The following is a 72,089-nucleotide window of genomic DNA, read 5'->3' as shown; positions in this document are numbered from 1 at the left end:
GAGGTCTTCTTCTCCTTAAAACAAGCCTTCTTTTCTGCCCCAGTGCTGCACCGTCCGGATAGCAACAAACAGTTCTTCCTGGAGGTTGATGCGTCCTCCTCCGGAGCCGGAGCGGTGCGCACCCAAAAATCTTCATCCGGGAGAATGGTAACCTGCGGCTTCTTCTCCAAACTCTTCTCCTCGTCTGAGCGCAACTACTCCATAGGAGACCGAGAACTGCTAGCCATCAAATTGGCGCTGGAGGAGTGGCGTTACCTGCTTGAAGGGACTCTGTACCCGGTGATCATCTATACTGATCACAAAAACCTGGCATATCTCCAGAATGCACAAAGACTCAATCCACGTCAGGCCCGGTGGTCTTTGTTCTTCGCCCGCTTCGACTTTATCCTACATTACCGCCCGGCGGACAAGAACGTTAAAGCCCACACCTTGTCCCGATCCTTCCTGTCTTCCGATCAAGAGGAGGAGCCTATGCACATCATCGACCCCACCCTCCAAAGTGATGAATGTGGCCCCCTTGGACCTGATTCGTCTCCCACCCGGTAAGACGTTTGTAGCGGTTCCGGATCGTAAGAAGGTTCTTCACTGGGGTCATTCATCTAAACTAGACGGCCATGCTGGTCAGAAGAAGAACTTTCAGCTCATTACCCGGCATTACTGGTGGCCTACCCTGCGCAAGGATGTGGTGGACTTCGTCACGGCCTGTTCCTCCTGTGCCCGCAACAAGGTTCCCAGACATCTTCCAGCCGGTCGCCTCCTGCCTCTTCCCATACCTGCTGCCCCGTGGCAACACATTGCTATGGACTTTATTACGGATCTCCCTGTTTCTGCCAGTTGTACAGTCATTTGGGTGGTCGCCGACCGCTTTTCTAAAATGGCCCACTTCATCCCTTTGCCTGGTCTCCCATCTGCATCTGAGCTGGCTAAGGATTTCATCCTTCACATCTTCCGTCTCCACGGCCTACCCCTCCACATTGTGTCTGATCGCGGGGTTCAGTTCACTTCGCACTTCTGGAGAGCAACCAGTAAGCTGCTGGGCGTCACCCTGGATTTCTCCTCTGCTTACCATCCGCAGTCCAATGGCCAAGTGGAACATATCAACCAGACCCTTACCAGCTTCCTCCGGCACTTTGTCAATGCCCACCATACTGATTAGGTGGAGGTCCTACCATGGGCCGAGTTCTCCTATAACAACCATGAGAGCGAATCTACTTCCGAATCCCCGTTCTTTGTGGTCTACGGTCAACATCCCCGGATTCCGTTTCCCGTCTCCGCTTCTGTTGACAACCCTGCCGTGGAGTCTCTGGTCAGCGAATTCTCCACCATTTGGGAAAACACTAGGTCCTCACTTCTTCAGTCCTCCGAGCGGATGAAGAAACATGCTGACAAGAGACGTCTGGATTCGCCTCAGTTCCATCCGGGAGACAAAGTTTGGCTCTCTTCCAAACATGTTCGTCTCAAAATACCCTCCTATAAGTTGGGTCCTCGGTTCATCAGTCCATTTGAAGTCCTCAAGCAAATCAATCCAGTGGCCTACAAGTTAAAACTCCCGGCCACCTTGCGGATTCCCAACTCCTTCCACGTATCTCTCCTCAAACCAGTTGTGCTTAATTCTTTTTCCAACAATCCAGGCTCCCACCCAGCTCCGGTTTCCTCTGTGGACGTTTTTGAGGTAGAGAACATTCTGGCCACCAAGAGGGTAAGAGGAAAAACCTTTTTTCTGGTGGATTGGAAGGGGTTTGGCCTAGAGGAGAGAACTTGGGAACCCAGGGAGAACATTCATGCCCCGCTTCTCCTTAAAAATTTCTTTCTGGCCTAAAAAAGAGGGGGCGTAAAGGGGGGGTACTGTAGCATCGGCGTCTCTGCCCTCTGACATGCAGAGACGCCGTCCCTCTTACCGCCGCGCTTCCCGCCTGGCGTCCTCCGGCGCTCCTGTTCCTGCAGCTGCCGGCGCGCGCAGCTTCCCGGGCACTGTGCTTAGGGCGCGCGCACGCTCCCTCCCTCTTAAAGGGGCCGCGCGCTTCGTCCTAAGGAGTCCCCGGCCAATGGCCGGAGGTCCTCCCATATATAAGGCACCTCCTCCAAAATGGAGGTGCCTGATCAAAGTGTACTTACCTCTGCTTCAGCCCTCAGGTTCCGCTGCCTGCCTGACTATCAGTCCAGCACGCCAGCCTGACTACCAAGTCCAGCCCGCCAGCCTGACTACCTAGTCCAGCCCGCCAGCCTGACTTACCAGTCCAGTCCGCCAGCCTGACTACCAAGTCCAGTCCGCCAGCCTGACTACTAATCCAGACCGCCAGCCTGACTACTCTCCAGCCCGACAGTCTGTCTTCTGTTCAGTCCGCCAGTCTGTCTATGGGCTCTACCCACCTGCTTACCTGGAAGCACCTGCCTGTTACCTGCCGTGCCTACAAGCCAGCCTACCTGGAGGCTTCTGCTTGTTACCTGCCGTACCTACCTGGAGGTTTCTGCTTGTTACCTGCCGTATCTGCCAGTCCGTCTACCCGGAACACTTGTCAGCCTGCCTGCTGTGGCCATCTGCTATACCGGTCAGTCCCTGCCTTCTGACCTGTGGGAGTCACCAGCTCTCATACAAGGTCGGTCCCCAGAGTAGCACCTGGTCCCTCTGCTCAGTTCCTCCCTGGTCACAGAGTCGATTGAGCTGCCGTACGACCTTGGTTGCTCCGAGTTGATACCTAGTTACGCCCCTCTGGTTCCTCCTTGCACCGTAGCACAGAGGTTCCACCACCCGGATCCGTAACACGCTATCTGATTTCTCCTATTCTTGCACTGAATAGAAGCACTTCACCTTCATACTAAACTCCTGGAAGCTTTCCTGGGTAATGCTCTCAGCTGTTCAGTGTTGGCTACTCTCCTCTGTTATATATACTGGCCTCTGGCTATCAGGAAGTGCCAGAGCTAGCTTCATTGCTGCATGGTTCAGGAGTTGGTGGAGTTTAGTTGTTTGAGGAGGTGATTGGTGGATTTGTCTAAAGACTGTTGTGTGGTTTTGGTTGTGTGCAAATCCTCTTCTTCTCCTAGCTTGTTTTTTCCCTTCCTTAACTCGTCGGTGTTCCCCTCTGGTGTTTTCCTTTATCCCTCCCTGTACGTATTACCTTGTTAGTCTGGGTGGTGTACTGCCATACACTACAACTCCCCTCTTCCCTGGGTGGGGGGAGGGAACAGACTGAGGACGAATTTAGGAGCTCAGCAAGGTATGGGGCCCCCGCGTCTTCACCATTAGAAGTAATTCTGGGAACAGGCATAGCTAGGGCGCCTCTCTCATTAGGACAGGAAAGGAGCCCCTGGCCCCAGGATACCCGACAACAGAGTTGTGACATTAGTATTCTAAATTTGGGAAATAATTTATAGAAATCTGGATGAATTGGGATCTCCTTATGGATATACGATCAATTGATCCTTCACAATCCTATTGACACAGGTAAAAGATGCTACTTTGTCCTTACCTTCTGGCTTAATAAACATCATGAGAACGGAGGAACTCGCTGCCTCTTAGACTTTTTACCTACCTCTCCACCTAGGACCTTTGAATATAATTTTATAATGTCTGATATTTATATTCCTTTAGGTTATAGACATACCCTTCTGAATTTGCAGGCACCACACTCATCCCTCCTTTCATGTTCTTCTAAAAAAAAAAAGCCTCTCAAAAATGACACTTTTCTGCAAAATTTCCACAGGGTTGTCTGATTCTCAGAACCAGTAGAAGTGCAGTACCGTTGTCATCCATTTAGGTGGCGCCATACTACATGTAATAACCATACGTTTTAACTTATAGGGCCTCATTCAGAGGTCTATTTTTCATGTATGTTCTCTATTGGTGTTTTTTACTAATAGAATATTCATTATAATCTATGGAGCTGTTTGCATATCCTTGTTTTTTTACAGTGGTCTGCTCAAAAAAATGTCATTTCCAATTCGCGGAACAAAATTATCCATTACTTACACTGAGAAAAATACCAGATGTATGCAGGTTACAAATACTCATATGCGGTATAGAATACATTCTCTCTTCTGTTTTAGAATTCAACAGGAAATAAGAAAATAAATATAGTAAAAATGATAAAAGGTGTGAGGTTATTAATGGCCGTCTGAGGAAGGTTCTGAATGTGACGCGCCCCCTGGGCTGTGGGGTACCCGGAGCCGGGCCGGTAGACGCTGGGGGTTGAAGTCACTGTGGCGGTGACCCGGTCCGTGACCCAGGACGGTCAAACCAAGGCGTATTTATATGCATGGGTATAAATGTCCGACTACGCCACCTGTGGAGTGCGGCTAGTGAGGCCGCCGCTGCGGAGCAGTCCTCTGAAGCTGATTGTTTGGCAGCAAGGGTGATATAACTCCCCGCAGGAAGAGTGTAGCTTCAGGGCAGTGTGGGTGGATGATGGTGGTTGTGCTGGGCGTTCCAGTGCTGTGAGTGCTGGCGCAGCAAGGAACACAGAGACAAGATAGTGCAGTCCCAGGGTCTTTACTCACAGTTGTTGCAGTCCAGATTGCAGGTACCAGAGGAATTTCCCCCGTCGTGCTGTGTGTACGCAGTGAGGGGCTCAGTCCACCCCCAGATAGCTCCAGAGTACTTAGCAGGACCCCCTTCTGTGTGTCCTTTCTCTGGCCTTCTCCCTGCACCTCACACCCAGTGACACTTCTATCCGGTACCCTCAGGCCTTGGCGGGCGACGTGTGTTCCGTCCCCTGGGTCCTATGTGGCTACCTTCTTAGTGAAGCTGGCGTGGACTTCTGGCTTACAGTACATAAAGTGCTGCAGCCTCCGGTTTCTAGTTGAGCCTTCTTAGTTTTCTCCACTAGCTGAGGGACCAGTTCCCCTTATCTGGCCTGACCCCTCTACCTCCTGGTAGCAGCGGGCGTACGGGTGGCCTTCTGCACGGCCCGTACCCCTAGGGTCCCTTCACTCCTCATTCCTGGAGCCGTCCTGCTCCCTCTCCTCTCAGACTTGGGCCTCAGTGCTAGGCCTGCCTCCGGAGCAGAGCCCGTGCAGAGCCTCTGCTCCTTCCACTTCTCCTCCTCTGAACCAACTGACTGCCTTGAACTAAGGCTTTTATACCTCCTTCCAAAAATGCTCCCAGGATCTACGTCCTCCACCCCATCCACTACATGGTTCCCCCTCTCTAGGTGGTTCCCCCCACTCCAGCCAGGGATCAGGGACTGTGCTCTCCCGTAGGAGCAATCTCGCCCTGTCCCCCCGGAAATGTGGTGTAGTGAATGCAGGTGTTAGGGTCCTGAGCTGTACTCCTTCCCTACCTGAGGGTGAGATACCACACCTCTGGGTGAGATGCAGTACCTCTGTGGTGACTGAACCCTCAGGGGCGCCACAAATGCAATTGGGAAAATCATCAAGATCCACTGCAGATCCACTGCTGGCAGCTCCTGTGTAATCTCCGACCAATGACGTTCCAGATGTGCTAGATGGGAGACAAGTCCAGAGACGCTGCAGCCATGGGATCACATTTAGGCCACGCAGGCTGCTCACAGTAGCACGAGGAAGATGCGGCTTGGAGTTGTGGTGTTGAAAAACGGCTCCTGGGACACTTTGGAAAAATGGCCGCACCACTGGTCCCGCCACCAATTCATTGTAACACCGAGCTCTTAGTGTATTTTGAAATAAAGACAAGAAGGGTCCGGACATAGCACATTATGCCATCCCACACGATAAACCTGGGAGTAGGACCGGTGTGATGTTCCCTCTTGAAGGCCTCTTCATGACGTTGCCCACATGGTCTCCAAACCAATCTCTAGTCTCGTATCATTGAGTCCAAGACAAGAGCAGGACTCATCGATGAAGAGGGCAGACCTTCATACCAACCTCCAGTCTTCACCTGAAGACCATGTGGGCAATGCTATAAACGTAACACCGGTCCCACTCCTGGGATTATCCTATAGGATCTTTTTGCTCAAAGGTTGTCCATTCAAGACGATCTCCTTCCCTTTTTCCACATCCTCCTGCTTCTCCAGTTGCGTATTTATTTCAAGTGCTAATTTTGTAATGATCATTTACTTACTTCTGTCTGTTATTTATATATAGTGCCAACATACTCCACAGCAATGTACAAAGATTGTCATCAGCTCCTGTCTCCAATATACACACACTCGGGACAGTTTCTTAGGAAGTTGATCTTTTTTTTAATTTATAAGGAGCTGATTTAACCCCTTTAACTTCTTACCAAAAAGGCAAATTTTTGCTTTTGCGCTTTCCTTTTTCTCCTCCACTTATTGCAAGTGCCATAACTTTTTTATTTTTCTGAAAAAAAATTGCAAGTGAAATTGCAAAAAAAGTGCAATTCCACAATTGTTTTTTTATTTACCATGTTCAATATATGGTAAAAGTGATCTGGCAATATGATTCTCCAGGTCAGTACGAGTTCGCAGATACCAAACATGTATAGTTTATTTTTTATTAAAGTGGTGGAAAAAAAATTCCCAAATTTGCATGAAAAAAAGTTTTTGTGTTTGTCTCCATTTTCCGCAACCTGTAGCGTTTTCATTTTTCGAGATCAGGGGTTGGATGAAGGATTATTTTTTGCGCCCTTTTCAATACCATTTTGAGGTAGATACTATGTTTTAATCGCCTCTTATTGCATTTTATTGCAATGTTGTGGCTGCCAAAAAAACGTAATTCTGGCATTTCAAATTTTTTGCTCGTTACGCCGTTTACCGATCGGATTAATTTACTTTATTTTTTTATTGTTTGGACATTTCTGAACGCAGCAATACCGAAAATGTATTTTATTTTTTAAATTGTTTTATTTTCAAAATGGGGCAAAAGGGGGGTGATTTGAACTTTTGTGGGGTTTTTTTTTGTTTTTTTTTTCATATTTTTAAAAACTTTTTTTTTACTTTTTGCTTTAATTAATAGTCCCCTTAGGAGACTTGAAGCTTCGATCGTCCAATCACCTGTGCTATGCATAGGGCTTCAGCACTGCTATACATGGCAGAAATCCTGATCTCCTATGAACGTCGGCCACGAGCCGGCGTTCACAAGACTATCATAATGATAGGCACGGGGGTCATCAGCAGACCCCCGACTGTCATGATAACCAATTGGTGTCCCCCGATCATTTGACAGAGGCAGGGGTGGATTAAGAGTAGCAAGGGCCCCGGGCAGTTTAGAAGGCGCAGCCCCCCCCCCCCCCCACACCTGATTTATCACGTGACATGTCACATGATCCCCTGTGATAGATCATGTGATAGTTCACGGGAAATTAATTTGGCACAATATTAATTGTGCTGCCCCATCTGAGAGCAGCACAATATTGGGGCAGATACCCTGATTCCAGCGATGTGTCACTTTTTCAGCTGCTTGTTGTCATTTTGAGAAAATCACCGTTTTATCTGCTGCAGATCTAGCAGCTCTCTGAATGCTGCGCTCTGTATAGCCCCGCCCACACCACTGATTGGCAGCTTTCTGCCCATGCTCAGTGTACACAGAAATCTACTGATCAGTGATGGGGGTGGGGTCCTACAGAACTTACTAGTCATCTAGTGATAATTACCTTCTGACAAATCAATGATTTTATCAAAACAACACTAAGCAGCCCAGTAAGTGACACATTACTGGAATCAGTGCCTCTAACCCTACATTATGCTGCTCTCAGATTAGGTGGCAAAAACCTGATGACAGATTCCCTTTAAAGGAGCTGTAAAGACAAAAAAGTTTGTATTAAAAAAAATACAAGCCATTTGTGAAATTAACTTTTTTTCATTGTTAATTCACATTAGACTGTATCTTCAACACTTTTGTCAGCAGGTCTTATTACAGACTCTGAATAGGGCAGCTCTCTCCCTCTCCCTCAGCAGAAAGTCACAGCATGGTTAAAAAACGGGATCTTTTATGATTATCTCATAATAAATAAAAAAGGACATGCAAGTCCTCCAAACTATTTTCCGTTTCTGTATAGGGGAGGTCCTAAATCTTTCTTGTTCTTTAGTTGATCACATGTCAAAAAGGCAAAGCATTTACTATGAACTCGTCTAAAAAAATATACACTTGGAGAGTAATATCATCATCTGCATGTAAATATTCCTTGACTCTAAGGGCTCGCTCACACTGTCGTATAACACGGCCGAATGCTATGTGATGTTTTATCGGATAGGACTCGGCCCTATGTTATACTATGGGACAGTGCAGATCTGCGATTATTGGCATGAGAAAATAATCTCATTCGATATTCGGACCATGTGCACCCATACAAGTCTACGGGTGCACGTAAAACATTGGACTGCACTCGGATGTCATCCAAGTGCAGTCCGATGAACACTCACAGAGACTATGGAGAAGATGGAGAAATTAAGTTCTCCATCTTCTCCATATCTGTGCTGTGAGAGAATCGGATCACACTCAGTTGAAGCTCTGACAGAGTTTGAGCCGAGTGTCATTAGCATAATTGGCCCTATTCTCTTGCATGAGAGAATATATGGCTTAGTGAGTGGACCCTAAAACTGAATAGTAGTGACGGACAGGCACCTCACAAGCGGGATCCATGTAGCTCTCAGATGTCGTGTAGGTAGGGCTTCATTCCATGGGGTAGGGCTTAATTTCAAGGTATATAAAAAAAAATGGACTTCAAATAAAAATTAAATGAACACAAAAAGCACTAATTGAATTATTTTTTTCGTATTTATGTTTGCAGCCCCTTTAAAAACCCTTTGAGGACCAAGGCACATATATGTCCCATAGTTTTAAACTGGAAAAAAATTTGATTGAATAAAATTTAAGGTCCTCGAAGGTTTAAGTAGGTCATAAATTCATATGAATACTTGCTCATACAATTGCACATGCCAAAAGATGAAGAACAGAATCAAAAATATGACATTAAGTGGAGCACTTACAGGTATTCAAGGTGAAAGAGACCAGCAAAGGCATCGTCTCGAATGACAGTAAATGAGTTAGAATTCAGCAAGCTGAAAATGAAGACAGCAGGTTAGAAGTGAACCAGACTTTATGGTGCTCAGAATTAGTCAAGCAGAATTTATTGACTGCTGTTGCAAAGCACTGAGACTCCCGCAGTGTATAGATGGCGCCGTGCGGCCTCCCGCTGTGTATAGATGGCGCCGTGCGGCCTCCCGCTGTGTATAGATGGCACCGTATAGATGACTACGTGCGGCCTCCTGCTGAGTATACGTGTATAGATGGCTACGTGCGGCCTCCTGCTGAGTATAGATGCCGCACGGCGCTCCCCCCAGAGACAGCAGGAGGCCGCACAGCGCCATCTATACTCAGCGGGAGACCGCACATAGCCATCTATACACAGCAGGAGGCCACACGGCGACATCTATACTCAGCGGGGGGGCGCACGTAGCCATCTATACACAGCGGGGGGCGCACGTAGCCATCTATACACAGCGGGGGGGCGCACTGCGCCGTCTATACACAGCGGGGGGCCGCACGTAGCATCTATACACAGCGGGGGGCCGCACGTAGCCATCTATACACAGCGGGAGGCCGCACGGCACCCCCCCCAGAGACATCAGGAGGCAGCACGGCGCCAACTATACTCAGCAGGAGGCCGCATGCAGTCATATACACACACACAAACATATACAGACACACATAAACACATTTGAAACACAAAAATACATACAGACATCACACAATGACATCTGCCCACACACACACACACACAAACAGACAGACATCACACACACACACACACCTGCCCACACACACACACCTGCCCACACACACACACACCTCTGTGTGTGTGTATGTATAGTGTGTGTGTGCATGTGTATAATGTGTGTGTATGTATAGTGTGTGTGTATGTATAGTGGTGTATGTATAGTGTGTATAATGTGTGTGTATATATAGTGTGTGTGTATGTATAGTGTGTGTATGTATAGTGTGTGTATGTATAGTGTGTGTGTGTGTATAATTTGTGTGTGTGTATTTTTTTTTAAGTTAAAAACAAGTAAAATGCATGTGGCATCAATATCAAGACTCCAGATATAAGGGCCTATTCACACTGAATTTTGCAATGCATTCATCTCCTCTTTCCAGGCTTCTATCTAAATCCCTGAAAAATGGCATTCAGATGGGCCTTGACATAGCCATTGATTTGAACAAAGGCAAACCGAGGCTAAAGTCTGAATCTTTAGGCTCCATTTGCTCTGCTTTCAGATGTCTCATTTCAGACAGTACAATCCTGAATTTCAGGGATTCAATTGTAAGCCTTGTGTAAAGACCTGAATGCATTGCTGAATGTAGTGTGAATAGGTCCTTACATCCTACACCACCTCAGGGGATTGTTGTTATGGAGTATTGCCGCTGGGTGGCCGCAGTTATGACCACCACCAGGGCTCGCGGTCACCCACCCTAGCTTTGGTATTCTGGGGAGCTGGTATAATGAATATCTGGCAAGAGCCCTAGAGAAGCAAGAACATTGGACAACCAAGAGGTGGTGGCCTCAAGTCAGGTGTAGTGTTCAACAGGGCAAGACTTTCTAACCTGCCCACACACACACACATATACACACACCTGCCCACACACACACACACACACACCTGCCCACACCTGCCCACACACACACACACACACCTGCCCACACACACACCTGCCCCCACACACACACACACACCTGCCCACACACACCCACCTGCCCACACACCTGCCCACACACACACACCTGCCCACACACACACACACATATACACACACACCTGCCCACACAGACACCTGCCCACAAACACACACACACCTGCCCACACACACACACACACATATACACACACACACCTGCCCACAAACACACACACACACACACTTGCCCACACACACACACACATATATACCCACACACACATATACCCACACACACACACACACACACCTGCCCACACACGCACACACCTGCCCACACACACACCTGCCCCCACACACACATATACACACACACACACACCTGCCCACACACACACATATACACACACACCTGCCCACACACACACATATACACACACACACCTGCCCACACAGACACCTGCCCACAAACACACACACACCTACCTGCCCACACACACACACATATACACACACACACACACACCTGCCCACACACACACACACCTGCCACACACACACACATATACACACACACACACCTGCCCACACACACCTGCCCACACAGACACCTGCCCACACAGACACCTGCCCACAAACACACACACATCTGCCCACACATACACACACACTCACCATCCCCCGGCTCCATTCCTCCTGCCTGCTCTGTCTCTTTTCCGGTGCAGCACTGCAGGCCGGGGCGCACTGCGTGACGTCACAGCTAGGAGACACAGCCGCGCACAGGGCCGTGTCTCCTAGCAGTGATGCGGCCGGGCCAGCACAGGGAAGTTAACTGCTGCAGTGCTGGCCCGGCCGATGAAGAAGTAGCGGCGGCCGCTGCTGGGGGAGTGGTCCGGGGCCCCCCCTCCCGCCACTGCTACCGCTATGTGCCGCGGAGGCCCGCACATATAATGAGGGCAATCCGGCATTTGACACCCCGCCTGGAGCCGCGGGCCCCCTGCCGGCTCGGGGCCCCGGGCGGTCGCCCGGATTGCCCTCATTATAATCCGCCTATGGACAGGGGCACCGATGGGCGGGATTTGTGATGTATCTCCAGCTGGCGCGTGGTAAATCCCACTGTCAGAGATTGACGACGGGATGTAACTGGTTGCAACTGTTAAAGGCGCATGATGGCTGATTAAATCAGCTGTCATGTGCGAGGAAAGATGCGGGCGCAGCGCCAGTGCCCGCATCAAAGTTAGGGACACGACATATGACGAAAGGGTTAATTGGGAAAACGGGGGTGATTCAGTCCTTCTTTTTTTTTGGATTTTTTTATATTTTTAGAAACTTACTTTTAGTAACTTTCACTTATTTTTAGTTGCATTAGGCTTGGTTCACACAGCATTTTTTCTTAAGGTCATTGGCTCTGTCGGGGCTTATGTTCGAACTCCCCCGGCAAAAGAAATCATTTTCAGCCGTATACGCCTAGGTGGACACCAAAATGTAGTCTTACTGCCCGCCTCCGATAGGCACATACGGTTTAAAATGATGCAAGACAGGGTACACTGTGACTCCATACTCCATGCTGCAACACTAAAATAAATGAAGGTGCTGGCTGTATAACACAGTTACGTCTTGCATTGGGAAGAAGGTAAATGCTCCTGGAATAAGCGTCCTATTGATTTCATTGGGAAAAAATGCTTATTGTGGACCTGGTGTTGTTTTTCCACATTTTTCTTTTGTCAGTTGTTTCTGCTTGAAAAAAGAAAAATACTCCAAATTTCAACACTGAATCAATAGAAGCAGAAAAAACAACCCAGACAAAAAAAAAAAAGTGCTTATTTAATGTGGGTTTTGGATGTCGATTTTCAGCCAGAAATTGAACTCGGTGTAAAAATACTCTTAGGGCGCATTAAACACAGCGAAAATTTCACATAGATTCTGAGTCGTCGCAATCTGTATGATCTCCGTATGGGTTCTACATCATATTGATGTAGATCCACAGCACGGCAAAGCATTTGTGCCAAGTTTGGACTATCTGTAGGATAGACTAAAACTTTCCAGTCATTGGGGGGTCCAATCACTGGGATCCCCAGTACTGTACTCGGCTATATCCAGCAGTCCCGTTGAGAATGAATTGAGAGGTGGTGCCCATGCTCTATCTCTGCTTCATTCAGATGGAGCTCTTCAGAGCACCGTTCTTGGGACCAGTGGTGGTCCCAGAAGTTGGACCTCCAGTGATCAGGAAGTTATTTCTTGTCCTGTAGATTGGGGATAACGTCCCAACTTGGCACAAACCCTTTAAACTGCAGAAATCTGAGAGTCAGACACAAATTCCATGGTGGATTTTGCCTATGGAACGAACATGATCCGGGAGGAGATAGCACCAAAAGTTTTTGAGTTCTACAATGGCCCAGCCATCTAGAGGAGAACACATCAAGCTGTATGAGACACTCCCCAGCCCATATCTGTGACGGTAACATTCAGATTAACACTGTTTTACTCTGGAAGCCGAGTTCTGCTCCGGAATGAATTCCTCATAGGTAATGAGGCAGAGGTGTCATGATGTAAAATGTCATCATTTCACCTATCCTTTGATTACTCTGTCATTATAGCTAGGCGGGAGCTGCATACTTTAACGACACGGCTGATGGTTGAAGGACTGGGATTTGTTTTGCTTCACATACTGTGAAACTGAAAGACAAATATTTGTCTAGCCCGGTGATTTCCAGACATTAATTGTTCTACCTCCAGAGCCTTCTTATATTTTCCATAGGATGATGTCTGCAGTCAGCAATGAGCTCATAATGAGGCAGATAGCATTAAAGAAGAATCCATAGAGATTGGTGAAGATTAGTGCTGACCCCATATGGGCTTGTTCGACCACTGATTGGCTGCAGCGGTCATGTGTTATCTCTTGGAATAGGTAGTGAGAAGACAAGTGGGAGACGAGCAGCAGTGCAGGAGAGCGGTGGGAGTCCGGCAGCTGAGTATGTTTTCCTTTCCTTTTATTTTCAGGTCACCGAGGACCAATAAGTGGGGAGATCTTTTTCTCTGTACATTAAATGGGGTCGGGTCTCTCTACAGGAAGTGGGGGCGGGTTTTTGTCTCTCAACAAGAATTGGGTGTGGGTCTTTGTCTTTTTGCTCCTGCTCTCCGGTCTGTCAATCTTTATACCAGTATAATGAACAGGCAGGCTTTCAGTTCAAGGCAGGAATGCAATGCAATGCATGATGGCAGTGAGGGACAGGAAGTTCCAGCTCCTATAGTTCTGGCAGAATGCTGATAAAGAATCACCCACTCAAAAGAAGTGCATGGCTAGTTACAGAGCAGGAGAATAGTGATATTTCCTGTAAATACTAGACTGTAAACTGTGCATAAACAGTATTTTTTTTTCCAATTGTGAGGAGTGCATGCTTTTCTACAGGTTTTGTGTGAAAGGATAGGCACGCTTTAATATCTGTTAGCTGCTAGGACTTTGCAGTGGAAATCAATACTGTATAGGAGAGAAGTTACTGCTGATTTACCTCAATGTAGTCCCTAAGCAAGGAGTTAATTCTGCAGAAGGAGGAACCAAAGTTTTTGTGCTTTCTGTATGGTAAGCGAAGTGAAAATCAATTGTAATAAATATAACACTGCAGTGAAAGGCAGTAAATAGATTGTGCTGGGTCATAACTTCAGAGCCTATGAAATGAAACAAAAAGCTTTTTATTGCTCCAGACAAGACAATAGCAGGTAGATGATATTGCTGGTAAATGTCGTAAAAATGAATCATCAATCTGCGATCACAAAAAAAAAAACAGCTCATTTGTTGCAAAGGTCAAACTTGTACCGTTTCCTGCCTGATTGTGCCAATACTATGGAGTTTCTACTTTCTTAAGATTCTTTGAGGCTTAGCAGGTGAACAACATTTTCTTTTACTGGTCTGGTTTGGGTGGAAGCCCAAGGGAATCCAACATGTCAAAAATAAAAATAAAAAAAAAAGTCTTAAAGGGTAATTCCAATAAATCCAAAAAGCCATAAAAAAAAATGAACACTAATTACTGTAGTTAGCACATAAAAAAGAGGGAAACTACATCTGGCCAAATAAAGTAAAAGTAGGATTATATGGCGGTCATTCAAATGAATGATGGCCCATTTATTGCAAAGGCAGCAGCGCTGATTATGAATTATAGGGAGGGAATCTATTTCTGGGACACGTCTCTATGATGTTTGTCAGGGGAGGACACCGGAGAGATCACACAGATCCCACCGCTGTCACCAGCTTGTCAGGATAACGCAACTTTGCTGCCTCCAATCGTCAGGACAATTACACAATTGACTGACGAGTGATGGGTGAGGCAGTAGCTGCTTCCACCAGTCATTGGTGAACTCCCAGTGAGCATATGGTATATACACTTCCGATTCCAATGCATGGAATATATATATATATTTACAGTGGTGTGAAAATGTTTGTCGCCTTCCTGATTTCTTATTCTTTTGCATGTTTATCACACTTAAATGTTTCAGATCACAAAACAAATTTAAATATTAGACAAAGATAACACACGTAAACACAAAATGTAGTTTTTAAATGGAGCTCTTTATTATTAAAGGAAAAAGAAATCCAAACCTACAGGGCCCTGTGTGAAAAAGTGATTCCCCTTCACCCCTTAAAACATAAATTAACTGTGGTTTATCACATCTTTGGGAAGCTGAGTTCAATTTCCCTAGCCACACACAGGCCTGATTACTGCCACACCTGTTCTCAATCAAGAAATCACTTAAATAGGACCTGCCTAACAAAGTGAAGTAGACCAAAAGATCCTCAAAAGCTAGACATCATGCTGCGATCCAAAGAAATTCAGAAACAAATGAGAAACAAATTAATTGAGATCAGTCTGGAAAATGTTATAAAGCCATTTCTAAAGCTTTGGTACTCCAGCGAACCATAGTGAGAGCCATTATCCACAAATGGCAAAAACATGTAGCAGTGGTGAACCTTCCCAGGAGTGGCCGGCCAACCAAAATTACCCCAAGAGCGCAGCGACGACTCATCCAAGAGGCCACAAAAGACCCCACAACAACATTCAAAGAACTGCAGACCTCACTTGCCTCAGTTAAGGTCAGTTTTCATGACTCCACAATAAGAAAGAGACTGGGCAAAAATGGCATGCATGGCAGAGTTCCAAGACGAAAACCACTGCGGAGCAAAAAGAACACAAAGGCTCGTCTCAGTTTTGCCTGAAAATTTCTTGATGATCTCCAAGACTTTTGGGAGAATACTCTGTGGACTGACGAGGCAAAAGTTTAAATTTTTGGAAGGTGTGTGTTCCATTACATCTAGCATAAAAGTAACTCAACATTTCAGAAAAGGAACATCATACCAACAGTAAAATATGGTGGTGGTAGTGTGATGGTCTGGGGCTGTTTTGCTGCTTCAGAACCTGGAAGACTTGTTGTGGTAAATGGAACCATGAATTCTGCTGTCTACCATCTACCATTAAATCCTGAAGGAGAATGTCTGACCATCTGTTGACTTCAACCTGAAGCACACTTGGGTTATGCAGCAGAACAATGATCCAAAACACACCAGCAAGTCCACCCCTGAATGGCTTAAGAAAAACAAAATTAAGACTTTGGAGTGGCCTAGTCGAAGTGCTGACATTTATCCAATTGAGATGCTGTGGCATGACCTTAAAAACATGGTTCATGCTCGGAAACCCTCAAATGTGGCTGAATTACAACAATTGTGCTATCATGAGTGGTAGTGATGGGCGAGCACTAAAATGCTTGTGTGCTCGTTGCTCGAGTCGAGCACATTGGAATACTTGGGTGCTCGACCCGAGCAACGAGCCCAATGTAAGTCTATGGGAAACTCGAGCATTTTTCAGGCAGCTCCCCTCGGAGGTCTGCAGACGGCCTAAAAATTGCCCAAATCGATGGGAAGAGTGCTCAAATTACATGGGAAAAGCATGGGGAAGACCCCTGGCAGCATTTCTGACTCACAGGTCACTGCTGTGAACAATGTTGTCAGAGGTATTACTCCACTTTTACAGACTCACAATAAAACATACAAAATCTAAACCAAAATGGATTTTCCTGGGAAATATGTGAAGGAACATCCTTTCCAGGGTAATGACTTGTATATAAGCCAAAATAAATAACCAAAAACAAAAATACTCCACACATTGGGCTATGTTCACACGTAGCGTTTTTGATGCGTTTTTGCACTTTTGCATTGCTTTCAACCGTGACAAATGCATTCACCGGGAAATGTCATTTTAACATTTTACAACCTTATCTGGCCATGTGGTGTGTGAGAAATGATCAGACACATCCTGTTTCATTTATGAAGGAGGGACTCTGAAAGTCACAAAGCCTATTTTTATAGGGCCATCATGCGGCCTTTACTATTCTTAAAGGGCCAGCAGTCAGCCCTCACTATTCTTAGAGAGCCATCAGCCGGCTATGCTTTGTTGTTCCCATTACTAAAGAGTGGGTCTTCTATACTGTTATTGCGTATGCAGTGAGTGGCAGGGCTGCCCATAATTTGGATGCACCCCAATACCCCTTTGAAAATTTGGACGCACCCCTTTGAAGAGACTTAGAGGAGGGCCTACTGAAAACAATGTTCCCATTATTAGGAAGTGGGTCTCCCATACTGTTTGACTATGCTGTGAATGCAAGGGCTGCCAAAAATTGGGAGGCACTCCAATGCCCCTTGGAGGAGACGTAGAGGGTCTCATGAAAAAATGTTCTCATTGTTAGGAAGTGGGTTTCCCATAGTGTTGGCCTATGCAGTGAATGCAAGGTCTGGCAAAAATTGGGAGGCACTCCAATGTCCCTTGGAAAAGACGTGGACGAGGGCCTCATAAAAAAATGTTCCCATTAGAAAGGAGCGGGTCTCCTATACTTGTAATGCTCATGCACTAAATGTATGGGCTGACAAACATTTACCCCTGGGGGGTATGCATGAACTTACTGTATAAAACATTTTTTTTATGGGAATGATAAACAGCCTTTAAAAAAATGATGTGGGTGTTGCATCACGGAACACGGTCACCTTGGTGATATGGTGGTGGAGAATGAGGATGAGGAGAAGGAGGAGGACAAGAGCAAATAGCCAAAATCAGGAAGCGTATACCCATGTGTGGGTGTGAAAAGGTGCATGGGAATACACCTCCCAAAAATGGACACTGTATTTGAGTTTATGTTACGCTGCTATCATTCGGTGGTGTTGAGAAGTCTGGCCCAATCCAGCCCTTGTTCATTTTTATAAGAGTCAGCCTGTCAGCATTTTCAGTTGACAGGCGGATGCGCTTATCAGTTATAATTCCACCAGCGGCACTAAAAATCTGCTCTGATAAAACGCTAGTGGCAGGGCAGGCCAGGACCTCCAAGGCGTAGAGAGCCAGTTCATTCCACTTGTCCAGCTTGGATACCCAATAATTATAAGGCACAGAGGAATCACGAAGGACATTGGTACGGTCGGCAAGGTACTCCCTCAGCATCTTCCCAAACTTCGCACTCCTTGTGAGAGTACCCCGCGCCTCAGGTCCTGTGCGATGGGAGGGGATGAGAAAACTCTCCTAGGAATTTGACAGTGTTCCCCTACCTCTGCTAGACTGGAATTGTGTCTCTCTCACCTGTACTCCTTGGTTGTCCAAGGAACTGTGACCTCTGCTGCCAGCGTTTTCAGAAGAGAATTTTTTTAATAGTTCCGCAACCAGGGTCTTCTGGTACTGCCCCATTTTTGTAGACCTGTCCGCCTCAGGAATAAGAGATAGAAAGTTCTCCTTGTAACATGGGTCTAGAAGTGTCACCAACCAGTATTGACTCGTCACCCAAAATTTTGAGAATGTGAAGGTCACGGGAAAGGCAGCGTAACATAAACTCAGTCATGCGTGCCAGACTGCTAACAGGCAAGACTTCCCTGTCCTCACCAAGAGGACGACTGACCATGCTCTCCTCCTCCTCCCTGTCCTCTGGCCATCCACGCTGAACAGACAGTTGTGCAGGTAGTATCGTCTATAGCGCATGAAACTAACTCCTGTTCTTCCTCCTCCTCCTCTTCCTCATGGTCACCCAATCCACGTTGGGATGAGATGAGGCTGGGCTGTGTGTAATCACCCTGTATGGTTCCTTGCTCCATCTGCAATGCTTCCTTTGATTGTGAACAGAGAGCATTTCAGAAGACAGAGAAGCGGTATGGTGACACTAATTATGATGTCATCACCGCTCACCATCTTGGTGGAGTCCTCAAAGTTTTGGAGGATGGTACATATGTCTGACATCCATGTCCACTCCTGAGGTCTTATGTGTGGAGTCTGAACTGAATACCGACAGCCTTGTTGATGCTGGTACTCAACAACTTCCCTTTTCTGCTCACAAATCCTTCCCAACATCTGCAGTGTAGAGTTCCAACGCGTGGGGACATCACACACCAGCCGGTGAGCCGGAAGCTGTAAGTTCTGCTGAAGCACGACAAGAGCTGTAGCTGACTATCTAAAATGGACACACAGGTGGCGTACTTCGACAAGCAGATCCGGCAGCTCCGGGTAGGTTTTGAGAAACCGTTGAACCACGAGGTTAAGCACATGGGCCAGGCATGGTACGTGTGTGAGCTCGCCTCGCCTCAGAGCCGCCACCAGGTTCCGGCCATTGTCACACACGACCATGCCTGGCTGTAGGTTCAGCAATGTCAGACACAGATCTGCTTGCTCTTTCAGAGCTGTCCACAACTCTTCAGCATTGTGTGGTTTGTCACCTAAGTATATTAGCTTCAGCACTGCCTGAGGCAGTGCTGTAGTGCTTCCAGCTTGTGACTGATGTGGTCATTTCGGAGATGCAGGCTGAAGAGGAGGAGGAGGATGAAGTGCAGAAGCTGTAGACTGTGGGGGCAACCCTGATTGACCTAGGGCCCACAATCCTCGGCGTCGGAAGCATGTGTTCCGTCCCAAGGTCCGACTGGGTCCCGGCTTCCACTTTGTTAACCCAGTGTGCCGTCAGCGAGATGTATCGTCCCTGCCCACAAGCACTTGTCCACGTGTCTATGGTTAGGTGGACTTTCCCAGTAACTGCATTGTTGAGGGCACAGCTAATGTTGTGGGACACGTGCTTGTGTAATGCGGGGATGGCTCACCAGGAGAAATAGTGGCAGCTGGAGACCGAGTACCGAGGGACGGCCGCCGGCATCAGGTTGCAGAAAGCTCACGAGCCTAAAAGGCAACATTTCGAGCGCAAGCAGTCGCGAAATGTGGGAATTTAGTAATGTGGCCTGAGGGGCATTTGCGTTCCAAGGACTGGGGTATGGACAACTGAATGCTGCGCTGGACAAGGACGTGCTTGCTGATGGTGCTAGTTGAGAGTGTGCAACGAGAGGTGCAGGGCAGGAGGCTTCTTCGCATGCACTATGGACAAGGGATTGGCTTGCACGCACAACAGCAGAAGAAGCCGTGGTGTCACCCGCAGACACTGTTCCTGGACCCTGGGGTTCGGCCCACAAAGTCGGGTGCTTTGCTGCCATGTGCCTGATCATGCTGGTGGTGGTCAGGCTGGTTGTTTTGCCACCCCTGCTGATGCTGGCCTGGCAGGTGGTGCAAATGGCCTTTTTGGGATTATTGTCAGAGTCTTTAAAAAACAACCAGACTTGGTTGTACAGTTGTACTGGCAACTTCCTTCGTGTTGGTGTTACGGGGAACGGTTGCCCGCCTTTTGTCTGCGGCCACCACAATGCTTCTTCCTGCCTGTTGAGGTGCTCTGCCTCCCTCCTCCTGTGTGTTGCTGTCCTTGCTCTGCATGTCCTCCTGCCAGGTTGGGTCAGTTACTATATCATCCACCACCTCGTCTTCCACTTCCGCACCCTGGTCATCCTCCTGGCTTTCTGGCAATTGTATCTCATCGTCAACCTCTTGTGACACTTTCCTACCGTCGCCTTCGTATGACCGTGGCTGCTCAAATATTTGGGCATCGCTGCATGCGATTTCCTCTTGCCCCCTTCAAATGGACCAGGCGAGAGGCCTGAATCTATAAATGATAAAGTGAACAGCTCTTCGGAGTGTCCAAGTGTGGGATCAGTTGTCTCCGGGCACTCGGCATGGTGGGAGGATCAGGGTGAGGAATATGCGGTCCAGACTCACGGCTACTGAGACTTGACCGTGTGGAAGAAAGGGTGGTGGTGGTGGTGGCTAAGTGACTGGAAGCATTATCTGCTATCCAACCAATAACCTTTTCACACTGCTCTGTATTCAATAGTGGTGTTCTGCGGTCCCCTATTAATTGGGACAGGAAGGTAGAGCGAGAAGATGTGGGTATTTGTTGTGGCACAATTTCAGCTTGCCCACGGCCTCGGCCTCTGCATACACCATCACCATCATGTCCAGTTCCCCGTCCCTTACCACGTGCCTTGCCCATTTTAAATCGAGGACAATATGACGCGCCCCTTGGGCCGTGGGATACCCGGAGCCGGGCCTTGTAGATGCTGGGGGTTGTAGTCACCGTGGCGGCGACCCGGTCCGTGACCCAGGGCGGTCAAACCAGGGTAGTTTATGTATAGTCCGACTACGCCACCTGTGGAATGCGGTTATTGGGAACCGCCGCTGCGGAGCAGTCCACTGAAGCTGATGGTGTGTGCAGCAAGGTGATGTGACTCCCCACAGGAAGAGTGGAGCTTCAGGGCAGCGTGTATGGATGATGGTAGTGATAGTGCCGGGATCAGTAATGATAACACGGAGTCGTTGCAGTGCAGTCCTAGGGTCTTTACTGGTGGCAATTATATAGGCCCCAACGGGAGTACTTGCTAGGGATGAGGGCCTGGTCAGTCTGGGAACAATCCTAGAATCCTCCTGGCCAGGTGGAGTTGTAGGCCTGCCGTTCTGACTGTACTCTTTGGCTATCCCGCTTATAGTCGTGTTGTAGCCCACGTCCCTGAGTGTAACGTGCCGTGCTCACCCGTATGGCTGGCGACTCGGACCTCGTGGATTCCTCGCTCCTCTGTGGCGGTACTGGTCCTTTCATTTGGCTGAGCCTCCGGGCTTCTGTTGAGCCAGGAGACCTACAATCCCCTGCCCTGCAGTATCTGCTGCTGGGCCTGAAGGGTCCCACAGCCTCGGACTCCGGTGTCCGGTCCTCTGTGTATACTGGCCAGGATGAGCTAACTTCAGCTCCAGTCCCTGGCTCCTTTCTCCTTCGTGTCCTATCTGACTCCTGACACTGACTTGACTCAGACTTAGACTGACTAACCCCGCCTCCAGACCCAGTTATAAAGGGCAGGATCCTCCCCTTTCTGGTCTGGAGCAGGAGGTGTTGCATGTAATGTGTCCCTGACCAGGAAACTCCTGTTTTGCTCCCAGACATGGTATTACTACCACTGTGGCAACCAGACCCTCTAGTGTGCCACATTCCCCCCTAGTAAATTTCAGTACTCCGGGACTGAACATATTTTGCAAAAATAACAGGTAACAAATACAATAGCAAATACAAGGTACATTAGAAATATTTACAAGTATTACAGTCTTTATAGGTCACAGTATAGTCCGTAACCAGGTGTCCATTCCACTGAAGAAGATGTAGTTTGAGGGACCCATCCCAAACCCTCCACGGGGGCCCTGGGGTGGCTACAGGGCATTGATGATCCGGATATTGGACCTCCACGGCCACCTCCACGGGTTTTTGTTCTGTGGTCTGTCACAAGGGGGGCACTTTAACAAGTGCAACTATTTACAGCAAAGTTTTTGGTTATTCATTGTCCATAACCTGAAGGTCTTTTTGGACCCTGTCGGGTAACTGGAAAAACATATTTAATACACACATACTAACATTTCAGCTATATTTTACATTTCAAATTCTCCATCGAGCAGGGATCTGACCTCTGGTGATTCTGGTAGACCTACGTAACACACTGTCCGTCTGTGTTCTACCTTGGTCCCCTGTATTTACCCCTGGTGTGGTTGGCTCAATGTTCACCTCACTACAGGTGTTTGGAGGTGTCTCTGGTAGGTTGGGCAGCTTCCTACGGATCCTTTGGCTTACCGTGGGTACGACAGGCTCGCTACTAGCAGAGGGTAGATTCTCCTGGTCTGCTGATGAGGAATCTTCTGTCTCCGGGGCTAATGGTTCTTCCAACTCTACTGGGATTTCCACAGCTTTTTGAGGGGCTGGTTGGAGAAATGTAAGGACTGGCACAACTATTGCATTATTTACTTGTGTCCATGACTGGGGAAATTCTCAGAGTACCGTGCTGACCATTTCTTCCACTTCCTTCCAGGGATATCTTGGTCTTCTTTAGCGTGTTGCAGCTGCTCGGGACATTTCTTCAGGTGGTCTCTGGAAACTGTTGCTGTTGTCTCACCTCCGTCCTTACTTATGAGGCACACCTTGATGTTATCATGGTTTGAGGGTAAAACGGTGTACGGCACTTCCTCCCACTGGTCATCCAACTTATGGAGCCGCCTTTTTCTCTTTAGGACTTGCTCTTCCGGTGACAAGGGGGCAGCCGGTGCGTGTTGATTGTAAGTCCTCTCTTGCCTTTCTCTTGCTTGGGACAGACTTCTTTCAACACTTTCTTGTACCTTACGGTATTGCTGTTGCCGCTCAGTGTCCCAATCCGCATCCGGTGAGGCGTCCTCTGGCGTCAGAACTCCCATATCCAGATTGATGGGCAGCTTACCAGGTCTCGCTCTCATCAGGTAAGCTGGTGTGCAGTTGGTGGAGTTCACTGGGATGTAGTTGTAGAGGTCCACCAGGTCTGGCAACTTTTCTTGCCACAGGCTGCGTTCCTCCAGGGGCAATGTCTTCAGTAGGTCTATCACCACCTGATTCATCTTTTCACACATCCCTTTGGTCTGGGGGTGATAAAGCGTTGTCCTGATCTTCTTGCAGCCATACAGGTTGCAGAATTCCTGGAATACTTCTGCTTCGAAGGCCGGACCTTGGTCAGTTAGCACACGTTCTGGGTAACCATGCGGGCGGCAGAAGTGCTGTTGGAAAGCTCTGGCTGCTGTCTGAGCCATTTGGTCCTTGACTGGCACTACTACCAGGAACCGGGAGTAGTGATCTATGATGGTGAGAGCGTAGACATAGCCTGACCTGCTTGGGGATAGCTTCACATGGTCCAGGGCTACCAGCTCGAGTGGCTGCTTGGTGATGATGGGCTGCAGGGGAGCCCTCTTGCTGTCACGGTCTTTTCTTCTCAGGTTGCATGGTCCGCATTCTCGACACCACCTCTCGACTGCTTTCCTCATGCCAACCCAATAGAACCGTTCACGTAGCAGGACTTCCAGCTTCTTCCATCCAAAATGTCCCGCTCCATCGTGGTACGCTTCCAGGACCTTAGACGCATCTCGCCTCAGGACTACCACCTGCGAGACCAGCTCATGTTTCCGGGAGTTGACAGTTCTTTGACACAGCTTCCCTTCATAGATGAACAGCTTGCTCTTTTCTTTCCACAGCTGTTTGGTCTCTTCTGGAGCATCTGAATCAGGGTATGAGTCAGCTTGTGTCAGCAACTCTTTGACTAGGCGAACAGCCGGGTCACTGTCTTGTGTTTCTGCCCATCCATGGTGGGGCAATGGATTGAACGTGGCTTCTCTGTTGGCAGAGCACCTGTTCTTCTCACAATGGGAGCACTGCTTTATCCCATGGCGGTGGAACGCGGGGATTTCTATCTCTTCCAGCTCCTCTGGGTCTTCTCCCCCGTCTGGCAAGTTAGGCATTCTGGACGTTTGCATTCTTGTGCCCAGCCCGGTACTTGATGGTGAATTCGTAATTAGACAGTCGGGCCATCCATCTTTGTTCCAGGGCACCAAGTTTTGCAGTGTCCAGGTGTGTCAGCGGGTTATTATCCGTGTACACAGTGAATTTGGACGAGGCGAGATAATGTTTGAAGCGCTCAGTCACAGCCAAGACGATGGCAAGGAACTCCAACTTGAAGGAGCTGCGGTTTTCTGGGTTTCTTTCTGTGGGCCGGAGCTTCCTGCTTGTGTAGGCTATTACCCTTTCTCTGCCTTGTTGGATCTGGGACAGCACCGCTCCTAGTCCCACGTTGCTAGCGTCCGTGTGAAGGATGAAGGGTTGGCCATAATCAGGGTAGGCCAGGACCTCGTCTCCTGTGAGAGCCATCTTCAGCCTGGTGAAGGACTCATCTTCCAGCTTGTCCCATTTGAATGGTGGTTTCTGGTTCTTGGCCCTTCTGGACTGGCCTATCAGGAGGTCCTGCATAGATGCCGCCATCTTGGTGAAGCCTGGTATAAACCTTCGGTAGTAGCCTACCAACCCGAGGAACTGCCGCACTTCTTTGATGGAGGAAGGTCTCGGCCAGTCCTTGACTACGGTGACCTTGTCGAGGTCTGGTGCTAGACCGTCAGCGCTTACCACATGTCCTAAGTACTGTACTTTGAGCTTCAGCAGGTGGCACTTTGACGGCTTCACCTTCAGGCCAAAGCCAGACAGGGCTTCAAACACTTCCGCCAGGTGCTTCAGATGATCCTCATATGTCTTGGAGTATACTATGACGTCATCCAGGTACAGGAGGACTGTCTCGAAATTCTTATGTCCTAGACAGCACTCCATCAACCGCTGGAAGGTTCCTGGCGCGTTGCAGAGCCCAAATGGCATGCAGTTGAACTCGCTGAGGCCCATCGGGGTGGTGAATGCGCCTCTGCTACAGGAACCTGCCAATACCCACTAGTAAGATCCAAAGTAGAGAAATAATTAGCAGATTTTAATGCAGCTAGTGACTCCTCTATCCTGGGTAGCGGGTATGCATCTTTATGAGTTATGCGGTTAATTTGCCTGTAGTCTACACACATTCTCATTGTGCCATCCTTTTTCTTTACAAGAACTAATGGAGCTGCCCAGGGGCTACAACTGTCTCTTATTACCCCAGCCTCCTTCATCTCTCGCAACATCCCTTTGGCATTTTGGTAGTGTGCTGGCGGTACAGGCCGGTACCTTTCTTTAATGGGTGGATGGTCTCCCGTGGGGATATGGTGTTGAACCCCCTTTACCTGCCCGAAGTCGAGTGGGTGTTTACTGAAGACCCTCTCATACTCCTGGACCACCCGGTATACTCCTTGTTTTTGATGTGGAGGGGTGGAGTCAGTGCCCACATGCAGCTTCTGACACCAGTCCTCCATCTGTCCCTCGGAGCCATTATCCTCCGCCTGTTTGGATGGAGGTAAGGGTTCCACTGTTTTTATAGAATTGTGACTGACGGTGAATAGTTTGGCTAGGGTGGCATACCGGGGCAAATGGACTTCTTTTTCCCCAATGTTCAGGATGCGGACTGGCACTCTCCCATGGCAGACATCAACCACCCCTCTGGCTGTCAAAATGGTGGGCCTACTGTCGGAGTAGACGGGCTCTACCAGGGCCTGGTAATCTCTACCCCGGAGACCGATTGCTGCCCGGCACCATATCAGCATTTCACTTCTTGGGGGCATGGCAATAGGGAATGGGTCACTCATCCTGACACTGCCAATTTCACCACCAGACAGTTCTACCTGTTGTCTTTTCATCAGGGCTCTGATCTCTCTTTGTAGAACCCGCTGCTGGCTGGAACTGGCAGTCTCCGCAACCTGCTGTAATAAGACAATTATTTCTGCAAGACAATTTTCAACGACATTAGTGCCTAAGGTTATCATGGGATAACTTTCTCGGCGATCAATGTCGACAATAATCAGTCCTTGTGCTGGCAGTTCGACTTTGCCAAAATTTATGGTCACTTCTTTAAACCCCACCTGAGGTACGGGTTGACCATTGCTGGCATAAATGCTCAAATGTTCATCTGGACGGCGGGTAATATCAGAGTCAGTCCAGTACCTTTTGAAAAGAATGTAGGGGATGGTGGTCACCTGGGATCCAGTGTCCAGCAACGTGCTCATTGGAAAGCCGTCCAGCACGACAGGTAGGACCGGTCGTCCTCCCACATATTTGTCTCGCCAGCTTGATGGGCCTGGTGGTCTTACGCCTGGTGGTTAGCCCTCTGCCCCAGGTTTTGCTCGTTTAAATGACAGTACCTTGCATAATGTCCTGGCTGGTTGCAGCGGCGGCAGATGGGTTGTCCGTCCTGGTCGTAGCGGTCGCTGTTCCTCCCTCTGGATGGTGGAATCCTCTTCTGTCGGCGCCACGGGACGTCCTCCGGACTGGAAGCCAGCTGGATCTTTCCTTTGGGATACACCTGCAAGGACTGCACAGTTTTGGTTAGCGCAGCTACACTTTTAGTTAACTCTTGGACCTGATGGTGCAGGTCTGTAGACGGGGCACTGTCCAGAGTCTGTGCATCAGCTCCTACAGGCTCCGGGGAAAAGGGTGCCACCTCCTGATGGTAGGTGATAGCTGGGCGCCGGTGAGCTTTAGCGCCCAGCTATCACCAGGTGCTGGTTCCCGTAGCACCCGGATGGCCCTGTCCTTAAATTGAGCAAAGTCCAAGTCAGGGTTTTGCAGAGCCATTATGCGCAGCTGGGTTCGATGGGCACTGGACAGTAAACCCTCAATAAATTGCTCAGTTAACAGTCTGTTTTCATCACGCACACTGTCAGGGTCTACCTGTTTGATGGCCCTCAGCGCCTCCTGCTGGTTTAAAGCATAGTCCCGTACACTGTCCTGTGCCCGTTGTTTGTACCCATAAAACTTCATCTTTATCTCTGCTGTAGTACGGGTGTCAAAAGTGTCCTTTAGGCGGGCCAGTATCTCTTTTACAGTCCCTTTTTCTCTGACCAGGATTTTAATTCTCTCTGGGCTGCACCAATCAACTGGCCTATGAGGATGCTCACTTTCTGCTCCTCGGACAGGGGGTATACTTTAAATAAACTGCTTAGCCTCTCCTTGAAGTCACTCAGGGTGTGCGACTCTCCTGACTACTGGGGTAACCACGCCGTCCCCGGTATATATGGCATGGAGAATGGCATTACTGCGGCAGCGGCCGCGCCGGTGGTTGAAGTTCCCTCCATATCGGGCATCTTCCTCCCCCCTAGTGAACCGTGGCCTACCTTCCTTCTCTTTTCTTCCACAGGCCACAGTTCCGCAGGCGATGGTCTCTGTCGAGGACCTGGCATCGCACGCGTCTGAGGTCAGCGTTCACTGTGGCTCCTACCAGGACCTGGCGCTGCGTCCGTGCGTGGGGCTTTGGACTTTGTGCGTTTCCAGCGGTTACGCCCCTCTTCTTCCCGTTCGGCGATCCGAAAATGGCGGACAATGGCGGGAAAGCGGCAGCAGATGGCGGGAAATCTTCACCACAGTATGCGACACAGTCTATGAAGGCGTGCAGTACCCGGTGGTAGTGGGCACGCAATCCTGCCGACTACGCCAAAGTTGACGCGCCCCCTGGGCCGTGGGGTACCCGGAGCCGGGCCTTGTAGATGCTGGGGGTTGTAGTCACCATGGCGGCGACCCGGTCTGTGACCCAGGGCGGTCAAACCAGGGTAGTTTATGTATAGTCCGACTACGCCACCTGTGGAATGCGGTTATTGGGAACCGCCGCTGCGGAGCAGTCCACTGAAGCTGGTGGTATGTGCAGCAAGGTGAAGTGACTCCCCACAGGAAGAGTGGAGCTTCAGGGCAGCGTGTATGGATGATGGTGGTGATAGTGCCGGGATCAGTAATGATAACACGGAGTCGTTGCAGTGCAGTCCTAGGGTCTTTACTGGTGGCAATTATATAGGCCCCAACGGGAGTACTTGCTAGGGATGAGGGCCTGGTCAGTCTGGGAACAATCCTAGAATCCTCCTGGCCAGGTGGAGTTGTAGGCCTGCCATTCTGACTGTACTCTTTGACTATCCCGCTTATAGTCGTGTTGTAGCCCACGTCCCTGAGTGTAACGTGCCGTGCTCACCCGTATGGCTGGCGACTCGGACCTCGTGGATTCCTCGCTCCTCTGTGGCGGTACTGGTCCTTTCATTTGGCTGAGCCTCCGGGCTTCTGTTGGGCCAGGAGACCTACAATCTCCTGCTCTGCAGTATCTGCTGCTGGGCCTGAAGGGTCCCACAGCCTCGGACTCCGGTGTCCGGTCCTCTGTGTATACTGGCCAGGATGAGCTAACTTCAGCTCCAGTCCCTGGCTCCTTGCTCCTTCGTGTCCTATCTGACTCCTGACACTGACTTGACTCAGACATAGACTGACTAACCCCGCCTCCAGACCCAGTTATAAAGGGCAGGATCCTCCCCTTTCTGGTCTGGAGCAGGAGGTGTTGCATGTAATGTGTCCCTGACCAGGAAACTCCTGTTTTGCTCCCAGACATGGTATTACTACCACTGTGGCAACCAGACCCTCTGGGGTGCCAAAAATATCTTCCACGCTCGCTACAAATGGCTGAATTTGGAGCGAACTTATATGTGATCCATGTGACAGACAAACCACAGTTTTAAATAGCTGGCCTGTAGGTAACTATTTTTAACTGCGCCGACCTCATGTCAATAAGTTCGCTGACACTCTGAAACAAAATTTCAATGGAGGCCAGATATGGCAATATTTTCAGCGTAATTATATGTGATCCGTGTGACAGCCAAACCACAGTTTTAAATAGCTGGCCTGTCGGTAACTATTTTTAACAGCGCCGACCTCGTGTCAATAAGTTCGCTGACACACTGCAACAAAATTTTAATGGAGGACAGAAATGGCAATATTTTCAGCGCAATTATATGTGATCCGTGTGACGGACAAACCACAGTTTTAAATAGCTGGCCTGTAGGTAACTATTTTTAACAGCGCCAACCTCATGTCAATAAGTTCGCTGACACTCTGCAACAAAATTTCAATGGAGGCCAGAAATGGCAATATTTTCAGTGCAATTATATGTGATCTGTGTGACGGAAAAGCTACCGTTTTAAATAGCTGGATTTTTAGTGCTGTAATATGGAAAGGACCTGGCTGTATTCTGCAGTACCAACAAGCAAATGGCGCAGAAAAACGGTGTTCTCTGCGTTGCTTTTTAAGCAAATAATCAGGATTAAGATAAAAAAAAATTATTCCTGGCCCCTGATACCTGGGCATATTTCTACTAATATCTGTAAAAGCACCAGCAGACAGACCTGGAATGTACCCTCTTGTTATGTGCACTACAGTCTGCTATATACTCTGCCTGCCTGCCTAGCACTGATATCTCTGCAGCTGGATTAGTCCTTAGAAGGACTGTTAGTTGAGATGGATATGTAGAGAATCTTGTAGAATACCTACACTAACTAATAAACAACTGAATCTCTCCCTAGCTCAGCAGCAGCTCTCCCTACACTGCCTGATTGCAGAGTAGACTGTGACGAGCACGGTGGCGCCCGGTCTGATATAGACCTGATGACTCTGTGCGGCCAGCCAATCACTGTAATGCCACAACCAACATGGCTGCTGCATTACAGTGTGTGGCAGACAATCCCCGAATGTTGATTGGCACTCTAAAGAGTGGCAAACATGCAGGGAGGGGACCTGAGCTCCCGCCGAGCAACCCTGGAAATACTCGGCGAGCGCCGAGCATCTCGAGCAGTGAGATGCTCGGGCGAGAACCAAGCAGTAGTGAGCATGCTCGCTCATCACTAATGAGTGGCCAAAATTCCTCCAGAGCATTGTAAAAGACTCTGCCAGTTATCGCAAATGCTTGATTGCAGTTGTTGCTGATAAGAGCGGCCCAACCAGTTATTAAGTTTAGGGGGCAATCACTTTTTCACACAGGGCCCTGTAGGTTTGGATTTATTTTTCACTTAATAATAAAGAGCTTAAGTCCTTTGGGAGTGCATTGAGCTGTAGGGTGGATTGCTGCTAAAAGGGAAAAAAAAAACTCTTTAAATCTTCTTCCTTAGCGAGTGTGAACGAGCTGAGTGTGACCGGAGCGTAAGTGCAAACGGAAGTAAGTGCGTGACTTGTTTTTCAGTGACTTGGATTCAGGGAGTTTGGAAGGGAGGAATTTGGACTGAATTGCTGTCTGTATTTTATTAATTCTTTACATTTCTTTTTACTTAACATTTCTGTCTAGTGCAATCCCCATTAGGAAATGAGCTCCATTATTGACAATGCTATCCAGTGTACATCTTGCCACATGTGACTGCCCCCAGAAGAAGGCACAGCTCCGAAACGCGCGTAGGGGTGACAGTACCTGGGTTCGTATCATCTGATATCCACACATGTAAGCTTAATATTCTATACTTATGTTTGCTGTATTATGGTGATTATATCTTCTTGTGGCTAGCCATGCACTGTGCACTTTTATGGCTCAGTTGAGCCTACCTTACTGTTTATACACTACTTTGGCCACTGGGTATGTTTTTATACATCCATACCCATATATGTCCTATTTTCAGCGAATCTCTACCATTAATTTATACCATGTGTTGGATTTATAGCTATTTTATTCTAATGATTTTGTATCACCAATCTATATCATGTGTTAGATTGAACCTAGAGTACTTACCTTTCTTTGCCCACTACCTATGTATCTGCGCCATATAGTTAATATGTATGTTAGTTTTTAATCTTGGATTACAATAAACTTTGCATTTTGAATAATATTATGTTCTAGTACGTCATTTGCTTTATGTAATGGGTCTGGGAGGCGGAACCTCTGAGCAACTATACAAGGGGGCGGTCCTTGTAAGGAAGCGGGTGGCTCCCAGGGAAGACGGGCAGGTAGTCACGGCAAGTGACAGGGACAGTCTCTGGGTAGAAGGGCAGGTAGTCACGGCAAGTGACAGGGACAGTCTCTGGGTAGAAGGGCAGGTAGTCACGGCAAGTGACAGGGACAGTCTCTGAGTAGAAGGACGGGTACTCACGGCAAGTGACAGGGACAGTCTCTGGGTAGAAGGACAGCAGGCAGGTGGCTGGTGAGCGCTCCCAGGTGAGCGGGCGAGAGTCTTTGGACAGGCAGGTGGTCACGGCAAGTGACGGCAGAGCCTCCAGGTAGGCTAGTAGGCAGGTAGCAGGTGAGCGCTCCCAGGTGAGCGGGCAAGAGTCTCTGGACGGGCAGGTGGTCACGGCAAGTGACGGCAGAGCCTCCAGGTAGGCTAGCAGACAGGTAGCAGGTGAGCGCTCCCAGGTGCGCAGGCAAGAGTCTCTGGACAGGCAGGTGGTCACGGCAAGTGACGGCAGAGCCTCCAGGTAGGCTAGCAGACAGGTAGCAGGTGAGCGCTCCCAGGTGAGCAGGCAAGAGTCTCTGGACAGGCAGGTGGTCACGGCAAGTGACGGCAGAGCCTCCAGGTAGGCTAGCAGACAGGTAGCAGGTGAGCGCTCCCAGGTGAGCAGGCAAGATTCTCTGGACAGGCAGGTGGTCACGGCAAGTGACGGCGGAGCCTCCAGGTAGGCTAGCAGACAGGTAGCAGGTGAGCGCTCCCAGGTGAGCGGGCAGGCTGGTCCATAGACAGACTGACAGGTGTCGGAAGGCAGACCGTCGGACCGCAGGCTTGCAAGCAGGTAAGCGGATATCAGGCAGGTATCAAGCAGGAATCTGGCAGGTGACTGGCAGGTAACAGGCAGGAATCTGGCAGGTGACTGGCAGGTAACTGGTAACGGGACCTGAGGGCTGAAGCAGAGTGAAGGCTTTGCAACAACATTGCTCGGGCACCTCCATTTTGGAGGAGGTGCCTTATATATGGTGAGGTCCTCCGGCCATTGGCCGGGAACTCCTTAGGACGGCGAGCGCGGCCCCTTTAAGAGAGGGGGAGCGCGCGCGCGCCCTAAGCACAGTGGCCGGGAAGCAGCGCGCGCTGCCAGCAGAGCGGGAGGAGGACGCCGGGCACGGAGTGGAGAGGTGAGGGGAACAGCGTCCCTGCCTAGCAGGAGGCAGGGACGCCGACGCTACAGTACCCCCCCCTTTAGGCCCCCCTTTTTTAGGTCAGACAGAAATTTATCAAGGATGAGAGGGGCATGGATGTTCTCCCGGGGCTCCCACGTTCTCTCCTCAGGACCAAACCCCTTCCAATCTACCAGAAAAAAGGTTTTTCCTCTTACCCTTTTGGTGGCCAGAATGTTCTCTACCTCAAACTCGTTTTCAGCGGAAACCGGAGCAGGAGGCGTACCTGTAGACTTGGAAAAAGAGTTAAGTACCACGGGTTTGAGGAGAGATACATGGAAGGAGTTAGGGATCCGCAAGTTGGCCGGGAGTTTCAATTTATAGGCCACTGGGTTGATTTGTTTGATAACTTCTAGTGGGCCGATGAACCAAGGCCCTAACTTGTAGGAAGGAATCTTGAGCCGGACATACTTGGACGAGAGCCAGACTTTATCTCCAGGACGGAATTGTGGAGGATCCAGGCGTTTTTTGTCAGCGTGTTTTTTCATCCGCTCGGACGACTGAAGGAGTGCGGATCGGGTACTCTCCCAAATGGAGGAAAATTTGCTAACGAGAGATTCCGCAGCCGGATTGTCCACCGAGGTGGAGACGGGAAATGGGATCCGAGGATGCTGACCGAAGACTACAAAAAACGGGGATTTGGAGGAAGATTCGCTCTCGTGATTATTGCAAGAGAATTCGGCCCATGGCAGGAGATCCACCCAGTCTGAATGGTGGGCATTAACGAAGTGCCGGAGGTAACTGGTCAGGATCTGATTGATCCGCTCCACTTGACCATTGGACTGTGGGTGGTATGCGGAGGAGAAGTCCAGGGTGACGTCTAGCAGCTTACATGTGGCTCTCCAGAAGCGTGAGGTGAACTGAACCCCACGATCCGACACGATGTGGAGGGGCAGGCCATGGAGACGGAAGATGTGGCGGATAAAGTCTTTAGCCAGCTCGGGTGCAGACGGGAGGCCTGGCAGGGGAATGAAATGAGCCATTTTGGAAAAGCAGTCAGCGACCACCCAAATGACCGTACAACCGGCAGAGACAGGGAGATCTGTTATGAAGTCCATAGCTATATGCTGCCAGGGGGCAGCAGGTACTGGAAGAGGAAGGAGGCGACCGGCTGGCAGGTGTCTCGGAACCTTGTTGCGGGCGCAGGACACACAGGCAGAAACAAAGTCTATTACGTCCTTGTGCAGGGTAGGCCACCAGTAGTGCCGGGTGATAAGCTGGAGGGTCTTTATCTGACCGGCATGGCCAGCAAGCTTAGACGAGTGACCCCAGTGTAGGATCTTCTCCCGATCAGGTACCGTTACGAACGTCTTACCGGGAGGGAGACGATTTAGACTCACGGGGGCCACCTGCATTACTCTGGCGGGATCGATGATGTGTTTAGGTTCCTCCTCAAGATCAGACACCAGGAAGGATCGGGACAAGGCGTCAGCTTTGATGTTTTTGTCAGCCGGGCGAAAATGAAGAACAAAATCAAAACGAGCAAAAAACAAGGACCACCGGGCTTGGCGCGGGTTAAGTCTCTGGGCACTCTGGAGGTAAGCCAAGTTCTTGTGGTCCGTGTAAATTATTACCGGGTGAAGAGCCCCCTCGAGCAGGTAACGCCACTCCTCCAATGCCAGCTTAATGGCCAATAACTCTCGGTCTCCTATAGAATAGTTGCGCTCGGAAGAGGAGAAGAGTTTGGAGAAGAAGCCGCAAGTTACCATTCTCCCGGAAGACGATTTTTGGGTAAGTACCGCTCCGGCTCCAGAGGAGTAGGCGTCAACTTCCAGGAAGAATTGCTTGTTGCCGTCCGGGCGATGCAGCACCGGGGCGGAAGAGAAAGCCTGTTTTAAGGAAAGAAAGGCTTCCTCAGCTTCGGGCGGCCATTCTCTGGGATTAGTGCCCTTACGGGTGAGCGCAGAGATTGGGGCAGTCCGGGAAGAGAAGTGCGGTATGAAGAGGCGGTAGTAGTTGGCGAAGCCCAGGAACCGCTGAATAGCCTTCAACCCCTCTGGTCGAGGCCACTTCTCGATGGCAGACAGTTTCTCAGGATCCATTCGTAGGCCGGTCTGAGAAATTATGTAGCCCAAAAACGGAAGCGAGGTCTGCTCAAAGAGGCACTTCTCATATTTAGCGTAGAGGTGGTTCTGCCTGAGCCTGAGCAGAACCTGACGAACATCCCTCCGGTGTGTGGGGAGATCCGGAGAGAAGACCAAGATGTCGTCCAGGTACACCACTACACAGGAGTAGAGAAGGTCCCGGAAGATGTCATTGACCAACTCTTGAAAGACGGCGGGAGCGTTACAGAGACCGAAGGGCATTACCAGGTATTCATAGTGGCCGTCCCGGGTGTTGAATGCCGTCTTCCATTCATCCCCCTGACGGATACGGACCAGGTTATACGCCCCACGGAGGTCCAGCTTGGTGAAGATTCTAGCCCCCCCTCAGACGGTCAAATAATTCTGGAATGAGCGGAAGGGGGTATTTATTCTTCACCGTGATCTGGTTAAGGCCTCTATAGTCTATACAAGGACGGAGTGAGCCATCCTTCTTTTTGACGAAGAAGAAGCCTGCTCCCGCCAGGGAAGTAGATTTCCGGATGAATCCCCGGGCCAGATTCTCCTCAATATATTCTGACATGGATCGGGTCTCAGCAGCGGACAAAGGGTAAATGCGCCCACGGGGAGGAGTAGCGCCGGGCATCAGGTCGATTGGGCAGTCGTATGGTCTATGAGGGGGTAATGTCTCTGCCTCCTTTTTATTAAAGACGTCCGCATACGACCAATAAGGAGCCGGAAGACCAGGTAGATTGGCTGGAGTAGGAGAAGGACGGACAGGATGGACGGGAACTAAACAAGTCTTATGGCAGTCCTGTCCCCAGCGAAGGACCTCTCCGGTCTGCCAATCAAGCACGGGTGCATGTCTCTGAAGCCAAGGTAGGCCTAGTAAGAGGGCGTGAGAGAGTCCAGGCAGAACATGAATGAAGATGCTCTCAGAGTGCAGCATTCCCACCTGCAGGGTTATGGATTCGGTGATGAGTTGGATGGGATGTGGTAAGTGGCCCCCATCCACGGCAGCGACAGATAAGGGTACAGCTAGAGGTTTGTTGGGAATGCGGTATTTCTCTACCAGAGACTGAGAAATGAGATTTCCGGCAGCTCCAGAGTCAAGTTGGGCTAGTTCAAAATAACGGTTCTCCCCGCAGATGATAGAGACCGACAGCAACAGAGATGGAGAGGGTTTACTCTTGTCTAGGACGACCTCTCTGAGCGATCCTAGACACAGGCGTTTCCCGACCTCTCCGGGCAGGAACGGATCCGGTGCTCCTTACTACCACAGTAGAAGCAGCTCCCCTCGGCACGGCGTAACTCTTGACGGGTTTTGACCATCTTGGTCTGGTCGACCTGCATAGGCTCGGGTGAGTGCGCCTGGGGAGTAGCGGGAGAAGTGACAGGTTTCTGAAAGGTAGAGGCTAGACGTGGAAACCTCCTCTCACGGGTGACCTCTTTGGCGCGTTCCTGGAACCGGATGTCAATCCGGGTGGCAAGAGTCATTAAGTCGTCGAGAGTGGTAAGTATGTCCCGACCGGCGAGTTCATCTTTAATACGGCCGGACAGACCCTCCCAAAAGACAGACACCAGGGCGAATTTATCCCAGGCCAGCTCCGAAGCAAGGGTACGGAACCGTATGGCATATTGGCCCACGGTGAGATTTCCTTGATGGAGGTGTAGCAGAGATGATGCGGATGAGGTCTTCCGTCCGGGTTCGTCGAAGACTTTCCAGAAAGCCGTGAGAAAGGCTGGCAGGTTGGACACCAGGGGGTCTCCTCTCTCCCATAGAGGATTTAGCCAAGCCAGTGCCTCCCCCGTGAGATGGGACATGATGAAGGCTACTTTGGCCCGGTCGGAGATAAACTGGTGGGACAGGAGTTCAAAGTGCAGGGTGCACTGGTTTATGAAGCCCCGAGCTTGAGCGGGGTCGCCTCCGAAGCGTGGAGGTGCAGAAAGCCGGGGTCCGGGGCAGGATGCCATGGTATTGGTGGGCAGCGGCGCTGCCGGGCTGCGAGTCATGACACTAGCGGTGGTTGCTGGTGGAGCAGTCAGAGTGTCCAGGCGAGAGTTGACATTCCGCAGATGACTCAGGATGGACTCCTGTTGGGACCTATGACGGGACAGTTCATGACATAGGTCCGAGAGCGAGGGAGCTTGGGTGCCACTGGGTTCCATGGCCCGAGCAAACTGTAACGGGTCTGGGAGGCGGAACCTCTGAGCAACTATACAAGGGGGCGGTCCTTGTAAGGAAGCGGGTGGCTCCCAGGGAAGACGGGCAGGTAGTCACGGCAAGTGACAGGGACAGTCTCTGGGTAGAAGGGCAGGTAGTCACGGCAAGTGACAGGAACAGTCTCTGGGTAGAAGGGCAGGTAGTCACGGCAAGTGACAGGGACAGTCTCTGAGTAGAAGGACGGGTACTCACGGCAAGTGACAGGGACAGTCTCTGGGTAGAAGGACAGCAGGCAGGTGGCTGGTGAGCGCTCCCAGGTGAGCGGGCGAGAGTCTTTGGACAGGCAGGTGGTCACGGCAAGTGACTGCAGAGCCTCCAGGTAGGCTAGTAGGCAGGTAGCAGGTGAGCGCTCCCAGGTGAGCGGGCAAGAGTCTCTGGACGGGCAGGTGGTCACGGCAAGTGACGGCAGAGCCTCCAGGTAGGCTAGCAGACAGGTAGCAGGTGAGCGCTCCCAGGTGAGCAGGCAAGAGTCTCTGGACAGGCAGGTGGTCACGGCAAGTGACGGCAGAGCCTCCAGGTAGGCTAGCAGACAGGTAGCAGGTGAGCGCTCCCAGGTGAGCAGGCAAGAGTCTCTGGACAGGCAGGTGGTCACGGCAAGTGACGGCAGAGCCTCCAGGTAGGCTAGCAGACAGGTAGCAGGTGAGCGCTCCCAGGTGAGCAGGCAAGAGTCTCTGGACAGGCAGGTGGTCACGGCAAGTGACGGTGGAGCCTCCAGGTAGGATAGCAGACAGGTAGCAGGTGAGCGCTCCCAGGTGAGCGGGCAGGCTGGTCCATAGACAGACTGACAGGTGTCGGAAGGCAGACCGTCGGACCGCAGGCTTGCAAGCAGGTAAACGGATATCAGGCAGGTATCAAGCAGGAATCTGGCAGGTAACAGGCAGGAATCTGGCAGGTGACTGGCAGGTAACTGGTAACGGGACCTGAGGGCTGAAGCAGAGTGAAGGCTTTGCAACAACATTGCTCAGGCACCTCCATTTTGGAGGAGGTGCCTTATATATGGTGAGGTCCTCTGGCCATTGGCCGGGGACTCCTTAGGACGGCGCGCGCGGCCCCTTTAAGAGAGGGGGAGCGCACGCGCTCACGCCCTAAGCACAGTGGCCGGGAAGCAGCGCGCGCTGCCAGCAGAGCGGGAGGAGGACGCCGGGCACGGAGTGGAGAGGTGAGGGGAACAGCGTCCCTGCCTAGCAGGAGGCAGGGACGCCGACGCTACACTTTATATGATTCACATTTGAGACGTTGAACAGTTTCTGTTTATTTGATATGTGACCTGTATGGTCAAATTATTTTGCTTCATCTTGCCACATGTATGCAATCCTTGAACATCCAGTCTTGGATGCATACTGCTGTGTGAGATGTGAGCACGTTGTGCGTTTGGAAGCCCAGGTACTGGCTCTAAATGAGCAGCTGGCAACACTGAGATCCATTGACAATATGGAAAGGAGTCTGCTGCTCACTGAGCAGCTGCTCACTGGGGTAGATGTGGGGGAGGGTGGTAGTAGGGAGCTGCAGGACAGTGAGGCAGCTAGCTGGGTGACAGTTAGAAGGGGGGTAGAGGGAAGAGTGCCAGGGAGGCTAGTCCTGATCTGGCACACCCCAATAAGTTTGCAAAGTTGGCAGATGAGGGGGGTGTCGGTACAGGGGTAGTACTGCTGCAGCAAGGCATGTCCTCTGAAAGCCGGAGGAGTGTCAGCTCCAGTAAGGGGGGAAATAGGAGAGCAGGGCAGGCCAGGCAGTTGCTGTTAGTGGGTGACTCAATTATTAGGGGAACAGATAGGGCAATCTGTCACAAAGACAGGGAATATCGAACAGTGTGCGCCCTACCTGGCGCTCGAGTCCAGCACATTGTGCACATGTCATGGTGCACATTGGCACAAATGACACAGTTAGAGGTAGGTGGAAGTTCCTTAAAGATGATTTCAGGGAATTAGGCTGCAAGCTTAAAGCAAGGACCTCCAAGGTGGTATTCTCTGAAATACTACCTGTACCACGTGCCACGCCAGAGAGGCAACGGGAGATTAGGGAAATAAATAAGTGGCTCAGGAACTGGTGTAGGAAGGAGAGGTTTGGGTTCCTGGAGAACTGGGCCGACTTCTCAGTTGGCTACAGATTCTACGCTAGGGACGGGCTGCAACTCAATGGGGAGGGTGCAGCTGTGCTGGAGGAGAAAATGGCTAGAAGGTTGGAGGAGTGTTTAAACTAGGGATTGGGGGGAGGGTATTCATTTTATCGGTGGGGAAGATAGTGAAGATAGTGACCTGGGCACAAATAAAGAAATTGGGGGGTGGGGTTAGAACAGTCAATATAGTAAGAAGGAATAGAGGTACAGAGAGATACATAAAATGCATGTGCACTAATGCCAGAAGCCTCACCAACAAAATGAAGGAATTAGAATTAATTTTGTTGGAAAATAATTATGACATGGTGGGGATATCTGAGACAAGGCTGGACGAGAGCCATGACTGGGCAGTTAATTTACAGGGCTATAGTCTGTTCAGAAATGACCGTACAAACAAGCAAACAAGCGAGGGGGGGGGGGGTGTTTATATGTAAAATCATCTTTAAAACCCATCTTGCGTGAGAATATATGTGAATCTAATGAAAATGTAGAGTCCCTGAGGGTGGAGATAAGGGGAGGGGGAAAAAATAATAAATTACTAATAGGGGTTTGTTATAAGTCTCCAAAAATAATGGAAGCAGCGGAGAATATCCTCATAAAGCAAATAGATGAAGCAGCGACTCAAGGAGAAGTCATTATTATGGGGGACTTCAACTACCCTGAAATACATTGGGGAACAGAAACCTGTAGTTCAAGCAAAGGTAATAGGTTTTTGCCAACTATGAGAGACAATTACTTTTCACAACTGGTTCAGAACCCAACAAGAAGGGGGGCACTGCTAGACCTAATATTAACCAATAGGCCAGACCGCATATCAAATATACGAGTAGGGGGTCACTTGGGTAATAGTGATCACAAAATAATAAGTTTTCATGTATCCTTTAATAAAATGTGTAGTAGAGGGGTAACAAGGACGCTAAACTTCAGGAAGGCAAATTGCCAACGGTTGAGAGATGATCTTAGTGCAATAAACCGGGACGATATCCTGAGACATAAAACTACACAAAGCAAATGGGAGACATTTATTAGCATCCTGAATAGGACCTGTGCACAATATATACCCTATGGGAATAAACATGCTAGAAATAGGAGGAAACCACTATGGCTAAATAGAGCTGTAAGGGGCGCAATAAGTGACAAAAAGAAAGCATTTAGAGAACTAAAGCAAGTAGGTAGTGATGAGGCATTAAATAAATACAGAAAATTAAATAAATTCTGTAAAAACCAAATCAAGGCAGCAAAGATTGAGACAGAGAGACTCATTGCCAGAGAAAGTAAAAATAATTGCAAAATATTCTTTAACTACATAAATAGTAAAAAACTAAAAAATTATAGTGTTGGCCCCCTTAAAAATAGTCTGGGTGAAATGGTGGATGAGGATAAGGAAAAAGCTTGTATGCTAAATGATTTTTTTTCAACAGTATTTACATAAGAAATTGCATGACAGAAAACATGATCAGTGATGACAAAAATTCTCCATTAAATATCACTTGCTTAACCCAGCAGGAAGTACGGCGGCGTCTAAAAATCAGCTTTTATGAAGAGGCAAGTTCTGGACTGGACCAAGGAAATGCAGTCGATGTTGTGTATATGGACTTTTCAAAAGCTTTTGATACGGTTCCACACAAAAGGTTGATAAATAAAATGAGAACAATGGGGATAGGGGAAAATATATGTATGTGGGTTAAGAATTGGCTCAATGATAGGAAACAAAGGGTGGTTATTAATGGAGCACACTCAGACTGGGTCTCAGTTAACAGTGGGGTACCACTGGGGTCAGTATTGGGCCCGCTTCTTTTTAACATATTTATTAATGACCTTGTAGGGGGCATACAGAGTAGTATTTCAATATTTGCAGATGACACTAAACTCTGCAGGGTAATCAATACAGAGGAGGACAATTTTATATTACAGGAGGATGTATGTAAACTACAAGCTTGGGCTAATAAATGGCAAATAAGCTTTAATGGGGATAAATGTAAGGTAATGCACTTGGGCAGAGGAAATAAAATGTATAATTATATGCTTAATTGTAAAACACTGGGAAAAACAGTCACTGAAAAAGACCTGGGTGTATTAGTGGACGACAAGCTCACGTTTAGTGGCCAGTGTCAGGCAGCTGCTGCAAAGGCAAATAAAATAATGGGATGCATTAAAAGAGGCATAGATGCTCATGAGGAGAACATAATATTACCTCTATACAAGTCACTAGTGTGACCACACTTAGAATACTGTGTACAGTTCTGGTCTCCGGTGTATAAGAAAGACATAGCTGAACTAGAGCGGGTGCAGAGAAGAGCAACCAAGGTTATTAGAGGACTGGGGGGTCTGCAATACCAAGACAGGTTATTACACTTGGGGTTATTTACTGTGGAAAAACGAAGGCTTAGGGGTGATCTTATTACTATGTGCAAGTATATGAGGGGACAGTACAAAGACCTTTCTACTGATCTTTTTACTCTGAGGCCAGAGACGGGGACAAGGGGGCATCTTCTACGTCTGGAGGAAAGAAGGTTTAATCATAATCACAGACGCGGATTCTTTACTGTAAGAGCAGTGAGACTATGGAGCTCTCTGCCGCATGATGTTGTAATGAGTGATTCACTATTAAAATTTAAGAAGGGCCTGGATGCCTTTCTTGAAAAGTATAATATTACAGGTTATATATACTAGATTCCTTGATAGGGCGTTGATCCAGGGAACTAGTCTGATTGTCATATGGAGTCGGGAAGGAATTTTTTTCCCCAATGTGGAGCTTGGTGTTTGCCACATGGTTTTGTTTTGCCTTCCTCTGGATCAACATGTTAGGCTATGGGTTGAACTAGATGGACTCAGTCTTCCTTCAACCTTAAAAACTATGTTACTATGTTAATAATAAAGACCTTAATTTAAAAGCTGCATTTTGTGTTTACTTGTGTTATCTTTGTCTAATATTTACATTTATTTGGTGATCTGAAACTTTTAAGTGTGACAAACATGCAAAAGAATAAGAAATCAGGAAGGGGGCAAACACTTTTTCAAACCACTATATATATATATGTATATACAGTGGGTACGGAAAATATTCAGACCCCTTTACATTTTTCACTCTTTGTTTCATTGCAGCCATTTGGTAAATTCTAAAAAGTTCATTATTTTCTCATTAAAGTACACTCTGCACCCCATCTTGACTGATAAAAAACAGAAATGTAGAAATTTGTGCAAATTTATTAAAAAAGAAAAACTGAAATATCACATGGTCATAAGTATTCAGACCCTTTGCTCAGAACTCATATTTAAGTCACATGCTGTCCATTTCCTTGTGATCCTCCTTGAGATGGTTCTACTGGAGTCCAGCTGTGTTTAATTAAACTGATAGGACTTGATTTGGAAAAGCACACACCTGTCTATATAAGACCTCACAGCTCACAGTGCATATCAGACCAAATGAGAATCATGAGCTCAAAGGAACTGCCCAAGGAGCTTAGAGACACAATTGTGGCAAGGCACAGATCTGGCCAACGTTACAAAAGAATTTCTGCATTACTCAAGGTTCCTAAGAGCACCGTGACCTCCATAATCCTTAAATGGAAGAAGTTTGGGGCCACCAGAAGTCTTCCTAGACCTGGCTATCCAGCCAAGCTGAGCAATTGTGGGAGAAGAGCCTTGGTGAGAGAGGTAAAGAAGAACCCCAAAATCACTGTGGCTGAGCTACAGAGATGCAGTAGGGAGATGGGAGAAAGTTCCACAAAGTCAACTATCACTGCAGCCCTCCACCAGTCGGGCCTTTATGGCAGAGTGGCCCGACGGAAGTCTCTCCTCAGTGTGTGAGACTGTGAACTGTGATAGCAGCAGGAGAGCATTAGGTGTTAGAACCTTGCTCTTAGGTTTTTTCCTTTGCTGGTCACATGACCTTGTTGGCCTATTTAATCCTGCTCCGCCCTTCTGGCTTTGCTGGACTTCATTGTATAACTACTTTCTAGCTAGCCTGTGCTCTGTATCTAACTCTGTTAGTTTGCTTGGTCTACGGACCTCTATGTTCTATATATTTTGTTTGTTCGTCTGTCTGCTACTATTTCTGTTAGGAGGTGTCCCATTTTCCTCCCAGTCCTTAGTACTTGTAGGGATTCCTTCCCCACATCTATAGGTCTCAGTACAGACTAGCTTAGGACTTTAGCAGGTCTGATCGCAGGATCAGGTTCCCTGTTACATCGTAGGGATTCAGCTGAGTTCTATCGTAGGGACAGATCTCCTCTCTTTCCTTAGCTCTGGTAGCAGAACATAACAGTAAGTCCAGCCTGCAAATTCTCTAAGGAAAGATTTTTCTGTTCCATCATGGTGTCGGTTCAGGATTTGGCTCATCGCCTGCAGGGACTCTCTCTGGAGGTGGCCGAGCTCCGTCAGCACGTGAGTAACTGTCCTGGAGCACATTTCTTGGAGCCTAAGGTATGTTTGCCGGATTTATTTTTTGGTGAACACCGAGAATTTTTTTCATTTAAAAATGCTTGCTTATTGTATTTTCGTTTGAGACCCAAGTCCTCTGGGGATGAATCCCAGCGCATAGGGTTCATAATGTCACTTTTGCGCAAAGAGCCTCAGGAGTGGGCCTTTTCTTTGCAACCTAGTGATGCATGCTTCAGATCAGTGGATAGTTTTTTTTCTGCTTTGGAACTATTATATGATGATCCTGACCGTGTCGCATCAGCTGAGACTGAGTTGAGACGTTTGAAACAGGGATCAGGTAAAAATATTGTACTCATTTCCGTCGATGGTCTACTCAAACAGGGTGGAACGATTCTGCTCTGAAAAGTCTATTTCTTGCTGGGCTCAATGAAAGGGTTAAAGACCTGCTAATTGCTTATCCTACACCTGAAGATTTGCAACAGGCTATGCAATTAGCTATACGGGTGGATAGGAGACTGCGTGCAAGGGTTAATGAGAGCAAATCCTCTGCTATGTCAGTTTCTGGTTATGAGAATGTGTGTACTAACAGTGGTGAACCGATGGAGATTGGATCGGTGGCACCTCGCTCTCAAGAAAAAGACCGTAGATTTTCTGAAGGCTTGTGTTTCTATTGCGGAAAATCTGGTCATTTGATTAAAGGCTGTGAGCTTCGTATGAAGAAAGAAAAAAAAAATGGTCAGTCATGCCCGTATTGCCTGTTTAAATTCCAAGGGTGTATTTTTAGCTGCTTCCACGATTGCTCAGGAAAAATTAATGGAATTTCGGGTGTTTGTTGATTGTGGGTCTACTCTGAATGTAATTGATGGGGGATTCTTGGAAAGACTCAATTTAAAACCCGAACCTTTATCATCCCCCATTGCTGTGGTTTCTGTGGATGGTTCCCCTTTGAAGAATATTACTCTCAAGGTCTGTGAATTTCCTCTCACTATTAATGGTGTTCACCATGAGAAATTGGATTTGGTAGTTTTAAATAACTTGCCTTCTCCAGTAATATTGGGATTGCCCTGGTTAAAATTTCACAATCCTGTACTGGATTGGTCTACCAGTGAAATTAAATCCTGGAGCCATAAATGTTATGACAAGTGTTGTAACGGGCGTATTGCAGCTTTGGATAGGGGAGAATTGCCTGTTCCTATTCAGGATTTTTGGAGAGTTTTTTCTGAGAAGGAATCGCAGGTTTTGCCTCCCCATAGAGACTATGATTGTTCTATTGAATTTGTCCCTGCAGCGACTCTTCCTAAAAGTCGTTTATTTAACCTTACTATTCCTGAGAGGAAGGCTTTGGAGGAATACATACAGACAGGTTTGGCCGCCGGTCACATTAGGCCTTCTAAGTCTCCTGTGGCGGTTGGATTTTTTTTTGTAAAAAAAAAAGGACGGCGGTTTACGTCCTTGTCTGGATTTTCGTGAGATTAACAAAATTACTGTACGCAATCCTTACCCACTGCCATTGATTCCTGATCTGTTTAACCAGTTAATGGGGGCCAAGTGGTTCTCTAAAATTGACCTTAAGGGGGCATACAATCTGTTGCGCATGAAGGAGGGTGACGAATGGAAGACTGCTTTTAACACTCCTGTGGGTCATTTTGAGAACCTGGTTATGCCTTTTGGTCTTACTAATGCTCCTGCATTTTTTCAGAATCTTATTAATGACATCCTTAGACCTTTGATCGGCAAAAAAGTGGTTGTGTATTTGGATGACATTTTGATTTATTCGCCGGATCTGGAGTCTCATTGGCGGAGCGTACGTGAGGTATTACAGTTATTAATGGACAATTCGCTTTTTGCTAAGCTGGAGAAATGTGAGTTCGCTGTACAGAGAATTAGTTTTTTGGGTTACATTATGTCCAGCGAAGGTTTTGAGATGGACCCGGTTAAAGTTCAAGCTGTACAGGAATGGCCTAGGCCTATTGGTTTGAAATCGATACAGAGGTTTTTGGGTTTCGCCAATTATTACAGAAAATTCATAAAAAATTTTTCTAGTATTGTCAAACCTCTGACCGATCTCACCAGGAAAGGTGCTGATGCGGTTCAGTGGTCTTCTGAGGCCATTGAAGCTTTTGTGTATCTCAAGGAGAGGTTCACCTCTGCTCCCATCCTTATGCAGCCTGATGTTACTAGGCCGTTTTTGGTTGAGGTTGATGCTTCCTCTGTGGGGGTTGGCGCAGTATTGTCTCAGGATAACGGGGATGGATTACATCCCTGTGCCTTTTTTTCAAAAAAATTTTCGGAGACTGAACTGAATTACGATATTGGTAATCGGGGATTATTGGCTATTAAACTCGCATTTGAACACTGGCGCCACTTCTTGGAAGGTGCGGAATTTCCCGTTCAGGTTCTTACGGATCATAAAAATCTGATATATCTTGATGCTGCCAAGCGCCTGAATGCCCGTCAGGCTAGGTGGGCACTGTTTTTCTCGCGGTTTAATTTCTCCGTTACTTACATCCCTGGTACTAAGAATGTTAAGGCGGATGCCTTGTCTCGCAGTTTTTCTCCCATAGTCGGTGCTGAGAAAGAGGAGAACATTTTACAAGAAGGTGTTGTGATAGCTGCTTTGGACTCCGTTTTGGAAGATGAGATTCTTAAAGCACAGGAGAATGCCCCATCTAACACTCCTCATGGGAGGTTGTTTGTGCCTGGGACCTTTAGGAGAGATTTGTTTGTTGAGTGTCACGAATCTCGGTTGGCAGGTCATCCCGGAATCTCTGAGACCAAGATACTGGTGGGTCGCAGTTTTTGGTGGCCTGGATGGCAGAAGGAAGTCATTAAGTGGGTGCGTCAATGTACTATATGTGCTAGATCTAAGTCCTCACATACTCCTGCTGCGGGGTTGCTTTGTCCTTTGGAGGTTCCCAGTGCTCCTTGGACACATTTGGCTATGGACTTTATAACTGACCTTCCCCCCTCTGAGGGTTTTACTGTCATCTGGGTGGTCGTGGACCGTTTTAGCAAGATGTGTCACTTGGTTCCCTTCGTCAAACTGCCCTGCGCTAAAACTCTCGCTAAGGCCTTTGTCAAGGAAATTGTCAGACTTCATGGCGTTCCTACTGACATTGTTTCTGATAGGGGTCCTCAGTTCGTGGCTCGTTTTTGCGTGCCTTTTGTGACAGGTTGGGAGTTCATTTGTCGTTCTCGTCCGGATATCATCCTGAATCTAATGGCCAGACAGAAAGGAAAAACCAGGATGTTGAGCAGTTCTTGCGTTGTTTTGTGGCAGACAATCAAGAGGGGTGGTCTGAGTTTCTGCCACTTGCTGAATTTGCTCTGAACAATCATACATCTTCTTCTGCTGGTTGTTCGCCTTTTTTTTGTTGTTCTGGGAGACATCCGTCGTTTGGGTCGTTCTCCAAGTTGGGATCTGCCGTGCCTGAGGAGGAGAATTTTTCCGGTGATTTGGAGAGAGTTTGGACGGATGTGCGTGGTAATCTTCAGGAGGCCAACAGAAAATCTAAAGACTACTTTGATAGGAAACGACAGGAGGTTTTGTTCGCTGTTGGTGACATGGTTTGGTTGTCCTCTAGGAATCTGCGGTTGAGGATTCCTTCTAAGAAATTGGGTCCCAAGTTTGTAGGGCCCTTTAAGGTGCTTCAGGTTGTCAACCAATCTGCTGTTAGGTTGGAGGTTCCTACCTCCTGGAGAATTAATCCGGTATTTCATGTCTCTCTGTTAAAAAAAGCTGTTGTGTCGGATGGTGACGCCTCTGCCTCTGTTCCTCCGGTGGTGGAGGACGGGGAATATGAAATTTCTCGCATCCTTAACTCTAGACGGTATAGAGGTAGTTTGCAGTATCTTGTGGCCTGGAAAGGTTTCGGACCCGAGGATAACTCTTGGGTGAGGTCAGATGATGTTTCCGCGTCCAGACTTATCAGAGCGTTTCACAGGAGATTTCCTGATAAGCCTGGTCCTAGGGGATCCGGAGGATCCTCTTAGAAGGGGGGGTACTGTTAGAACCTTGCTCTTAGGTTTTTTCCTTTGCTGGTCACATGACCTTGTTGGCCTATTTAATCCTGCTCCGCCCTTCTGGCTTTGCTGGACTTCATTGTATAACTACTTTCTAGCTAGCCTGTGCTCTGTATCTAACTCTGTTAGTTTGCTTGGTCTACGGACCTCTATGTTCTATATATTTTGTTTGTTCGTCTGTCTGCTACTATTTCTGTTAGGAGGTGTCCCATTTTCCTCCCAGTCCTTAGTACTTGTAGGGATTCCTTCCCCACATCTATAGGTCTCCGTACAGACTAGCTTAGGACTTTAGCAGGTCTGATCGCAGGATCAGGTTCCCTGTTACATCGTAGGGATTCAGCTGAGTTCTATCGTAGGGACAGATCTCCTCTCTTTCCTTAGCTCTGGTAGCAGAACATAACATTAGGACGCTGTGACTTTTGCCTGGCTGAGCTCAGAGCAGGGGCAGAGCTGGAGAGCCTGTGTGTCCTGAGGGTATCTGCTGTGTGAGAGGCTAGACAGGAAGTCTGTGAGAACTGAGCTGCAACAAGACGCTGTCTCTACAAGCTTCCCTGTGGAGATTGTTAACCCCTGTCCCTGGTGAAGCTGTGTCCCTGCTTAAGATCAAGTGCTGGGCTGGGGAAAGCTGTGTGGCTCTTTGGAGTTTTGTGGAAGTCCATGCTGAGTGGACTAGAGACTTTGTGCTGAAGGAGCCAAGTGTCGTGTGAGAGGGAAAGAGACTGAGGAATCCATCTTTGTGACGGAGCACATGGTCGGTGGTCTGGAAAAGAGTGAGTGACTGCGAGAGGACAGAAGGGGTCCGGTGCCATCCACATTGAGAGGATACTGACAAGCCTTGTGAAGAGATCTTCCCAGACCTTAACCTGAGGCTACAGGACTAAAGTCCCCGGCATGTGGGCTCGGCATCGGCCGACAAGACAAGGAACCTTTGCTGTTTTTTGAACGTTGCTTTTGTTTTGGCGCCAAAGTTTTCAGGGACTAGCTGCAGCCACCGCTATTCACAGGCCTGTGATAGACTACATCTGAGGTTAACGGTACCGTAACGTTAAGATACCCGGGTATCCTTATAATAGGGGTATAAGAGCAATTGGTATAGTTTCATGCATTGTTATTTTTAATAGTGGTAGGATTGTACTCAGTGTGCCATCTTAGGGTGTCCCTATAGACCGCCCTCACTAGACTGACACTGTGTTTAGGTAAAATTGTTCCAGATCTTTAGAATAATTCACATAAGCTGGAAACCTTGAGATTGGCACATTGATTTCAGCTTTTGCTGATTGTGTGTATTTAGTAGAGACAGTGTCCCAGGTAGAACCTGAGACTGATTCATGCAAAACTGAGTTTTAGTCTAATCCCTGTTTTAGTAAAGAAAGTGATGTTTATTTCTGTCTCTGTCTCAGTTTGTGAATCACTGAATCTCTCTCGGACCTCCGGTCATTACATTTTTGGCGTAGTCGGCAGGAGCCAGTGCTTGTCATGGACGGAGGCGAGGGAAGAAATGACTCTGCCGCACCAGCAGCCCCGCCGCTGGTAGCGGAACCCCTGGCAGCCACGACGACTGTGGGAGGATATGTGCCGGTAGGAGCTTTACTCCAGCACATGCCGAAATATGACGGGCGTAACATGCCGTTGCAGGATTGGACTGAGAGGGTCCAGAGTGTGCTGCGGATGTGTAATCTGGCCCCCGCATTACGAGCAGAGTTGGCATTAAATGCACTAGAGGGCGACGCTAGGCGGATGGTGATGGTACGTCCAGAGTCAGAGAGGAGCACGTTAGAGAAAATCTTGGAGCTGTTAGAAGGGAGTTCAGGAGGCCGGGCTTGTGTGGCCCAGCTTCGTTCCTTGTTCTTCAATCGCACATTCCCAAAGGGAATGTGAGACTTTGATGCAGTACTCGAACACTTTACAGGAAACGTTGAATGAGGTGCAGCGACTAGACCCAGGGGCCATGGGGGCATTCCGAGAGGTAGACTGCTTACTTCGGGATCAATTCATAACGGGGTTAGCCAATAGACTCCTTCGAGACAAACTGATGGAGATGTCCCGAGCTATCCCGGAATTATCCTTCTGGCAGATTTATCGGGCCGCGGTGGAAAGGGAGGAGGAGTCTACTCTGGTGGCCGAGGGGGCAGTGGACAATGCACAGCTGGAGGGAAGTCTGGCGCCAGTTTCAGGAGGGTGAGGACTGGTAAACGTTGTACAGGCTCTGCGTGCCGAACTGAAGGAGCTAAAGCTGGAGGTGTCTAAACTCAGAGCTGGGCCGGTCCCTACTCCTACGGAAGGGCCATCCGCTCCGTTCTCTGGAATGGTGGTTCCACAGTCTGCCAGGTCGCCTTCCTCGAATGATCCAAGTTCTCGTTCACGAGGAGCAGTCACCTGCTGGAGGTGTGGGAGTCGGCGACACATCTCCCGGTACTGCCGGATGTCTGCAGCCCCGGAGCCTCCTTCGCCGGTGTTAAACTCCCAGCCGCTGCCATGAGAGGGCGAGCAGCAGTGGCCCACCCCCCACAAAGCCCTCGATGGGAAGAACAAGATTTGTTCGCATGCAGTCCAGTGCTGGAAGTAGAGTTTGAAGGGCGGAAGATGAGATGCTTGGTTGACACAGGATCCGAATGTACCATAATGCCCTTAGAGGTGTACGAAATACACTTCAGTCAACTCGTGGTTCCCGAGGACGGCCGAGTGATAAGGCTTACAGCCACTAACAATGGCCAACTGACGGTAAAGGGGATCGTGTGGATGCAACTGAAAATGTTTGGTCAAGAGCTGGGTCAGAAAGGGATAGTGCTGGTGGACCACCCTCCTAGAAGAGGGATGGAGGTGACGCTCGAAATGAACGTTCTGCGAGATTTAAATCATCAGATGTTTGCCAGTGAGGGACCCCGATACTGGGCGCGTGCTACCCACCATCGACCCACCCAGAGAATGTTACACCGTCTAGTGCTGAGTTGCGATCTCCTGAAGAGTGCGGTTCCTGGGGGTCTGGTGGGCCTGGTCCGAGTGCCATAGCGGACCACGGTCTCGCTAGCGCTCCGGCATGAAGAACTCTTAATGCTACCGGTGGGGGCTGCGCTGAGACTTAATGGGCTTGAAGTACGGAAGTGGTGGAGGCAGAGCCTGCCGTGTGCTGCAAGAGTTGTGCTGTGTGTGGAGAGAGCTCCTGGGAAGGGAGGAGAGCCAGGCGGAGGTGACCGAGCGGACCAGGAGGACCAGTAGGAGGCGACCGGAGGGACGAGCGCAAGAGAGCGCTGTGGCAGCGTGCAGTGCCGGCCAGCGGAGGGTGCCAGGTGGTGGTGACCAGGAGGTGATCAGGAGGACCGGTAAGAGGCGACCGGAGGGACAAGCGTGCTGTGATAGCGTGCAGCGTCCCTAGAGGAGGTGAGTGAGGGGCAGGAGGCCGCGATAAGCGGCCCTACTGAACCCAAGTGTGTACTGTACTGTATTGTATTTGTATCTGTATTGTAATTGTATTGTATTCCCTAGTCCATATTTAATTGATTACCCCCCCGTCCATATTTAAATTGATTCCCCTGAACACCCCCGTCCATATTTAACTGATCCCTCTGACCACATTAAATTGACCCCCCGTCCTCATTTAATTGATCCCCGACCACCCCCCGTCCATATTAAAGTGATCCCCCTGACCACATTTAAATGATTGACCCCCCCAGCCCATAATTGATTGATCCCCTTGTCCTATTTAATAGATTCCCCTTGTCCACTTTTACTCATCCCCAGTCCCTATCTATTTGCCTTATCCCCCACCATATTTAATTAACCCCTGTCCATAATTAATTGATTGATTCCCCAGACCACAATTAATTATTTCCCCAGTCCATATTTATTGATATTATTGATACTTATTGATCCCCAGTCCTTAGTTAATTGACCCACCGTCCATACCTATTTATTTGCTTTACCCCCCATCCTATTTAATTAAACCCCCTGTCCATAATTAATTGATTGATTCCCTAGTCCACAATTAATTATTTCCCCAGTCCATACTTATTGATCCCAGTCCATAGTTAATTGACACACCGTTCATACTTAATTAATCCACCTGACCCACTCAGCTGATCCCCCGTCCATACTTAATTGATACTTAATTGATCCCCCGTCCATACTTAACTGATCCCGCGCCGATATCTAATCGATACACTTGCACATCCCTAATTGATCCCCGTCCATACACCTATATATAAATAATTGTGTTTTGTACTTGTACATATATACTGACTGTATCCCCATATTTAGAATGACGTCCATGTTGGCCGGAGCCGTGCAGTGTACATCTTGCGCAATGTATGCATTCCCTGAGCTACCGCTCAGGGATCCATACTGCTGCGAGAGATGTGAGCATATCGTGCACTTGGAAGCCCAAATCCTGGATCTAAGTGCTCAGATAGCGGTACTGAGGAGCATCGACAACATGGAACGGAGTTTGCTGCTCACCGAGCAGACACTCAATGGGTCAACACTGGGGGTGGAGCTTAGTGGGGAAGCGCAGGCTGAACAGGCAGGGAGCTGGGTAACAGTTAGAAGGGATAGAGGGAAGAAGTATAGGAAGGCTGGTTCAGAACCGGCATTATTGGAGCACGACAGATCCTCTGACCGCCGGGGGAGTGTATGCTCCAGTAATGAGGGGGAGGGGGGAAGTGTAGGGCAGGCTAGACAGGTCCTGGTAGTGGGTGACTCTATTATTAGGGGGACAGACAGGGCAATCTGTCACAAAGACCGGGATCGCCGAATGGTGTGCTGCCTCCCTGGCGCTCGAGTCTGGCACATCGCGGATCGGGTTGACAGGTTACTGGGTGGGGCTGGCGAAGACCCAGCGGTCATGGTCCACATTGGCACCAATGACAAAGTGAGTGGTAGATGGAGGGTCCTTAAAAATGATTTCAGGGATCTAGGTAGGAAGCTTAGGGCAAGGACCTCCAAGGTAGTTTTCTCAGAAATACTACCAATCCCGCGAGCCACACAGGAGCGCCAACGGGAGGTTAGGGAGGTGAATAAGTGGCTAAAGAGTTGGTGCAAGGCAGAAGGGTTTGGGTTCATGGAGAACTGGGCCGACTTCGCTGTCGGCTACAGGCTCTACCGTAGGGACGGGCTGCACCTCAATGGGGAGGGTGCAGCGGTGCTGGGGAAGAAGATGGCTAATAGGTTGGAGGAGTTTTTAAACTAGAGACGGGGGGGGAAACCAAGGAAATAGGTGGGATGTGAGGCAAGCAAGGGGGAAGGGGAGAAGTGAATATAATGAGGGTGGAGAGGGGGGTGGGGATAGTACAGTTAGATCGTTAGAGAAGAATAGGATGCTAAATAACCCCAAAGTTTTATCTTGCATGCTGACCAACGCAAGAAGCCTGACCAATAAGGTGGATGAGCTGCGGGCGCTTATATCGGAGGAGAGGTATGACATCGTAGGTATAACAGAGACTTGGCTAGACGATAGCTACGACTGGGCGGTAAATTTAACAGATTATAGTTTATTTAGAAGGGACCGGAAACAGGGGAAAGGCGGAGGAGTCTGCTTATATGTAAAGTCACGTCTAAAGCCCAGACTAAGGGAAGATATAGGAGAGGGAGAAGAGGGGGTCCAGTCCATGTGGGTAGAGATAGAGGGGGCAAAAAAATAATAATAAAATATTACTGGGGGTCTGCTATAAGCCACCCAATATAACAGAGGAGAATGAGAAACTGCTATTAGGACAAATAGACAAAGTAGCAAAACATAATGAGGTGATTGTAATGGGGGATGTAACATACCTGGCGGCGTCCTTGCATGGTGGTCCATCTCCCACTGTGCAAGAGCGCGCACTTGATCTCCAGTCCAGAATGTCTCTCTGGCTTCCCTCCTTGCTGTCTGTTTGTCTGTTTTGGCTGCATAGGGCGACGCCCGCTGAACTTCCTGTTTCTTGTACCTGCTGCGGACACGCCCCTGTTGCACCTTCAGCCTATTGCTGTCCATCTTTGGGTATTTATACCACCTTCTTCCTCAAGATGGCGCCTGAGCATTGTGTCCTGTCAGTCGGCTTTTTGTCTCTGACATGCCAGGTCCTATCCTGTTTTCCAGTTCTGTGTCTGAACTGTGGTCTGTTCTTGTGAACACGCTTCTTGCCTGTTCTTTCGCCTTCTAAGGGCCGTATTCCTAGATCTGCCTGTCTGTGCCTTGCGGTATCTGTTCCCGTCTGAACAGAGTCCTGTTTGTGTCTCTGCCTTGCGGTATCTGTTCCCGTCTGAACAGAGTCCTGTTTGTGTCCCTGCCTTGCGGTATCTGTTCCTGTCTGAACTGAGTCCTGTCTATGTCTCCTGCCTTGCGGTGTCAGTTCCCGTGTCTGAACTGAGTCCTGTCTGTGTACTCTTGCCTGCTGCCTTTCCTGGAGGCTGTATTTCCAGGCCTGTCTGAACACGCTCCTAGCCTGTTCCTCCCGCCTTCTAGGGGCCGATTACCTAGATCCGTTCCTGTATCTTGTCTGTCCTGTCTGAACACGCTCCTTGCCTGTTCGTCCCGCCTCTCTGGGGGCCGTATTCCCAGACCCGCTCCTGTATCCCGCTGCAGTGTCGGTCTCTTTCGTACACTCAGTTCCAGTCTGAACTCTCTCCTATCCTTTACCTGTTTTGCCTCTATGTCCGTTCCTTTCCTTTTTCTGCAGAGTCTGAACTCGTACCTAACTCCTGCTTGTTGTCTCTGTACTCCCGTTTGTGAGTTTGTGGTCCACTTGCTACTTCACTGCAAATACCCTGTGGGTATCTGGCTCTGCCTTTCCCTTCCTGTCTGTTCCGTGTGAACAGAGCCCTGTCCGTCCTGCTCTGACTCCTTGCTCACTGCTCCGGCAGCCTTGCTCCGCTCTGACCCTTTTGCTCACTGCTCTGGCAGCCTTGCTCCGCTCTGACCCTTTTGTTCACTGCTCCGGCAGTCCTGTCCTGCCCTGCTTCTGCCCGCTGCTCCGGCAGTCCTGTCCTGCCCTGCTTCTGCCCGCTGCTCCGGCAGTCCTGTCCTGCCCTGCTTCTGCCCGCTGCTCCGGCAGTCCTGTCCTGCCCTGCTTCTGCCCGCTGCTCCGGCAGTCCTGTCCTGCCCTGCTTCTGCCCGCTGCTCCGGCAGTCCTGTCCTGCCCTGCTTCTGCCCGCTGCTCCGGCAGTCCTGTCCTGCCCTGCTTCTGCCCGCTGCTCCGGCAGTCCTGTCCTGCCCTGCTTCTGCCCGCTGCTCCGGCAGTCCTGTCCTGCCCTGCTTCTGCCCGCTGCTCCGGCAGTCCTGTCCTGCCCTGCTTCTGCCCGCTGCTCCGGCAGTCCTGTCCTGCCCTGCTTCTGCCCGCTGCTCCGGCAGTCCTGTCCTGCCCTGCTTCTGCCCGCTGCTCCGGCAGTCCTGTCCTGCCCTGCTTGTGCTCGCTGCTCCTGCAGCCCCGTCCTGCTCTGTTCTTGCCCACCGCTTTGGGCGTTCCCTCTCTGCTGTGGTTGTCTACCGCATCTGCGGTTCTGTGACCCAGTCTGTACTGGGTCTTAACCTTTCTGTGCTCCAGCCCGTCCTTTCGGCCAGTACCTCCCTGCCTGCATACTCGCCTGTATCCACCCATCTGCATACCTGCCGTGTTTGCTTACATCCACCAGTCTGTGCCAGCCTAACCTGCCTGTTCCAGTAATCCCAGTGTGGGTCAACCCCCGTGTCCGGAGTTTGACCTGGAGTAGCACCTGGTCCCTCTGCCCGGTTTCTCCCTGGTGCACTGGCGTCGTATGCCGTCGTGCCACCTTGGTCGGATCGGCCAGATACTTAGTCACGCCCCTCCAGGCACTCTCCGGTCCATGGTCCAGTGGAACCACAACACCCGCACACGCCAGTCAGTCCGGGCGTGTGCATAACAGCATGCTCAGGCCATGGTTCCCGTTGAGCCCCACGGCCTTCGCTCTCTGAGAAGTTTTCCAGCGAATACATGCATTAAAAATAAATAAATAAAAATTTTTTTTTTTTCTCAGCTGAGTTCCAGGCGAATTACGCACCCGTCCAGATGGATCTATCTGCTCTCGTTCCTGCGGATCCGCCACGTTACTATGGGGATCCAAGACAAAGTCGTGCATTTGTGGAGCAATGCATGCTACACTTCAAGTTCTACCCTCTATGTTTTCCCACCGATCGGGTTAAGGTGGCATTCATTATGTCTTACCTGGCGGGTGATGCCTTGGAATGGATCAACCCCCTATATGAAACACAGGATCCGATCCTCCTGGACCTAATGGCCTTCCTGGTGGCCTTTCTAATGGTCTTCGATGATCCTAACCCGGAGGCTCCTGCTGAAGCTTCACCTCCCAATATCCCGGAGCAGCCCCGATGGGTAATGTGTGTGGGTAGCGCAATAGTCCTCCAGCCCAATGAGACTACTGCCAACCCAGAATCCTCACAGGGTGACTACGCTTTCCGGAATACTTCTCCCAACCTCAAGAGGCAGTCCAGACGTGCTAGACGTAGAGGCAAGCCGTCACGCCAGGGTCTGTCCTCCCTGAGACCTCCTGACCCCAACCTTGAAGTCCCTACTGAAGCTTCATCTCCCTGTATCCCGGAGAAGCCCCAACGGGTAATGTGCGTGGGTAGTGCTCCGGTTCTCCTGCCCGAAGAGACTTCTGCCCATCCAGACTCCACACAGGAGAACTTCCTGCACCCGGCATCAGATGCTTCACCCACTTTAACCGGTGTGCATGTCCAAGGATGCTCCAAAGCTGTGGTTACCTCTGAGTCTGTGCACCTCTACTACCTGGCGGAGGACCCCCTGTTGCCTCCTGAATCCTCCGGGATACCACTCGATGACAAATGGAGAGAGACTTCTCTACACTCGGTACTCGATACTTTGTCCGCTTCGTCCTGTGAGCCTGACAATGGGTACCCCAAAGTGGTAGTTACCCCCGAGTCTCTACACCCCTCCGACCAGACGGAGGACCTCCAGTTGTCTCCAGAACCCTTCGGGGTGCTACCTGGTAGCGAAAGGACAGAGACTCTCCTATACTCTGTACCTGATACCTCGCTCGCTTCGTCCAGTGAGTCCAACCTAGTGTACTCCGAAGCAGAGGTTACTCCCGAGTCTCTACACCCCTCCGACCAGGCGGAGGACCTCCAGTTGTCTCCAGAACCCTTCGGGGTGCTACCTGGTAGCGAAAGGACAGAGACTCTCCTTTACTCTGTACCTGATACCTCGCTCGCTTCGTCCAGTGAGTCCAACCTAGTGTACTCCGAAGCAGAGGTTACTCCCGAGTCTCTACACCCCTCCGACCAGGCGGAGGACCTCTAGTTGTCTCCAGAACCCTTCGGGGTGCCACCTGGTGGTGAATGGACAGAGACTTTCCTATATCCTGGATCTGATACCTCGCTTGCTTCGTCCAGTGAGTCCGACCTTGTGTACTCTGAAGCAGAGGTTACCCTTGAGTCTCTACACCCCTCTGACCAGGCGGAGGACCTCCAGTTGTCTCCAGAACCCTTCGGGGTGCCACCTGGTGGTGAATGGACAGAGACTTTCCTATACTCGGTACCCGATACCTCGCCTGCTTCCTCCAGTGAGTCCGACCTAGTGTACTCTGAAGCAGATGTTTTCTCTGAGCCTCTGCACTCTTCTGACCCGGCGGAGGACCTCCAGTTGTTTCCTGAATTCTCCGGGGTACCACCAGATAATAAAGAGACAGTGACTTTTCCTCATTATGTACCTGATAACCCGTCTATTTCTTCCTGTGAGCTTGACAAGATCTACCTCGAAGCAGAGATTACCCCCAAGTCTCTGTCCCCCTCCAACCCGGTGAGGGACTTCCAGTTGTCTCCTGTACCCTCTGGGGTGCCACCTGAAAATATGTGGAGAGAGACTTCCTTGTGTGCTGTTCCTGGTACTCCACCCGTTTCGTCTGTTGCTAAGGATGGCTGGATAGGAGGTAGCATCCTAGCTAACCAGATGAGATCAATTTTTCCTGTGGACAGTGGAAGTGATCTCCTTGAAGTGAACGACTGGTCCTCGAATTCCCTGCGGAAGATTCTGGCAGCCCTGAAGAAGAGGGGGCGTAAGGGGGGGGGTACTGTAACATACCTGGCGGCGTCCTTGCATGGTGGTCCATCTCCCACTGTGCAAGAGCGCGCACTTGATCTCCAGTCCAGAATGTCTCTCTGGCTTCCCTCCTTGCTGTCTGTTTGTCTGTTTTGGCTGCATAGGGCGACGCCCGCTGAACTTCCTGTTTCTTGTACCTGCTGCGGACACGCCCCTGTTGCACCTTCAGCCTATTGCTGTCCATCTTTGGGTATTTATACCACCTTCTTCCTCAAGATGGCGCCTGAGCATTGTGTCCTGTCAGTCGGCTTTTTGTCTCTGACATGCCAGGTCCTATCCTGTTTTCCAGTTCTGTGTCTGAACTGTGGTCTGTTCTTGTGAACACGCTTCTTGCCTGTTCTTTCGCCTTCTAAGGGCCGTATTCCTAGATCTGCCTGTCTGTGCCTTGCGGTATCTGTTCCCGTCTGAACAGAGTCCTTTTTGTGTCTCTGCCTTGCGGTATCTGTTCCCGTCTGAACAGAGTCCTGTTTGTGTCCCTGCCTTGCGGTATCTGTTCCTGTCTGAACTGAGTCCTGTCTATGTCTCCTGCCTTGCGGTGTCAGTTCCCGTGTCTGAACTGAGTCCTGTCTGTGTACTCTTGCCTGCTGCCTTTCCTGGAGGCTGTATTTCCAGGCCTGTCTGAACACGCTCCTAGCCTGTTCCTCCCGCCTTCTAGGGGCCGATTACCTAGATCCGTTCCTGTATCTTGTCTGTCCTGTCTGAACACGCTCCTTGCCTGTTCGTCCCGCCTCTCTGGGGGCCGTATTCCCAGACCCGCTCCTGTATCCCGCTGCAGTGTCGGTCTCTTTCGTACACTCAGTTCCAGTCTGAACTCTCTCCTATCCTTTACCTGTTTTGCCTCTATGTCCGTTCCTTTCCTTTTTCTGCAGAGTCTGAACTCGTACCTAACTCCTGCTTGTTGTCTCTGTACTCCCGTTTGTGAGTTTGTGGTCCACTTGCTACTTCACTGCAAATACCCTGTGGGTATCTGGCTCTGCCTTTCCCTTCCTGTCTGTTCCGTGTGAACAGAGCCCTGTCCGTCCTGCTCTGACTCCTTGCTCACTGCTCCGGCAGCCTTGCTCCGCTCTGACCCTTTTGCTCACTGCTCCGGCAGCCTTGCTCCGCTCTGACCCTTTTGTTCACTGCTCCGGCAGTCCTGTCCTGCCCTGCTTCTGCCCGCTGCTCCGGCAGTCCTGTCCTGCCCTGCTTCTGCCCGCTGCTCCGGCAGTCCTGTCCTGCCCTGCTTCTGCCCGCTGCTCCGGCAGTCCTGTCCTGCCCTGCTTCTGCCCGCTGCTCCGGCAGTCCTGTCCTGCCCTGCTTCTGCCCGCTGCTCCGGCAGTCCTGTCCTGCCCTGCTTCTGCCCGCTGCTCCGGCAGTCCTGTCCTGCCCTGCTTCTGCCCGCTGCTCCGGCAGTCCTGTCCTGCCCTGCTTCTGCCCGCTGCTCCGGCAGTCCTGTCCTGCCCTGCTTCTGCCCGCTGCTCCGGCAGTCCTGTCCTGCCCTGCTTCTGCCCGCTGCTCCGGCAGTCCTGTCCTGCCCTGCTTGTGCTCGCTGCTCCTGCAGCCCCGTCCTGCTCTGTTCTTGCCCACCGCTTTGGGCGTTCCCTCTCTGCTGTGGTTGTCTACCGCATCTGCGGTTCTGTGACCCAGTCTGTACTGGGTCTTAACCTTTCTGTGCTCCAGCCCGTCCTTTCGGCCAGTACCTCCCTGCCTGCATACTCGCCTGTATCCACCCATCTGCATACCTGCCGTGTTTGCTTACATCCACCAGTCTGTGCCAGCCTAACCTGCCTGTTCCAGTAATCCCAGTGTGGGTCAACCCCCGTGTCCGGAGTTTGACCTGGAGTAGCACCTGGTCCCTCTGCCCGGTTTCTCCCTGGTGCACTGGCGTCGTATGCCGTCGTGCCACCTTGGTCGGATCGGCCAGATACTTAGTCACGCCCCTCCAGGCACTCTCCGGTCCATGGTCCAGTGGAACCACAACACCCGCACACGCCAGTCAGTCCGGGCGTGTGCATAACAGGGGACTTCAACTACCCGGATATTGACTGGGAAACAGAAACCTGTAGATCGCGGAAAGGAAAAAGGTTCTTGACAAATATCAAGGATAATTATCTCTCTCCCAACTAGTGCAGGAACCAACGAGAGGGAAGGCAGTGTTGGACTTAATATTGACTAATAGGCCTGATAGAATAACTGAAGTACAGATAGGGGGGCACCTAGGTAATAGCGACCATAATATTATCAATTTCAAAATGCCCTTCAGTAGGGTTATCAATAAGGGAACAACTAAAACATTAAACTTTAGGAGGGCGAAGTTTGATCAGCTGAAAGAAAACCTTCAACTTATAGACTGGGACAAAGTTCTTAATCAAGGAAATACGAATAGTAAATGGGAAACCTTCAAAATAATTCTGAATACTCAGTGCGAGAGGTATATACCGTATGGGAATAAAAGGGCCCGAAATAAGAGGAAACCAATATGGTTGAATAAGAACGTAAAAGGGGCGTTAAAATCCAAAAATGAGGCATTCAAGAGATTAAAACAGGAAAACAGTAAGGAGGCACTAATGTGTTACAAGGAAAAAACGAGAACCTGCAAAAAACAAATAAAAATAGCAAAGGAGGAAACAGAGAGACGTATTGCTAGGGAAAGTAGATCAAATCCCAAACTGATCCTTACGTATATAAATAGTAAAAGGATTAAATCGAATAATATTGGACCGATAAAAAGTGATGAAGGCAAAATCATAGAGAAAGATGAGGATAAAGCTAATCTATTAAATAAATTTTTTTCGTCAACTTTCACAAAGGAAAAAGAACTAACAGGCGAAATGAGAAGTGACAAGCTTAATCCTCCACTAAGTATGACAAATCTAACCCAAGCTGGGGTACAGAAACGCCTCAGTAACATTAAAATAAACAAATCACCAGGACCTGATGGCATACACCCACGGGTACTAAGGGAACTAAGTAATGTGATAGACAGACCGTTATATCTTATATTTAAGGACTCTGTTGAGACTGGGTCTGTACCACTTGATTGGCGACAGGCGAATGTAGTGCTAATATTCAAAAAGGGAGCAAAAAGTAACACCGGAAACTATCGGCCGGTGAGTCTGACGTCCGTTGTGGGCAAAATTTTTGAAGGCTTTATTAATGAGGCAATCATGGAGCATCTTGACCTAATAATCTATTAACCCCGAACCAACATGGATTCATGAGGAATCGCTCCTGCCAAACAAACCTGATTGACTTCTACGAGGAGGTTAGCTCTCGAGTAGATCAGGGGGAACCAGTGGATGTCGTGTATCTCGACTTCTCAAAAGCGTTCGATAGCGTGCCACATAATAGGTTGGTATACAAAATGAGAATGATGGGGCTGGGGGAAAATGTCTGCAAGTGGGTAGCTAACTGGCTAAAGGATAGAAGGCAGAGGGTGGTTATAAATGGAACATACTCAGATTGGGTAAGCGTCACTAGTGGGGTACCACAGGGGTCTGTACTAGGCCCAATGTTATTTAATATCTTTATTAACGACATAGTCAACGGGATAAATAGTAAAATATCAATATTTGCAGATGACACAAAGTTATGTAAAACAATTAATACAAAAGAGGACAGTGCAGACCTACAGAGGGATTTGGATAAGCTGGGTAGGTGGAGCATTAAATGGCAAATGAGGTTTAACGAGGAGAAATGTAAGGTCATACATATGGGAAGGAAAAATGGAAGTCACCAGTACTCACTGAATGGGAAATCATTGGGGAATTCAGAGATGGAGAAGGACTTGGGCATCTTGATTGATAGCAAACTAAATTGGAGTGCCCAAAGTCAGGCCGCTGCTGTAAGGGCAAACAGGGTAATGGGATGTATCAGAAGAGGTATAGCTGCAAAGGATGAGAACATTGTTCTTCCACTGTACAAAGCACTGGTCAGACCACACTTGGAATACTGTGCTCAGTTATGGGCCCCAATATATAGAAAGGATATAAACGAGCTTGAAAAGGTACAAAGGAGGGCAACAAAATTAATAAGGGGAATGGAGGGACTGCAATACCCAGAGAGGTTGGCAAAACTAGGACTATTCAGCCTGGAAAAGAGAAGGTTGAGGGGGGACATAATAAATGTGTACAAATATGTTAGGGGACAGTATAGAGACCTTGCCCGGGATTTGTTCAAAAGGAGGGATATTACGGTAACAAGAGGGCATTCACTAAGACTGGAAGAGAAAAGGTTTCAGCACCAGCATAGGAAGGGGTTCTTTACGGTAAGAGCAGTGAGAATATGGAATTCACTGAGTGAGGAGACGGTAATGTCGGATTCACTACACCAGTTCAAGCGGGGACTGGATGCTTTTCTAGATACCAGGCAGATTTCTGCATATACTTAAAAATAAAATAAAATAGTAGGTTGATACAGGGATTTATTCTGACTGCTGGTTTCAGAGTCGGGAGGGAATTTTTCCTCAGGTGAAGATTGGCTAAATCATTTGGGGTTTTTGCCCTCCTCTGGATCAACTTTAGCAATTACAGAACTAACAGGTCGAACTTGATGGACGCAAGTCTTTATTCGGCTTTACTAACTATGTATACTCATCAAGCCAGCCCCAGAGAAGTCCTTGTTCGCCAAGGCGCATGTGGCCCGGTCTCTGGCGATTGTGAAGAATGAACGGGTGCCAGTCAGATGTATCAATGTTTTAGATGAGGCTGTTACAATTCCTGCTGGGACCATTCTGGCTGAACTGTTCATGCCAGCAGGGAAGGTGCCTGACAAGACCGTGATCGAACTTCGCCCAGATGAACAGTCTTCACGGACATTCGCGGTCGAAGTAGGCCTGACCGAACCTCCTACCGAAGAATGGAATGGTCGTGTGATCATGGACCAGATGGGATTGGATCTGGAGGAACTGACCCCCGTGCAATTGGAGCAGCTGGAGAAGGTCTTTTGGGAACATCAAGAGACCTTTTCGCGACATGCGGAGGATTTAGGCTGTACCCGGATGATTGAGCATGAGATTCCCACGGGGGATACTCCTCCTATTAGGGAATGTTATTGCCAAATTCCCCCAACGCTCTATCAAGAGGTGAAGCGCATGGTGGCCAGTATGCTTGACAACCAAGTGATCCGAGACAGCCAGAGCCCCTGGGCGGCCCCTGTGCTCTTGGTGCGGAATAAGGATGGGACCCTTCGGTTTTGTGTGGACTATCGCAAATTGAATGCTCACATGGTGAGGGACGCATATCCATTACCTCGCATAGAAGAGTCTCTGTCGGCATTGGGTCGGGCCAAATATTTCTCGACGTTGGATTTAGCAAGTGGCTATTGGTAGGTACCAATGGCCGAAAAAGATCGGGCCAAGACGGCGTTTGTCCTACCAATGGGCCTCTATGAATTCAACCGGATGCCCTTCGGGCTCACTAACGCCCCGGGAACTTTTCAACGCCTGATGGAACATTGCTTAGGCGATCTGAATTTTGAATCAGTCCTGATATACCTAGATGACATTGTGGTGTTCGGGACCTCATTTGAAGACCATCTTGAGAAGTTACGTCAAGTTCTCCGGCGGCTCAGTTGTTATGGCCTAAAAATAAAACCAAAGAAGTGCCAACTGTTACAGAGTCTGATTGAGTATTTAGGTCACTTGGTGACTCCAGACGGGGTTCTGCCCACGACCAGTAAGGTCATGGTTGTGCAGGAGTGGCCACCCCCCCGTATCCTGCAAGAGGTTCGGGCCTTCTTAGGTTTAGCGGGGTACTATCGGCGATTTGTACCTAAGTTTTCACAAGTAGTGAGTCCCCTCATTGAGCTCTTAAGAGGGATGGCACAAGGCCCCCAAAATCGCCCCATCCCATGGGGACCCCAGCAGCTAAAGGCATTTGAGGAGGTGCAGGCCACCCTAACGAGTGCTCCATTGTTATGCCCGGTTTGATTCCCCTTTCCTGTTATACACCGATGGCAGTCTGCATGGGCTGGGGGCGGTACTAGCACAAGTGCAGGATGGTCAGGAGCGAGTAATCGCCTATGGCAGCAGGGCAGCAGGTCTTTAAGAGACACTGAACGCAACCTAGCTAACTACAGCTCGTTTCACCTAGAGCTACTGGCCCTGGTGTGGGCGATGACAGAACGCTTTGCCGAGTATTTAACGGGAGCTGTGGTGCTAGTCATGACTGAAAATAACCCTCTGGCTCACTTAGAAAACGCAAAGCTGGGAGCATTGGAGCAGCGGTGGGTCGCTCGCCTTCCTAAGTTTAACTATCGAATTAAGTTTCCCTCTGGGCGGGAAAACGGAAATGCGGACGCACTCTCAAGGGTGCCCCTTGGGTTCTCGGGGGAAAATGTTGATGACCAGCTTGAGGACACTGAAACCCCTGACTTGGGGCAGATACCTATCTTCTGAAGTGTGGTACATTCAAGTGGAGTGGCGTCAGGGATGCCGTGTGTTCTGGGAAAAACATCCTAGGATTGGGCGAAGGACCAGAACGATTGTCCTGACATTGCACTAGTGCGCAATTGGGTACAAAAAGGGGTTTGGCCGCGTGCAGAGGAAAAGGCCCAGCTGTCCGTGGAAGGAATGAAACTACTGCGACAGTGGGATAAGTTGTGTGTGGAACAGGGCCTCTTGTACCGTAAGGTGTACCTGCCATCTGAGCTGCAGCATCGGTACCAGCTGGTGATCCCTATGGGGATGGGTCCGGTGGTCGCTCGCGAGGCGCATAAGAAGGGGGCCCACTTTGGGAGTGAAAAGACACTCCAGTGGCTACAGCGAGTCCTCTATTGTCCTGAATTGGGGGAGATGGTGACAGAGGCGTGTCGGCAGTGTCGGGTCTGTGGGCTCAGTAAGAGCCCTGAGCAGCGGGCGCCCACGCAATCTATTAAGACTTACGCTCCTTTAGAGCTGCTCATGATTGACTATGTCTTGATAGGATACTCAACGTCTGGGTATTCCTATTGCTTGGTAATGACAGACCACTTCACCAAGTATGCTGTAGCAGTGTCGATAAGAGATCAGACGGCGGAGTCGGCGGCTGAAGCCGTGTGTCGACATTTCATCCAGGTGTTTGGGTGTCCGCAAAGAATACACTCGGATCAGGGGGCATGTTTTCAGGGGGCATTGATGAAGGAGCAGTACCAGCTGTATGGTGTCGCACAGTCGAGAACGATACCTTACCATCCCCAAGGTAACGCAGCTTGTGAGCGCTTTAATCGGACTCTGTTGCAGATGTTGAGGATGTTAGAGGGTAAACAACAGGTACGCTGGCCTGAGTATCTCCTCGAATTGATGTGGGCCTACAATAATAGAGTGCACAGCACTACTGGCTACTCACCACACATGTTGATGTTCGGGAGGCCAGGGCAGGACATTGAGGATTTGAGCATGCCAGATCCCTCCTCCAATCCCCCTCGGACCGCATCAGAATGGGTTCGGGAACACCGGCGACGATTGAGGGTGGTGTATCAGGTGGTGGGTGATCGACTCAGTCAGGTGACCCATAGGGACACACATCCCGTGCAAACCGAGCCTTTCTCCCCGGGGGATAGAGTGTTGGTGAGAATCAAATGACAGTTTGGAAAGCTGAGTGAACGGTGGGAGGCGACTCCGTACCTGGTAAAAAAACGGGTGAGCCCTGAGATTCCAGTCTACGAGGTCGTGCCGGTGGGGACAGGGGGACCAACCCGTAATCTTCATCGTAACATGCTACAACGGTGCTGGTTTAAAGATGCTGTCCCCGTTTCCATGGAACCACAGGCCGTGTCCCGAGGGGTGGGCATCCCTAATGCTCTTGAATTTGATGGTGGGTCTGCCTCCGGCCTGCTTACTTGCCCCCTGTGATCAATTTGTCCCTGTGTGGAGAGAGTATTGAGAATGTGGTATGTCCTTCAGAGAACAGGGAATCAGGTCAGTCACCTGACCCGTATGAGGTGGCACAGGGCGCCACACTTCAGGAGGGAGCAGCCTCATTAGCTCCCGTTGAAGACACTTCTGCCACTCGAGCTACGGCGGGTATACCTCCACAGCACTATGCACAAGACGACTTTGAGTGGGGAGGTGTGTCGAGAATGCCAACCTTTAGTGGGGTGGCATGTGAGACTGTGAACTGTGATAGCAGCAGGAGAGCATTAGGACCCTGTGACTTTTACCTAGCTGAGCTCAGAGCAGGGGCAGAGCTGGAGAGCCTGTGTGTTCTGAGGGTGTCTGCTGTGTGAGAGGCTAGACAGGAAGTCTGCGAGAACTGAGCTGCAACAAGACGCTGTCTCTACAAGCTTCCCTGTGGAGATTGTTAACCCATGTCCCTGGTGAAGCTGTGTCCCTGCTTAAGAACAAGTGCTGAGCTAGGGAAAGCTGTGTGGCTCTTTGGAGTTTTGTGGAAGTCCATGCTGAGTGGACTAGAGACTTTGTGCTGAAGGAGCCAAGTGTCGTGTGAGAGGGAAAGAGACTGAGGAATCCATCTTTGTGACGGAGCACATGGTCGGTGGTCTGGAAAAGAGTGAGTGACTGCGAGAGGAGAGAAGGGGTCCGGTGCCATCCACATTGAGAGGATACTGACAAGCCTTGTGAAGAGATCTTCCCAGACCTTAACCTGAGGCTACAGGACTAAAGTTCCCGGCATGTGGGCTCGGCATCGGCCAATAAGACAAGGAACCTTTTCTGTTTTTTGAACGTTGCTTTTGTTTTGGCGCCAAAGTTTTCCGGGACTAGCTGCAGCCACCGCGATTCACAGGCCTGTGATAGACTACATCTGAGGTTAACGATACCGTAACGTTAAGATACCCGGGTGTCCTTATAATAGGGGTATAAGAGCAATTGGTATAGTTTCATGCATTGTTATTGTTAATAGTAGAAGGATTGTACTCAGTGTGCCATCTCAGGGGGTCCCTATAGACCGCCCTCACTAGACTGACACTGTGTTTAGGTAAAATTGTTCCAGATCTTTAGAATAATTCACATAAGCTGGAAACCTTGAGATTGGCACATTGAGTTCAGCTTTTGCTGATTGTGTGTATTTAGTAGGGACTGTCCCAGGTAGAACCTGAGACTAATTCATGCAATACTGAGTTTTAGTCTAATCCCTATTTTAGTAAAGAAAGTGTTGTTTATTTATGTCTCTGTCTCAGTTTGTGACTGGATCTCTCTCGGACCTCCGGTCATTACAAGTGCAAAACATATGAAAGCCTCCATAGGGTTTGCTCAAAAACACATGAAGGACTCCCAGACTATGAGAAATAAGATTCTCTTGTCTGATGAGACGAAGATAGAACTTTTTGGTGATAATTCTAAGCGGTATGTGTGGAGAAAACCAGGCACTGCTCATCACCTGCCCAATGCAATCCCAACAGTGAAACATGGTGGTGGCAGTATCATGCTATGGGGGTGTTTTTCAGCTGCAGGGACAGGACGACTGGTTGCAATTGAAGGAAACATGAATGAGGGCACGTACAGAGATATCCTGGATGAAAACCTCTTCCAGAGTGCTCTGGACCTCAGACTTGGCCGAAGGTTCACCTTCCAACAAGACAATGACCCTAAGCACTCAGCTAAAATAACAAAGGCGTGGCTTCAGAACAACTTTGTGACCATTCTTGACTGGCCCAGCCAGAGTCCTGACCTAAACCCAATTGAGCATCTCTGGAGAGACCTGAAAATGTCTGTCCACCAACGTTCACCATCCAACCTGACGGAACTGGAGAGGATCTGCAAGAAAGAATGGCAGAGGATCCCCAAATCCAGATGTGAAACACTTGTTGCATCATTCCCAAGAAGACTCATGGCTGTACTAGCTCAAAAGGGTGCTTCTACTCAATACTGAGCAAAGGGTCTGAATACTTATGACCATGTGATATTTCAGGTTTTTTTTTTTAATAAATTTGCAAAAATTTCTACATTTCTGGGGTTTTTTTAGTCAAGATGGGGTGCAGAGTGTACTTTAATGAGAAAAAAATGAACTTTTTAGAATTTATCAAATGGCTGCAATGAAACAAAGAGTGAAAAATTTAAAGGAGTCTGAATACTTTCCGTACCCACTGTATATCCCCGTAGAGTCTCTGCCAGCTCCACAATAACAAAAAAAAGGGACCACTACTAGCTGCCACCACCAATCGTTTATACAGGCCGATTGGACACCCATTACAGGTAGCATATGGCTTCAGGGGTGTGGTCTACAGAGAAAGAGAAAAATGACTATTAAATTTTATATATTTAATCCGGAAAGGTAGGCAGTGTTTATAAAAAATATACAGGATGATACAAAATAGGAAGAAAAAAATACAGTATATACAATTACATAAAATAAAAAGGAATAACAAAAGAGAATTACTAAACCTGATCTTGCAGGAATGGCTTCTATCTTTATGGAGGTAAGTGCTCCGATTAGGAAAATGGGACACTCTCACAGAGAACTATGTCTTCCAGAATGAACAATGACAGAAACCCGAACTTTCATTTTCATTAGATCAAGGTTATGCCCACCTACCTACCCTAGGTGAGCTCATATGGAGGCTGGTTGTGGTATGTGCTAGGTTTGTTAGCAGATTATGAAATCCCCAATTTACAGAATATCTTCGCCCCTGGAGGTCCTAGGCAGTAGATATTGTCGTCATGTTTCCTATTGTGATTTTAAATTTCTCTTGAGATGAAACGTGGCATGTATAGCCTCATCCATGATGGAGATTAAGTTGGAGTGGTTAGAATGACCCTACGGTGATTTGAGTGAATGTGTTATTGACGTGCCCCCTGGGCCGTGGGGTGCTCGGTGTTGGGCCGGTCGTGGCTAGGGGAGATGTCACAGTGGCGGTGACCCGGTCCGTGACCCAGGGCGGTCAATTCAAGGGGAATATTTACAGGGGATTTATAGTTTTATATATAGTTTGTGACGCCACCTGTGGTATGCGGCTATATGGAGCCGCCGCTGCGGAGCAGGTCCTCTGGAGCTGGTGTAAATGCAGCAGAGTTGGTTTAGCTCTCCACAGGTAGAGCTTAGCTCCAGGGCTGTGCTGAGATGTTATGGATGTTGCGGTGTAGTGCAGGGGGTGATGGCGCAGCAATAATTTCACAGAGACAGTGGGGTGCAGTCCTCAGGGTTTACTCACAGTTGTTAAGTTCCTCAGGTTATAATGTCCGGACTACGACTTCCCACGTCGCGCTGTGTTCACCAGGCAGGGGTTCCACAAACTCCCAGGTGTTTCAAGAGTGCCTGACAGGACCCCGTTCTATATGACCTTCTCAGCCGTCTTTCTGCGCTGGCCCTCACCCTTCTTGCCCTGCGCCTCGCCAAACAATGTCCCAAGCCGGTATCCTCGGATCTTTCTGGGCAACCTGGAGTTCCCTGGATCCTATGTGGTTACCTTTTTGGCGACTGCACCCTGAAAGTACAGAAGCCTCCGGTTTCCAGTTGAACCATGTAATTATCACTGGTCATGGGCTGGTCCCCTCTGCGGCTTGATCATCCACCGCCTGGCAGATTAGGGCGTACGGGTGGCCTCCAGCACTGTCCGTACCCCTGGGATCCTTTTTACATTCCTGGGGCCTTTCTCCTGCTCCACTCTCCTTCCTCCTCTCCTTCTCAGTCTGTCCTGGGCCTCTCTCTAGGCCCTCCTCCCGAGCAGAGCTCCTGCTCCCACTACTTCTCCTCTCAGACTGCCCTGTCTTTCCAAGATGGTTCCCTCTTTTATATCACTTCTAACAAGTGTACCCCTGATCTACGTCCTCCACCCACACCCACTACATAGCTCCCCCTACTTTGGTTCCCCCACTCTAACCAGGGTCAGGGCTCAGCAGGAAGCGTGACACATCTTGCTCCTCCAGCTGGTCTGGAGTAGTGTAGTGTTGGATGTAGGTGTTAGGGTCCCGGGCAGCAGTCTATCCTTACCTGAGAGTGAGATACCACACCTCTGGGTGAGATGCAGTACCTCTGTGGCGACTGAACCCTCAGGGGCGCCACATTATGTTCATCCCTTCACTACGACGTTAACAATATATCTCCCATAAATATTGGATCAAAGCAAGCCCCAATATTCATCACTGACCATTGGCTCAAAAAGTCTGGATACCTGTACTTTGATCAGAGGAAGCTCAAGCCCTGGAAGTGTACTTCTCTGCCACTGAATAAACCAATCCCAAGCTTAGTGTCTGGCTCTCAGAGCAAATCTCTTGTTGTAATCACCTGGTCACTGCAGGAGGTTCCTACTTCAATGGACGTTAAAGTGTCATTGTGGCGCCCCTGAGGGTTCGACCGCCACAGGGATGCTGCACTTCTCTAATGGAGTGTGGTGCTCCACCTCTGAGGTAAGAACAGTGTGATAGTCGTGACCCAACCTTTGCATCCAACACCACACTTCTCCACCAGAGGGGGCTAGTATGCACTAGGTGCTGCTCCCCTGGTTACAGGGAGACTGGGGAACCAAGAGTTAGGGGAACCAGTTAGTGGGTGAGGGTGGAGGACCTACAAGTTAGTTACACTTTAAATTTCATATTTAATAAAAAGCCATCTTTGATTCTGGTCGTTTTTGTGCTGTCAAATACTGTGTGTAACTGTGACCTCCCACCCTGAGCGTGGATCCTGTGTGTGACTCGCCCTGTGGGCCGTGGGGTACCGGGAACCGGGCTTCTGTACGATGCTGGGGGTAGTAGTGGCAACCCGATCCCGTGGCTCAGGGTGGTCAGACCAAATTGTGGCAGTCTATCAATCAGTGCTTTAAATGTCCGACTACGCCACCCGTGGATTGCGGTCAGGGATAACCGCCGCTGCAGGGCAGGCCACTGGGGCTGGTGTTGGTGTGCAGCACAGAGGTAGGATAACTCCCCACGGGAGGAGTGTAGCCCCAGGGTAGCGTAGGTGGATGTTGGGGGTGATAGTGCAGGCCGCAATAGTAAGAGTGCAGAGTCCGCTTCAAACAGTTCAGTGTCTTTATTGTAGATATTATTAATGACCCAACAGTAGTACCGGTTAGGAATGGGCCTGGGTGTCTGAGAGCATTCAGGGAACCCCACTGGTCAGGGTGAGTGTGTAGGCCTACCGTTCTCTCTATGCTCTTTCTGACTATCCCCCTCTTCGTGGTGTAATAGCCCACGTCCCTGAGCTGGCCGTGTACTTCTCGCCTGTATGGCTTGCGACTCGGGCCTTGGGTACGTTTTGCTTTCTCCTCGCTGTACTGGTCCCTCTGTGTGGTGGAGCCTCCAGGCTTCTTAGGCCAAGGGACCTGAAATCCCTCGCGGGTTGGTTCTCTGCTGCTGGGCTTATAATCGTGACAGCCTCGGACCCCAATGTCTGGTTGTGTGATTCTCTCAGCCAGGACCGGCTCTCGTCGCCTCTGTCCCTGGCTCGCAGTCTCTCCTCTGCCTCACGGACTCCTCAGCTGCTGCTGACCTGTCCCTTTTCTCTGAGAACCCTTCTGGTCACTTCAGAAGTGGGTTCTGGTCTCTCTAACCCTGCCCCAGTTCCAGCTTTTATAGGGCAGCCAGCTCCCCCTACTGGCCTGGGACAGGAGGTGCTGCATGCTAATGGTCCCTAACCAGGGAACCTCCCTCCTGCTCTCAGACACAGATTATTGTTTGTGGCATCCAGGCCTGGGGTGACACATTCCCCCCTAGTAAAATTTAGTACTCCGGACTAAACACATTTTTTTTTTTTAGGAAACACAAATACAGGGTATAAACGATAACATAACATATATACAAGTACATTTTGTCCTTAAGGTCACGACGCTTCCGCGACCGGGTGTCCATATCACCCAATAAGGTGAAGTTTTGAACGGTGCGGGGACCTGTCTCCATAAACCCCAAGTTCCTGGCCTTGGGCGTGGCGACAAGGCTGAGCTACCTACTTTGAGCCACAAGGGGGCCACGCCGGACAGGTTTTTCTTCTGTGGCCATCTTCGCAAGAGGGCACCAAGTGCAACTATCTACAAGACTGTTCCGGCCATTCAGTGTCCATGACCTGTCAGTCCATTGAACTAGGAAAAACTGGAAAAACATTATTAATAACCAGGCAACAAACATAAAACATTTGCAATATACAGGTAAATATATACTTTGCATTTAGATTCTCCAGCGAGCTGGTATTTGACCCCTAGTGCTCCGGGTTGACCTGCATAACCCACTGTCTGGTGGTGGTCTAACCTGGCTTTCCCCACTCACATTTAGGGTACAGCTACTAGCTAGGTTTACAGGCAGTGCAGGCAGCTGTCTGCGGTCCTTTGGTTTACCGCAGGCATGGCAGGCTCACTGTCAGCAGAGGGTTGACTCTCCTGGGCTGCTGGCATGGGTTCTTCTGCCTCTGGGGCTGCTTGTTCCTCTTGTTCTTCCTGCTCTCCTGTAGGCTCCTGCTGGGTTGGTTGAAAGAAGTGTAGGACGGGTACCACTATTGCGTCGTTTATCCGAGTCCAGGACCGGGGAAACTCCCCGAGGACGGTGCTGACCGTTTCTTCCTTGTCTTGATCTTCTCCTGCACTCTGTAGTTGCTCGGGGCACCTTTTTAGGTGGTCTCTGGAGACGGTGCTAGTGGTTTCTCCTCCATCCTTGGTAATTACACATACCTTCGGGTTGTTGTGGTCGGACTGCAGTACTGTGTACGGGTCGCTCTCCCACTGGTCATCTAGCTTGTGAAGCCTTCTCTTCCGCTTCAGGACCTGCTCACCAGGTTCCAGGGGACCAGCAGGGACGTGTTGGTTGAAGAGCCTCTCTTGCTTTTCTCTCGCTTGAGCCAGACTCTTCTCCACACTCTCCTGTACCTTCTTGTACTGTAGCCGCCGTTCCGTATCCCAGTCTGTGTCTGGGGAGGTGTCCTCGGGTGTCAGGACTCCCATCTCCAGGTCTACCGGCAGCTTACCTGGTCTTGCTCGCATCAGGTAAGCCGGGGTGCAATTTGTAGCATCACCGGGATATGGTTGTATAAGTCTATCAGGTCTGGCAGCTTCTCCAGCCACAGGCTGCGTTCTTCCAGGGACAACGTCTTGAGGAGATCAATGACGATATTATTAATTT

The sequence above is a fragment of the Phyllobates terribilis genome, unplaced genomic scaffold, assembly GCF_046119375.1.
Source record: "Phyllobates terribilis strain yellow unplaced genomic scaffold, ASM4611937v1 Scaffold_3__8_contigs__length_932513732, whole genome shotgun sequence".
NCBI lineage: Eukaryota > Metazoa > Chordata > Amphibia > Anura > Dendrobatidae > Phyllobates > Phyllobates terribilis.
This window is presented reverse-complemented; position numbering follows the sequence as displayed.